This window comes from Opisthocomus hoazin, chromosome W, assembly GCF_030867145.1.
Source record: "Opisthocomus hoazin isolate bOpiHoa1 chromosome W, bOpiHoa1.hap1, whole genome shotgun sequence".
Classification (NCBI taxonomy): Eukaryota; Metazoa; Chordata; class Aves; order Opisthocomiformes; family Opisthocomidae; genus Opisthocomus; species Opisthocomus hoazin.
Genome location: NC_134453.1, coordinates 24,478,262 through 24,538,014, shown reverse-complemented (window position 1 = coordinate 24,538,014; position 59,753 = coordinate 24,478,262). Strand labels below are relative to the sequence as shown.

The following is a 59,753-nucleotide window of genomic DNA, read 5'->3' as shown; positions in this document are numbered from 1 at the left end:
TAGTGACAGCAGACACAGATGAGGCTGAGGTACTCATTGCTGCCTTTGTCTCACTGGCAAGGTCTGCCAGGCCTCTGTGCTTAGTGACAGGACTCAAGGAGGAGCAAGAGGAGCTACTAGCTGGGGATGAGGGTTGAGTGATGGTTTTGCAAGAACCCGACCTATACAAGTCCCTGAGACCCAATGGGAAAGTCACAGAGCATGTCCTCTTAGACTGCATTTCTCAGCATATGAAAGGGAAGAAGGTAATTGAGAACAGTCAGTATGAATTTACCAAGGGTAAATCGTGCCTAACCATCCTGAGTGCCTTTGATAATAAAATGATTTGATTTGTGGACAAGGGAAAAGCAGTGGATGTCCTTTACCTTTAACCAGGCTTTCAACACTGTCTCCCACTATATTCTTGTATCCAAGTTAGGGCATTATGGTCTGGATGGGTAGACAAGCAGATGGATAAAAAAACTGGTTGGATGATTGGTAATAGTTACTGGATCTTATTCTACCTGGAGGCTGGTAAGAAGTGGGGTACCACAGGGGTCTGTCCTGGGACCTGTCATGTTTAACATGTCTATCAATAATCTGGAGGACAGGATGGAGAGCACTCTTGTCAAATTTGCACATGACACCAAATTGGGGGTAACCAGTTGATACACTCAAGGAAAAAGTTGACATCCAGAGTGACCTAGACAGGCTTCAGGAACAGGTCAACAAGAACCTGAAATTCAACAAGAACAAATGCCAAGTCCTGGGAAGGTAGAGCCCTGGCAATGATACAGGTTGGTGATGGACCAGCCGAGGAGCAGCTCTGTGGACCCTGCAGTGGGTCTGTCGCAGACACAGCTGGAACCAAATGTGGCTGGCATGGGGGCAGCCCCTGGTCTCTTCTCACAGAGGCCACCCCTACAGCCCCCTGCTGCTACCAAAACCTTGCCACATACACCCAATGCACCACCCCTGGAAGTTTTTAAGCCCTGACTGGATAAAGCCCTGAGCAAGCTGCTATGATGTCAAAGATGACTCTGCTCTGAGGAGGAGGTTGGACTAAAGACCTCCCTGAGGTCCCTTCCAACCTAGATTATCCTATGATCTTAAAACAAAAAAAAACTTGCCAAAAACCCCCCAATGAACTAACAACATCACTTTATGCAATATTTGTTTTCCTTTCCCAGTTCATTTATTTGCAGTCCTGATAAGACATTGCTTTTATAAGCAGGAAAAAGCTCAACAATTTGTAAGCCTTGGATCAGTTGATGCATTTCTGTTTGGTTTTGGTGTTGCTCAGTTGCCTGAAAGTAATTCCATTTACATAGAGATGCTAGACTGGAATTCTGGTATATGTGTATGTATGAGGACAGAGTTAACTTTCCTCATAGCAGCCCTCATAGTGCTGTGCTTTGTATTTGTGGCTAGAAAGGTGTTGATAACACACCAATGTTTTTGCTACTGCTGAGCAGTGCTGGCACAGCATCAAGACTCTCCAACCCTGCCCCGCCCCCAAAGGCCGGTAGGCTGGAGGTGGGCAAGAGGTTGGGAGGGGACAGAGCCAGGACAGCTGACCCAAAACTGACCAAGGGGAAGTTCCATACCATATGACATCTGCTCAGCAATAAAAGCTAAGAGAAAGGAGGAAGGGGGTCATTCACTATTAAGGTGTTTGTCTTCTGAAGCAACCGCTACGCGTACTGAGGCCCTACTTCCCAGGAAGTGGCTAGACATCACCTGCTGATGGGAAGTAGAGAATAAATCTTTTTTGTTTCCTTTGCTTTTGAATGTGGCCCTTGCTTTTCTTTATTAAACTGCCTTTATCTTAACCCACAAGTTTTTAATCTTATTTTCTCTCCCCCCCCCTTTCCCACTGAGGAGGGGAGTGAGAGAGTGGCTTGGTGGGTAACTTGCAGCAGACTTCTGTTGTTAAGTGTTTGGTTTGCACAACAATACTACAAAACAGATACAAAAAAGGAAATATATTAACATTTATAATTGGATTACCATGCCCTTTTTGAGGAGCAAATCTTTTGAATGCCAGTGTGAGGAGAAAGTCTTCTGAAATCACGATAAGAAAAGAATTTTAAAAGTGGGATCTTGATGGATATGCTTATATTGAAAAGGGGGAGTGTAGCTACAATAGATGAAATGTTGGTGCCCATAGTAATAAGGTATTTCCTTCTATAGGAGTATGCTGTTGAAATAATTAAAAAAAAGTACTTTTCAACAATTTACTTGGTACTTGAAAGGCAAGGATTGCTATGGCAACACTAAAACAAACAAGAAGGAATTGCAAACAGATGAATCATAACATAGGCAAGACAAAGAATCAAATGTTTTCCTAATTGACCTACCTTTTATTTACAGCAAACATGTTAATGAGACTTTTCTTGTTTCATACCATCTGATAGGCAAGGGAAATAAGAAGTAGGAATTATGCTTCCTGTACAATGTTTCAGCAAAATGCATTTGAAGGATAATAGCACTGAACCACCCCATCCCAATACACCCAACCCACCCATTTTTACTAGACTAAAGAGTCTGAATTATCTTTCCGGTGACTGGAAAAAGGGAAACATCACACTCATTTTCAAAAAGGATAAAAAGGAGGACCCTGGGAACTACCGACCAGTCAGCCTCACCTCCATGCCTGGTGAGATCATGGAGCAGAAGATCCTCCTGAAAGACATGTTGAAACATATGGAAGGCAGGGTGGTAATTAGAGACAGCCAACCAGGGCAAATCATGCCTGACTAATTTAGTGGCCTTCTGCAACTGAGTGACTGCATCAGTGGACAAGGGAAGCGATATCATCGATCTGGACTTCTGTAAGGCCTTTGATACAGTCCCCCACAACATTCTTACCTCTAAATTGGAGCTGGGATAGAGTTAATTTTCACAAGAAGCTAGTTGGGATGACCCAAACAGCCAATCAAATGGGATATTCTATACCATGTGATGTCATGCTCAGTATTTAAGTAGGGAGCTGGCTAAAGGAGAGGCTTTTGCTACTCAGGAGCAAGCTGAGCATGGAGTGGTGAGAACACTGCATGCTCTATATATGCTTTTTATCAGTATTATTGATTGTTGTTTTCTTCTCTCTTTGCCATTCTGTTAAACTGTTCTCATCCCAACTAATGAGTTTTTTCCTTTTTTTGCTTCGGATTCTCCTCCCCATCCCACTGGGGAGGGGGTAAGGAGTGAGAGAGTAACTGCATGGTTCTTTTGTTGCAAATTGAGGCAAAACCACAACAGTTCTTGGCACCCAACATGGGGCATGAATACAATGGCAGTTTTGTACTAAATGTGCTATAGCTATAGTTGCTATTAAGTGGCAAGCCTCTGTGTGGGTCACGGAATTGGTTGTTTGTGCTGCTTATGTCTTTATTTTGCTGAGCTTTGGAGCATGTTAGTACAAATAATGGCTGTGTGTTTTGTCCTGGTGTTGACATCCTCGCTCCATTGCAGAAGCTATCTTGTGGAGACGATGAGGGAATACATCTCCCTCTCCGTACCTAGGATTTCTGTGGATGGCTTTATGAGGCAGGCTCCCGAGGTCCTTGTTCACCCTCACATGAGCTGTCTAATACTACCAATTAACACTGTTAGCATACTGTGGGTTTTGTGGAAAGTGGTCTTATCCTGGTGTAAGAGAAAACACATTCTGGGTGAGACAATATTGAAATGTGCCCTGAAGCGGCCAGCCCCTGGGTGGCAGGGTGTGTGGAAGGATCTGGGCAGGTTCCTAGGATGGTTATCACCTCCCATAGCCTGGGATTTTACACCTCAACAGGCAAACAACCCAGGCAAACTGATGGGCCGCCTGATAGAAGTGTGCCTTGTTTACCCCAATGAAAACCAGCAGCTTCTAGCACTGTACTGGGGCCTGGCCTGTACCTATCGAGCCACAGTTCAGTACTCTCAGAAGACGGTGGCTGAGGCAGGGATCCAGACTGCATCTGAGGACAGTAGAGTTGAGGTAGGGACCCAAACAGCAGCAACTACAGTAATTGCCCCACTAGTGAAAAACAAAAAACAGTGGACAAGGAAAGCAATGGGTCCATATCCTCAATTAGTAAGAGAGGAGGAAGAAAAGGAAAGTTCTGATCAAGAAGCTGGTCCTTTGACAAGGGAATTGGAGAAAGGAGTCAGAGAGTTCAAACAGGAAGAGGAAATTACCCGGTCCCTGACCTCAGCAGAACTTCGAGACATGCGAAAAGATTACAGCCGCCAGCCAGGTGAGCGGATTGCTGCCTGACTTCTCTGATGCTGGGTTAACGGGGCTGATAGTCAGCAACTGGAAGGGAAAGAAGCCCAACGGCTGGGATCCCTTACTAGAAACTGGGGAACTGAGAGAGGACTTGGAAAAGAGTCAGCAATTTGCAGCCTCTGGAGACAGTTCCTCTCAAGTGTGAGGACAAGATACCCATTCAAGGAAGATCTTGCAAACTCCCCAGGAAAATGGACTACTGCAGATGAAGGCATCCAGTACCTGAGAGAATTAGCGGTGCTGGAAGTCATCTACGGTAACCTAGATAATGACAAGGTCTCCAAAGATCCAGAGGGTGTCCTGTGTACACGAGCCATGTGGAGGAAGGTGATTCAAAATGCCCCAACATTGTATTCTAACAGCTTGGCAGCAATGTATTGCCCAAATACAGATACACTAATTGTGGAGAGAGTGTCATCCTGGCTGCAAAACTTTGAAGAACATCTCTGTACCTCCTCACCCCCACAGGCCAGCACCTCGGCTGTTAGTGGTGCCCCAAGGAGTCAGTCCCCTCCTTCCCCAGTCAGAGGGAAAGGGAACCCCAGATGCGTGCCATGTGGTGCACACTGGTTCTTCCTGCGTGACCAGGGGAAGGATATGAGGAAGTGGGATGGTGAACCTACCTTTAAGCTGGAAGCCTGTGTACGCGAACTGAGAGGGAAGACAGCTGTTAAGAAAGGGCCGCACAAGAAGGCTGTCAGTGTAGTTGCTGTTGAGACACAAGAAGGCCATCAGTGATCTCCCAGACATCGAAGAACTGAAATTACCCCCCTTGATCCTGGTGAGGGGACTTCTGGTCTGGCACTGCAAGGATCAGGCAGTGAACACTCCAACCAGGAACAAGAATAGAGGGTCCGTGCCTTCGGCCAGGAGGAGGAAAGGAATGTCCGGGTGTACTGGACTGTGTGGATTTGACGGCCTGTCACATCAGACCCACAGAAGTATAAGGCTTTGGTAGACACTGGTGCACAGTGTACGCTGATACCATGAGGGTATAGGGGCACAGAACCCATCTGGATCTCTGGAGTGACAGGGGGATGCCAAGAATTGTCTGTACTGGAGGCTGAATCACAGAATCACAGAATCACAGAATGGTAGGGGTTGGAAGGGACCTCTGTGGGTCATCTAGTCCAACCCTCCTGCCGAAGCAGGGTCACCTACAGTAGGCTGTAGAGGACCTTGTCCAGGCGGGTCTTGAATATCTCCAGAGAAGGAGACTCCACAACCTCCCTGGGCAGCCTGTTCCAGGGCTCCATCACCCTCAGAGGGAAGAAGGTCTTCCTCATGTTCAGACGGAACTTCCTGTGCCTCAGTTTGTGCCCATTGCCCCTTGTCCTGTCACTGGGCACCACTGAAAAGAGCTTGGCCCCATCCTCCTGACACCCACCCTTCAGATATTTATAAGCATTTATTAGGTCCCCTCGCAGCCTTCTCTTCTTCAGGCTGAACAAGCCCAGCTCCCTCAGCCTCTCCTCGTAGGGGAGATGCTCCAGTCCCCTCACCATCCTTGTAGCCCTCCGCTGGACTCTCTCCAGTAGCTCTTCATCTTTCTTGAATTGGGGAGCCCAGAAATGGACACAGTACTCCAGATGAGGCCTCACCAGGGCAGTGTAGAGGGGAAGGAGAACCTCCCTCGACCTGCTGGCCACACTCTTCTTGATGCACCCCAGGATCCCATTGGCCTTCTTGGCAGCCAGGGCACACTGCTGGCTCATGGTTAACCTGTCGTCCACCAGGACACCCAGGTCCCTCTCCGCAGAGCTGCTCTCCAGCAGGTCCACCCCAAGCCTGTACTGATGCATGGGGTTGTTCCTCCCCAGGTGCAGGACCCTGCATTTGCCTTTGTTGAACCTCATCAGGTTCCTCTCTGCCCAACTCTCCAGCCTATCCAGGTCACGCTGAATGGCAGCACAGCCTTCCGGTGTGTCTACCACTCCTCCCAGTTTGGTGTCATCAGCAAACTTGCTGAGGTGAGCTTGACAGGGGACAAGTGGGAAAAGCACCCCATTGTGACCAGTCCAGAGGCCCCTTGTATCCTTGGCATAGATTACCTCAGGAGAGGGTACTTCAAGGACCCAAAGGGGTACCGATGGGCGTTTGGTGTGGCCACTGTGAACATAGAGAAGATCAAACAGCTCTCTACCCTGCCTGGCCTCTCAGAAGGTCCCTTTGCTGTGGGATTGCTGTGAATTGAAGAATAGCAGGTGCCAATTGCTACCAGGACAGTGCACCAGCAGCAATATCGCACAAACAGAGACTCCCTGGCCCCCATCCGTGAGTTGATTCATCAACTGGAGAGCCAAGGAGTCATCAGCAAGACTCGCTCAGGCTTTAGTAGACCTATATGGCCGGTGGAAAAGTCTGATGGAGGGTGGAGATTAACAGTAGACTATTGTGGCCTGAACAAAGTGACGCCGCCACTGAGTGCTGCTGTACCAGACATGTTAGAGCTCCAATATGAACTGGAGTCCAAGGCAGCTAAGTGGTATGCTACAATTCACATTGCCAATGCATTTTTTTCAATTCCTTTGATAGCAGAGTGCAGGCCATAGTTTGCTTTCACTTGGAGGGGCATCCAGTACACCTGGAATCGACTGCCCCAGGGGTGGAAACACAGTCCCACCATTTGCCATGGACTCATCTGTAGAGGATGGGGACAAAAGCAGACTGCTGTAATAAACAGAAGAGAAAAATGCTGAAGTAAACAGGACTTGTGGATGTGCTGAAGGAGCAGAGTACATGATAAGGAGTTAAAAAACAGCGGTTGTGTGCTGTCAGCCAGCGCATGGACAAGATTTAGCCATTTTACGCTATCTGAAATATCATCCATGACACTTTATGAGTAAGTTCCTGCAATTCTGATAATTGGCCTTGCAGAGCTAATGTAAGATCTTGAACCATACCATTTACATTGGCTGAAAATGCTCCTTGAATATGAAGTTTGACTTGATCCCATTGACATAAGCTATCATTCCATTGTAATGGTGTAACATATAAATCTTTCTCCTTATATGCCCAATCACATTGTAATTTAAGTCGATTCGCTAAAGCCGCTTGCCTGACTCCTAACCATAAAATTGCAGCTTCTAGAGCATCTAAATGAGCTAAAATTTGCTGATCAATTCCTGCTTGTAAAGCTAAATCTTGAATTTCATTACTTAGCACAGAAGCTACCTCATGTGCAGTATGAACAGACTCTGCTAAAGCCATTGTAGCAATTGCTGCTGAAGCTAATATAATTATTGCTGATATGATAAAAACTATAAGCCCTCCAATAAAATGATGTCATCATTGCCTATGCTGCTTTAGAGCATTAGCTAATTGACTTAGACTGGAATCCCTTTCCCATGGTCTAGTCATGTTCACTGGGAGCCAAAGTTCAACTCTACATCTCATTGGTAAGATAACTGTAAGAATATATGTTGTTACATTTTGATTCATTATACAACTAAAATATAAAGGATCATTTAGGCTAACTACAAATGTATGATTCTTCTTACTAATATTTGCATAAGAAGCTGCAGCAAGCATATAAAGATGTGATGTGCATATCATTGTTGAATCATTGTGAAACTGCGTTAAATTAAGACTATATACACTTCCATTTGTTTTCCTGTAATCTCCATGTGCCACATGTCGTATTTGAAATGGCAGTGCTAACCACCAAAGTTTAGTAAAAAAGGGGCTGAGAATGTCATTTATTTGTGCCTGCAAGACAGGTCCCGAAAGACCACCCTCAGACCATTTTAAAGTTTCATTTGTTATAGTACTAAAGTTAATTGGTTTTGAAGAATTTGTGAGTAAGTGTCCTTGTGGACCCCAATCCCAAAATAGTAAATCACTTCTCTGTTGTGAAGCAGGGATGTCTAATCTGCATGGCGACCAATAAAAATTTTGCACATCTCTTGTTGTTCCTCGATGAATTTTGAACACTGGTTAAAATGTGTGCCCAATATGTATATTGACCTTGCACAGCAACACACATAAATGAAAGAAAACAAAATCCTCTTACAGTGCTGTTGCTGGAGATAATTGCCAAATATGCCCAAAAAAATGTATTAATCGGAGTGGGTGGTGCACCCACTGCAGCCATCATAATACTTGCATGTTACTGTAATTTTTTTCAGTTTTCCCCATGTAATAGGATCATCCAGGGTGGATCTCTTCTGTTTCCGTGTCAGAGGTTGCTCCTTGAGTGTGAGCATGGTCATCTCTGGCATCAGATTCTGTGTTGTGTTTTTCCAGCTCATGATACGGTTTCACATATTTTGCTGGTAACCATCGAGGGCCAGTTGAGAGAAGAACACACGCATACCCCCTTCCCCACGTTATCAATTCTATGGGACCCTGCCACTGTCCTCCTGCCACTGGATCTCGGTACAATAATTTAGGTCGCTGAAGTAACAAATCAGGAATACGAAAATGTTTCTCAGTGGCTGTATGAAACAAGGGTGGAGCTGATCGACTCAAAACATTGAGTGTATATATAGCGTTATCTAATTGTTCTTGTGTTGGCGTGGGTTATGGATCCGTTGTAATGATGTGACCCCAATATGAGTATGATCGTTCACCCTTTATTAGTCAGCAAAACAAGGTTTATATAGCAAAACTATTACAGCATCTGAATGGTTAAAACCCCAACCCATATATAGGCAAAACTACTGCAACTCGTTGTGATTGGTGCAGAGCTGCATCTCGAAGTGAAAACAGTGCTGTGGCAGGAAACAACAACGTGGCAGGAAGGAAGTGACAGTGTGGCAGGAAACGGTGATGTTCCCCCTGCTCCAGTGTCCCGAGCTCGTCGCTCTGCCTTCCCAGCAGGGTTCCGTGTCAGCCGCTCCCAAGGCTCACTTCCGGATTGGAACCTGGGTTGCTCAACGCACCAAACTATGTCCCCTCTTGTCCAGCCAGGACTCCACATTCTTGGGGTGCCATATTCCCCCTTTTTTGTTTCTGAAGCATGTTTTTCAGGGAGCTATGTGCACGTTCAATAGTGGCTTGACCTGTGGGGTTATGAGGGATACCAGTTATATGAGTAACTCCCTATTGTTGCAAAAATTGTTTTGTTGAATGAGACGTACCCAGGGCCATTGTCAGTCTTTACAGTTTTCAGGATTCCCATTATTGCAAAGCAACATGTCCAGTGTCTACGTATATCTTTACTTTTTTTCTCCAGTATGAGCTGAGGCGCATAGCATACCAGAAAAGGTAACAATTGAAACATGTACATATTTGAGATGCCCAAAGGGAGAGTAATGTGTTACATCAGATTGACAGTTTTCATTTGAATGCAAACTGCGGGGATTTACCCCAATGTTAGAGGGTAAAGAGACAAGTTGCTGACATTCAGGGCAGGCACGGACAATGTCCTTAGCTTGTGACATAGTAAGATTAAATTCTTTACTCAAAGCAGCTGCATTTTGGTGGAAAAATGAGTGTGATGCTTGAGCATAATCAAACTGTAGAGAGGCCACCGTAAGAGAATCTGCCACAGCATTGCCTTCAGCAAGAGGACTGGGAAGACTAATGTGTGATCGAATATGCACAATATATAGAGGATGTTTCCGGGACTCAATTACCCGTTTTAGTTTTGCAAACATCTGAAACTGAGATCTCTGCTGTATTTCCTTTAAAAAGGCATAGGGTATTCGTTTTGTTATTTCTACTACATATTCAGAATCGCTGACGATATTCAGAGGTTCGTTGCAAAAGTACTCTAATGTATGTAACACTGGTAACACTGCCCCTAGTTCCGCAACCTGTGTTGAACCTTCTATGATATGAACTTTATGTTTCCATTCACCTTGTTCCTTCTGAGCCAAAACTGCCTTCTGAGATTTTCCTGATCCATCTATAAACACTGTACAAGCTTGTGGAATCAACCCAAATAAAATAACTGACTTTAGGATTAATAGAAAATTGCTTTAAATTCTGTAACCATTTACAAGGTGGTAGTGTAAATAAAATCTGACCTAAAAAATCAGCCATGGCAATTTGCATTGAAAGGGAATTCATAAGACAAAAGTCATAATCTTGTTTTGAAATTGGCAGATATATGTGGTCAGGATCGTTTCCTGTTAAGGTTTGAACTTGTTCTCTTCATTTCCTGATCAACAGAATAACAAGTTCAAGGAAAAGTTGAATCTTTTTTTGCAATGTATTTGGCAAAAATACCCATTCCAGATAGTAGACTCTTTTTTCATTTGTTTCAGTTTGTCCAGTGACCTCCACTGGCTGAGCTTTGGTTTCTATAAGGAACAGACACGTCGGCAAATTAGGACGAATGTGATCAGCTTGTAGATCAGCTATTTTATTAGCTATCAAATTCAACTCCTGCTTTGCTTCCAATGATAATGTGCATGGGGATTTCAGGTCACTGTCTCCTTCTAATGTATTAAAGAGATGGGTCAGTTCATGATTAGCGATACCAAGCATAGGACGGTCCCAGTTGATCGTTCCTAAGAGTTTCTGTAATTCATTTAAAGTGTGCACGTTAGTGTTCAGTTGAAATCTCTGTGGCTTTATACTTCTTTCAGTAAGAAACCAACTGAGATATTTCCGAGGTGATGAAGACTGTATTTTCTCAATTGCAGTTTGCAGACCACAGGCCTCCAAAGACCGTAGTAGATGTGCTACTGTGTCATTCAAGTAGTCGGTTTTCTCTGCACAAAATGAAAATATCATCCATATAATGATAGACAATACTTTGACTAAATCCATCTCTTGTTGGTTCTATTGCAGCAGCAACTACCATTTGAAATATTAAAGGCTTAAAGAATGGCCTAGTTTCAGCATTACCAGTCGCATCAACAACTTTGATTTTCTTGTTACTAAGTTCAAAACCTGTTTCATTCAAAACCATATAAGCAGCCCCATTGTCTACTAAGAATTCTATTTCAGTTTGATCTTCCCCAGCTGTATTTTAAACAGAGGTTCTGTTGGGGAAGATTCCTCTAGTCTCCTTCATCCCTTCCCTCCAGTGTGTCGACCGCACCACACAGCTTGGTGTCGTTGGCAAACTTGCTGAGGGTGCACTCAATCCCTCTGTCCATGTCACCAACAAAGATGTTAAACAGTGCCAGCCACAATACCGGCCCCTGAGGAACGCCACTCCTCACTGGTCTCCACTTGGACATCGAGTTGTTGACTGCAATTCTTTGAGTGTGACCATCCAACCAATTCCTTATCCACTGAGTGGTTCATTCATCAAATCCGTGTCTCTCCAATTTAGAGACAAGGATGTCATGCGAGACAGTGACAAATGCTTTGCACAAGTCCAGGTAGATGACATCAGTTGCTCTTCCCTTATCCACCAACACTGTAACCCCATCGCAGAAGGCCACCAAATTTGTCAGGCACGATTTGCCCTTAGTGAAGCCATAATCACAGAATCACAGAATAGTAGGGGTTGGAAGGGACCTCTGTGGGTCATCTAGTCCAACCCCCCCGCCGAAGCAGGGTCACCTACAGCAGGCTGCACAGGACCTTGTCCAGGCGGGTCTTGAATATCTCCAGAGAAGGAGACTCCACAACCTCCCTGGGCAGCCTGTTCCAGTGCTCCGTCACCCTCAGAGAGAAGAAGTTCCTCCTCATGTTCAGACGGAACTTCCTGTGCCTCAGTTTGTGCCCATTACCCCTTGTCCTGTCACTGGGCACCACTGAAAAGAGCTTGGCCCCATCCTCCTGACACCCACCCTTCAGATATTTGTAGGCATTTATAAGGTCCCCTCGCAGCCTTCTCTTCTTCAGGCTGAACAAGCCCAGTTCCCTCAACCTCTCCTCGTAGTGGAGATGCTCCAGTCCCCTCACCATCCTTGTAGCCCTCCGCTGGACTCTCTCCAGTAGCTCTTCATCCTTCTTGAACTGGGGAGCCCAGAACTGGACACAGTACTCCAGATGAGGCCTCACCAGGGTAGTGTAGAGGGGAAGGAGAACCTCCCTTGTCCTGCTGGCCACACTCTTCTTGATGCACCCCAGGATCCCATTGGCCTTCTTGGCAGCCAGGGCACACTGCTGGCTCATAGTTAACCTGTCGTCCACCAGGACACCCAGGTCCCTCTCCGCAGAGCTGCTCTCCAGCAGGTCCACCCCAAGCCTGTACTGGTGCATGAGGTTGTTCCTCCCCAGGTGCAGGACCCTGCATTTGCCTTTGTTGAACCTCATCAGGTTCCTCTCTGCCCAGCTCTCCAGCCTATCCAGGTCACGCTGAATGGCAGCACAGCCTTCTGGTGTATCTACCACACCTCCCAGTTTGGTGTCGTCAGCAAACTTGCTGAGGGTACATTCTAACTCTTCATCCAGGTCGTTGATGAAGAAGTTAAACAAGACTGGGCCCAGTACTGACCCCTGAGGGACACCACTTGTCACCAGCCTCCAACTAGACTCAGCGCCGCTGATGACAACCCTCTGAGTTCTGCCATTCAGCCAGTTCTCTATCCACTTCACCGACCACTCATCCAGCCCACACTTCCTCAGCTTCCCCAGGAGGATATCATGGGAGACTGTGTCGAAAGCCTTGCTGAAGTCAAGGTAGATAACATCCACAGCTCTCCCTTCATCTACCCAGCCAGTCATGTCATCGTAGAAAGCTATCAGATTGGTCAGGCATGATTTCCCCTTGGTGAATCCATGCTGACTACTCCTGATAACCTTCTTTTCTTCCACTTGCTTCATGATGGCCTCCAGGATAAGCTGCTCCATCACCTTTCCCGGGATGGAGGTGAGGCTGACCGGCCTGTAGTTCCCTGGGTCCTCCTTCTTGCCCTTTTGGAAGATTGGAGTGACATTGGCCTTTCTCCAGTCCTCGGGCACCTCTCCAGTCCTCCAGGACCTCTCAAAGATGATGGAGAGTGGCTCAGCAATGACATCCGCCAGCTCTCTCAGCACTCGTGGGTGCATTCCATCGGGGCCCATGGATTTGTGGACATCCAGATCGCTTAAGCGATCCCTCACACAGTCCTCCTCGACCAAGGGAAAGTCGTCCTCTCTGTAGGCTTCTTCTCTTACCTCCGGGGCCTGGGATTCCTGAGGGCCAGTCTTAGCACTGAAGACTGAAGCAAAGAAGGCATTCATTAGCTCTGCCTTCTCTGCATCGTCTGTCACCAGGACACCCGCCTCATTCAGCAGCGGCCCCACGTTGTCCCTAGCCTTCCTTTTGCTGCTGATGTAGTTGAAGAAGCCCTTCTTGTTGTTTTTGACATCCCTTGCCAGCTTCAATTCCAGGTGAGCCTTGGCCTTCCTCGTCGCATCCCTGCATGCTCTCACTACGTTTCTGTACTCTTCCCAAGTGGCCTGTCCCTCTTTCCACATGCCATGCACCTTTCTCTTCTGCCTGATCTCCGCTAGAAGCTCCTTGTTTAACCATGCAGGTCTCCTGCCTCCTTTGCTAAATTTCTTTCTCAGGGGGATGCATTGCTCCTGTGCATGGACTCATATATGAGTCCTCAGCTGCTCCTCACAGAACATGCCTTCTAGCCCTTTCACCAGCCTTGTCGCCCTCCTCTGGATGCATTCAAGGACCTTAACATCCTTCTTAAATTATGGGGCCCAGAACTGCACGCAGTACTCAAGGTGAGGCTGCACCAACACTAAATACAGAGGGATAATCACCTCTTTTGGCTGGTTGATTATACTGTTTTTAATGCACCCCAGGATGCAGTTTGCTCTCTTGGCTACCAGGGCGCACTGCTGACTCCTACTGAGCCTGCTGTCAAACAGCATCCCCAGATCCCTTTCTGCAGGACTGCTCTCCAGCCATATCTCTCCCAGTCTGTACTTGTACTCGGCGTTACTCTGTCCCAGGTGCAGAACCCGGCAGTTGTTCTTGTTAAATTTCATGCCATTGATGATTGCCCAGTGATCTAAATATCTAGATCCCTTTTCAAGGCTTCGTGGCCCTCTAGAGAGTCACCAGCACCTCCCAGTTTGGTATCATCAGCAAACTTGCTAATGGTGCATTCAACTCCTGCATCCAGATCAATACACTGACGAGGAGATTGACGACACGGACTCCGATATCCAAATCGAAGACCCTTTATGTATCAGAAAGCTGTGTTTTATACCCTTACAAAGCTGTCCATGTGCTCCAACCCAAATGCTTATTTGTTAACATACATTGTTCACGCGCCTATTCTAAACATTCAGTTGGCTAGCTTAGCTGTGCATGATTTCTCCTTCATTTGCTCCGGGCGTTCTGCCAAAGTCCTCTGTTGCAACTGATAACGTCCTTATTTTTCTCTTGTTCAGAAACTCTCAAGGACATAAGGACCTTCACTTATATAGAATGTTCCCACACACTGAGTTAGTTATTGCAATACACTAAATTAGGTTACACTTATTTAGACTAGTTGTAGCAACATATTTTACAAGATGACAGGACTTTGAGATATGTTTTTACAAGGAATAGGCTAATAGGCTCTCATCTGGTCACTGAAACAAATATCTCTTCCCCACCTCTCCAGAAGTAAGGATCGAATGCTATGCTATGCTATGCTATGCTATGCTATGCTATGCTATGCTATGCTATGCTATGTAGAAGTGCTGTGCAGACCACTGCCTCACAGTGCTTAGCAGAACTGATAATAAAAATGAAAAAAAAATGGCTTATAAAAATACCAAGTAAAAGCACAATGATCAGAGTTTGTTTTCTTAAAGGTTGTATTATTGGAAACACTAAGTGCAACATTTGCAGGCCACATAAATGTAGTGGATTAGTTAGTGGATTCTGAAGAAACTGCCAGACAATCAACATGCAAGGATTATGGCTGTAGGAGGCAGCAAGCTGCGGGTGATAATGACCTTCAGCGCTTCCTGTCCATTGTGTCCTGTCTATGTGTTGCCCTGGCTTTGACCTAATGGTGCTGCTCCCAGCATATATCAGGCCTTTTCATGAGCTGTGTGTTAGCCAAAATCTGCGCAGGAGTTTAGTGAACAGTCACAGGTTCTCCAAGGGCTGCAGTTCTGTCAGGAAAATCTGTTCCAGCGTGGGTAGGAGTGTTCCGATGTGAATGCAGCTAACAGGGGCAGTCAACAGTCACAGTAGTTTGCGCAGAAGGATGCAAAGAAGGGGGCATCGAAGGGGGCCTCAAATGAAATTGTGCCACTGTAATAGTCTCAGACATGGTGGTAACACACCACAGGGCAGTTTCCCCAGTACATGTTGGTGCAGCTGTCCCTGCAAGGGTAGAGGCTTCAACACAAAACAAGCCTCAGGTGGAAGGTGCAGCCCTCCAAGTCCCAGGCTGCAGGGAGTGCCTGGGGCCTCTCTCTGACACCAGGAGAGGTGCATCTCTGTCCTGCAGGAGGTGTGCCATCTTGGAGGAGCTGTGCCACCAAGTGTAAGAGCTATGAGAGGAAGTGAATAGGCTGTGCAGCATCAGAGAGAATGAAAGGGAGATAGGGTCTTCTCTGAGACTCAACAACTTGAAGAGCCTCAGACCCCATCTGTAGTACAGAAGCAGGCAGTATCTGGAGAAGGCCAAGCTAGTGACTTCCGGCACCAAGAGGAAGGATCCTGCCCCATTTAAGGGCTTACAGTTGCAAAATAGGTTCACCACCCTCAAAGTTGAAGAGGACCCACATGTACCTACAAGTAAAAGATCTGGTCCACCTAACCCTAAACCATGCAAGACCACCAGGAAGAAACAACGAGTCATTGTAATGGGTCAATCCCTGCTGCGGCAGACAGAGGCACCCATGTCTCAGCCCGACCAGTCACCTAGAGAGGTTTGATGCCTGCCAGGCACCAACATCTGTGATGTTGTGGAGGGACTGCCAAAGCTTGTCTGGCCCTCTGACTACTACCCCCTGCTTTTTTTCCATGTGGGCACAAATGATACTGCCAGGGAAAACCTGGACAGGACCAAAAGTCACTACAGAGCTCTGGGGGCAGTAGTCAAGGGCATGAGGGCCCAGGTGGTGTTTTCCTCAATCCTGCTGGTGAGGGAAAAGGCTGCAGAACTGGCATTGGAAGCAGGATCTTGGGTTCTATGACCGTAGGATCCTGTTTGCAGATCAATGTCTGCTTGGGAGAGATGGAATCCACCTTGCTAAGCAGGGCGAAGCTATTTTTTCCAATAGTATGACTGACCTCATAAGGAGGGCTTTAAACTAGGAATGACAGGGAAGGAAGATGGTGACCAGCAGTCCTGTGAGGCAGCGATGGACAGGATTGCTGAGCAGAGGGCATGGGGTGGTGTGATGGGAAGGGATTACAAAGTCAGCAAAATGAGGCTTGGATGGGGTCACCTCCAGCACCTGCATGTGGCCAAGGAGGTGCCTACAAGACACCATTGTACACAAATCTCCCAAACCCTCTCCAGGAACTCAACACGCCGGGATGCCCCTCTTTAGTGCCTGTATACTAATGCATGCAATATGGGGAATAAACACAATGAGTTAGAGATCTGTGTGTAGCTGAAGAGCTATGATCTTTTGGGGATCAAGGAGATGTGGTGGGATGGCTCCCATGATTGGAATGTTGCAATGGAGGGATAAAGGTTCTTGGGGAAGGACAGGCTGGGAAGACGAGGAGAGAGAGTTGCCCTTTATGTGAGAGAGAAGCTAGAGTGCATGGAGCTCTACTTGGGGATGGAAGGGAAGCCAAATGAGAGCTTATGGGTTAGGATTAAAGAGAGCACAGATAAAGGTGACATTATAGAGGGTGTCTATTATAGGCCACCTGACCATGGAGAACAAGTGGATGTGGCCCTCTACAGACAAATAGGAACATCCTCATATTCGCAGGCCCTGGTCCTCATGGGGGACTTCAGCCACCCTGATAGCTGCTGGAGGGACAACACAACAGGACATAAGTGATCCAGGAGGTTCCTGGAGTGCATTGACATATTGGGTTTATGTGACAAGGTTTTGGTAGCAGGCAGTGGGGGTGGGGGAGGGCTGCAGGGGTGTCTTCTGTGAGAAGACACCAGAAGCTGCCCTCATGTCAGACAGAGCCAGTTCCAGACAGCTCCAAGACAGACCTACTGCTGGCAAAAGCTGAGCCAATCAGCGACGGTGGTAGCACCTCTGTGATAACATATTTAAGAATATTAAGGGGAAAAAACTGCTGTGCAACAGCAGCTGGAAGAGAGGAGTGAGAATATGTGAGAGAAACAACCCTGCGGACACCAAGGTCAGTGAAGAAGGAGGACGAGGAGGTACTCAAGGCTTCAGAGAAGAGATTCCCCTGCAGCCTGTGGTGAAGAACATGGTGATGCAGGTTGTCTCCTTGCAGCCCACGGAGGATCACAGTGGAGCAGATATCTGCTCTGCAGCCCGTGGATGACCCCATGCTGGAGCAAGTGGATATGCCCTGAAGGAAGCTGCAGCCTATGAAGAACCCAGGCAGGAGCAGACTCCTGGCAGGAACTGTGGCCCGTGGAGAGGAGCTCACGCTGGAGGAAGTTTTCTGGCAGGACCTGTGGCAATGTGGGGAGCAGTCTGTTCCTGAAGGATGGCATCCTGTGGAAAGAACCCATGCTGGAGCAGGGGAAGAGCACGAGGAGGAAGGAGCAGCAGAGACAAAGCATTATGAACTGACCACGACTCCCATTCCCTACCCCTCTGTACTGCTTGGTGGAGGGGAGGAGGTAGAGAACTGGGGAGTGAATTTGAGCCTGGGAAGAAGGGAGGGGTGGGGGGAAGGCGTTTTTTAGATTTGTTCTTATTTCTCATTATCCTACTCTGATTTGACTGGCAATAAATTAAATTGATTTCCCCAAGTCAAGTCTGTTTTCATAGAATCATAGAATCATAGAATGGTAAGGGTTGGAAGGGATCTTTAGAGGTCGTCTAGTTCAACTCCCTCTGCAGTGAGCAGGTTGCTCAGAGCCCTGTCAAACCTGACCTTGAATGTTTCCAGGGATGGGGCATCTACCAACTCTCTGGGCAACCCGCTCCAGTGTTTCACAACCCACATGATAAAAACTGTCTTCCTTATATCCAGTCTAAATCTACCCTCCCTTGGCTTAAAGCCATCACCCCTTGTCCTGTTGCAACAGACCCTGCTAAAAAGTCTGTCCACATCTTTCTTATAAGCCCCCTTTAAGTACTGAAAGGCCACAATAAGGCGTCCCCAGAGCCTTCTCTTCTCCAGGCTGAACAGCCCCAACTCTCTCAGCCTTTCCTCATAGGAGAGGTGTTCCATCCCTCAGGTCATTTTCGTGGTCCTCTTCTGGACCCGCTCCAACAGCTCCATGTCCTTCTTGTGCTCGGGGCTCCAGAGCTGGACGCAGTACTCCAGCTGGGGTCTCACCAGAGCGGAAGAGAGTGGCAGAATCACCTCCCTCGATGTGCTGGCCACACTTTTTTTTATACAGCCCAGGATACGGTTGGCCTTCTGGGCTGCGAGCGCACATTGGTGGCTCATGTCTGGCTTTTCATCCACCAGTTCCCCCAAGTCCTTCTTGGCAGGGCTACTCTCAATCCCTTCATCCCCCAGCCTGTGTTGATAGCAGGGGTTGCCCCGACCCAGGTGCAGGACCTTGCACTTGGCCTTGTTGAACCTCATGAGATTCACACAGGCCCACTTCTCCAGCTTGTCCAGGTCCCTCTGGATGGCATCCCATCCCTCAGGCATGTCGACCGCACCACGCAGCTTGGTGTCATCTGCAAGCTTGCTGAGGGTGCACTTGATCTCGCTATGTCATTGATGAACATAGTAAACAGTACTGGTCCCAATATGGACCCCTGAGGGACACCACTTGTCACCAATCTCCATCTGGACATTGAGCTGTTGACCACTACCCTCTGAATGCGACCATCCAACCACTTCCTCATACACTGAACAGTCCACCCATTAAATCCATATCTGTCCAATTTAGAGAGAAGGATGCTGTGGTGCACCATGTCAATGGCCTTACAGAAGTCCAGATAGACAACATCTATAGCTCTTCCATTTTGCTCGTGATGGTAACTGCTATGTGATCTCCCTGTCCTTATCTCGACCCACAGGCTTTTTGTCATATTTTCTCCCCTGTCCTGTTGAGGAGGGGGAGTGACAGAGCAGCTTGGTGGACACCTGACAGCAGCCAAAGTCAGCCCACCACAACTGATGATAACTTCCTCACACAAGTGATTGAGGAGCCAATGAGGAGAGGTGCTCCGCTGGACCTCATACTCACTAACAAGGAGGGTTTCATTTAGGATGTGAAGGTCAAAGGCAACCTTGGGTGCAGTGATCATGAGATGGTGGAGTTCAGGATTCTGAGGGCAGGGAGAGGGGTGAAAAGCAGGCTCACAACCCTGGGCTTCAGGAGAGCAGACTTCAGCCTCTTCAAAGATCTTCTTGGTAGAGTTGAATGGGATAAAGCCCTGGAGGGAAGAGGCCCAAGAAATCTAGGTGATATTCAAGGATCACCTTCTCCAAGCTCAAGAGAGGTCTATCCCAAAAATTAAGAGGTCAGGCAAAAATTCCAGGAGGCCTGCATGGATGAACAAGGAGCTCCTGGCCAAGCTCAAAACACAAAAAGGAAGCATAGAGAGTGTGGAAGCAGTGACAGGTAACCTAGGAAGAATACAGAGACATTGTCTGATCATCCAGGGATGAAGCCAAAAAAGTTAAAGCCCAAATGGAATTGAATCTGGCCAGGGATGTCAATGACAACGAGAAAGGCTTCTCTAATGTTGCATGTCCTGGATACACAGGACATGGAAAAGGCTGAAGTACTGAATGCCGCTTTTGCCTCAGTCTTTACTAGGAAGACTGTACTTCAGGAATCCCAGCCCCCTGAGATCAGGGGGAAAGGCTGGAGCAAGGAAGATGTACCCTTGGAGGAATAGGATCAGGTCAGGGAATAATTAAGCAAACTGGATGTACACAAGTCCATGGTCCCTGATGGGATGCACCCACCCCACCTCTCCCTTCTTCCCAGGCTCAACTTCAATGCCGTTTCTCTATCTCCTCCCTCCCGGCACAGTTGCTCCCCCTCGCGAAAAGAATGAAACTTCTAGTGAAAATGAAATTAGTACTCCTGTAGCTGGAAGAACTAGGGGCCAAAACCTAGTATACAAGCCCTTCTCAGAGAAGCTGTTGGTCCAGGTGGTGATCCTGTGTATGTGCATGTACCTTTGACTACTTCAGATTTGTTAAATTGGAAACAAACTGTGGGATTGTATCGAGAAAATCCAGAAGGAATGTACAGTACAGTTAAAACTGCAATGATAACCCATAATCCTAATTGGGGGGATCTACGAGCTCCTTTAGAATATTTGTTTACAGCAGAGGAGAGAAGAATAGTAGTGAAAAAGCTAGCGAAGGAGTAATTCAGGACTATGGAGAAGTCCCCGACATGAATAATTATCTCCCAATGGGGGGATCCGGGGTGGGATCCGAATACCGGAGGAGGATTAAAGAAAATAAAAGACTATCAAAATTTCACCCTATATGGTATCCAGCATGGAATTAAAAAAGCCCAGAATTGGGCAAAATTGTATGAAATATGACAGGGAGATAAAGAACCCCCATCTGTTTATTTTTTTTATGAATGACTAGGAAAAGAAATGCTGGAGGAAGTCATAGTAATACTCCTTTAGGAGTAAATCAGTGTGCCTATTGTAGACAGGACAGGCACTGGAAGAAATATTGTCCACATTTATTTGATCAAGGAAAAGGAACAGAGGCAGCTGCCGAGGTATTGGCAGAGATAGGATTAGACTGAAGGGGACGGGAAGAATCTATTCAAGTCTCCCCAGCCGATCCTCTGGTTCCAGCAAAGCTGGGGAACAAAACAATGAATTTTTTTAATAGACAGTGGAACAACTCATTCGGTACTTACTGATCGGAAGGGACCTTTAAGTAAAGTTAAAACTAGTGTAATTGGTGCCACCGGGAAAAGGACTCTAAGGTCATTTTTACAACCGGTGGAGTGTACTATTGGAAATACTATGGTAACTCATTCATTTCTCTATATGCCAGAGTGTCCCTTGCCACTGTTGGGGTGAGATTTGTTATGTAAACTAAACGCACAAATAACTTTTTCTGAAAATTTGGCTCAGTTACATATTCCTCCAGAAAATGCATGGGAAACTCAGATATGCTTGTTGACTAAGAAGAGTAACAGAGAAGAAGATATTCCATCCAGAAGAAGCATTGGATGCTGCGATTCCTTTAGCATGGGCTGCAGGAACACCAGGACAAGCAAAAAAATGTAGAACCGGTAAAAATCAAATTGAAACCAGGAGCTCAGCCGGTAAGAAAAAAAGAATATCGCATCAACTTGGAAGCCCAAAAAGGGTTAGAACCTGTAATAAACTCCCTCTTGGAGCACGGACAATTAAGAGAGCGTCAATCAGAATTTAACACTCCAATTTTACCTGTAAAGAAACCTCATTATCATGAATATAGGTTGGTATAAGATTTAAGAGAAGTTAACCTGAGAACTGCAGATATGCACCCTATGATTCCAAATCCATATATTCTGCTTGAATTCTGCAGAAAAGACAGGAAAGAAAGAAACCTAGCAAGCAGTCAAGACAGAGGTTGTAAGAGATAGTCACCACCATGGATCCAGCGGCATCCCATTGGTCCATAGTTCTTGTGTGTGCTGGTGGTGGGGGTCTCCCCATTGTTTGGTCTCATGACCTTTCATGAGGTGTTCAGGGAAATTGCTCCCTAGGCAATGGCACGTACCCCATGTTCCCACAGTCCCGTGCATGTAGTTTTTCTCAGTCCTGGCTCCAGAAGGTCAGGGAGGGGGGTCGGTGTCTAGACACATTTTCCACAGCAACGTACCCGTCCTCTAACTCCCTTCGAGGCTGGTTTCAGGCAGTTGTTTATTCCTTGTCTAGTTTGTATTTGGCTGACCTGCCAGGGGGTCCTGCAGCAAGTTGGGCTGCAAACAAGCTTTGGCTGGTGTGCCAGGAGATCCTTCAGCCAGCTTTGCAAACAAGCTTTGAGGCAATTTCCTTAAGATATGGTCTCCAATAGGGGACTAAAATTGAACACAGTACTCCAGGTGCAGCCTCACCAGGGCAATGATCACTTCCCTACTCCTGCTGGCCACACTATTCCTGATACAAGCCAGGATGCCGTTGGCCTTCTTGGCCACCTGGGCACACTGCTGGCTCATGTTCAGCTGGCTGTCGACCAACACCCCGAGATCCTTTTCCGCTGGGCAGCTTTCCAGCCACTCCTCCCCAAGCCTGTAGCGTTGCATGGGGTTGTTGTGACCAAAGTGCAGGACCCAGCATTTGGCCTTGTTGAACCTCATACAGTTGGCCTTGGCCCATCGATCCAGCCTGTCCAGATCCCTCTGCAGAGCCTTCCTACCCTCCAGAAGATGGACACTCCCACCCAATTGGGTGTTATCTGCAAACTTCCTGAGGGAGCACTCAATCCCCCTCATCCAGATCATTGATAAAGATGTTAAACAAGACCGGACCCAAAACTGAGCCCTGGGGAACACCACTTGTGACTGGCCGCCAGTTGAATTTAACTCCATTCACCACCACTCTCTGGGCTCGACCATTCAGCCAGTTCTTTACCCAGCGAAGAGTACACCCATACAAACCATGGCTAGCTAGATTCTCCAGGAGGATGCTGTGGGGAACAGTGCCAAAAGGCCTTACTAAAGTCCAGGTAGACAACATCCACAGCCTTTCCCTCAACCACTAGGCGGGTCACCTGGTCATAGAAGGAGATCAGGTTGGTCAAGCAGGACCTGCCTTTCATGAACCCATGCTGGCTGGGCCTGATCCCCTGGTTGTCCTTCATATGCCCGGTTGTTGGGGTCGATGTAGCTTGAGAATTAGCACGACTAGGCCGCTTAAGCAAAACAGCATAACTGAACAGGCCGCTGGAAAAGACAGCTAAGTACAGCCATTGAGAAAGTTCTGATAGTGCACATGGTGTGGGTTAGCAAAAACAAGATGTGTTCAAGGATGTGGAGGCAGTCTGTTGCTATTGGCGTTAGTGCATAGTTACCAATTATAAGGGAATGTGGGGCGTGTGAACAGTGTGTGATTTATGTCTGTAGCCTATCCGAATAAGCGTAATCGCGTATACAGATATGGAAAATGTATATAACCACACAAGCGGAATAATAAAGGAATCCGACTGTGCATCGTATCAATGCGTGTGAGAGTCGTTCCCGTCCTTTCACGGATGCTGAAACTCAGCATTGTGGTGACCCTGACGATTTATCACAGCCGAAGAACGCAGGGGACTGCCAGCTGGTGAGGTAAGCCGGGCTGCCCGAGAAAGGCAGGAGCGGATCCGCGGCACGCCGGGGGGGGCATGAACATCGGCAGTATGGGTTCCACTGTATCAGTGTTGGAAAACACGTCGCTGAAAAGCCTGTTGGAATTGGCGGATCGAGCCAACACTAAGTTAACTGAAGGAGACATATCGGGACTACTATTATGGTGCCGCCGCCGAAAGCTGATAACAATGGATCAGCTGTTCGATCCAGATGCGTGGCACAGAGTTGGGATGGACTTGTGGGACTCTGTGCAGGTCGGAAACAAAGAGGCGTGACAATTAGCCCCTGTTTTCCGAACTGTTAAAAATATCATTGCCGATATGAAGGACGATGCTACTGTGGCTGCAGCCGCCGCGAGAGCTGTTTATGCAATCAGTCAGCCCGCGGGAGAGTATCAAGTACGGCACCTTCTGCTTATCCCATTCGTCCTAGTGAAAAGGAGTTCTGGGGAGGACCGAGTATTGAATTGGGAGACTGGGCACCAGCGCCACCTACAGCCCCACCACTGCCAGAGAATGTGCCGCTCCCGGACTCTGATTTTCAAGAAATGGATACTGACTCGCCCGAAGGAGCAACATCGCTATTATACCCAAAGATTCATAAAAGTGAACTTATGGACACATTGAGAAAGCAACAGGATCAAATGACAAAGCTGTTGGACGAGATGCAACGACTAGACAAAGGATCCCGTAACGCCACGATTAAACAGGCATATCGAAAGGCTCACCAGGCCATAATGGACGGTTTGCGAGTGGTCGAGCAGCAGATATGTGGGGAGTCAGACGAGATGGGGGAGGTGATTTCAGGGGGGGGGGGTCAAATAATGGAAGCATTAACAAAAGCTCACCACCAGAGCATTCGCAACGGCGCTGGGTTAGGCTAACGCTGGAAGACGGGGGAATGAGCTTAGCTGATGCTGATCTGTATTTACGCAGTAAATACGGTAAGGGGGTGGGGGATGACGAACGTGAGGTGTGGAAGAGGGGCGTGAAGTGGAGAGAGCAAGGAGGGGGGGCATCCGGTGTTCAAAAGCTTGATTGCGCGCATGGTGGGTGTGGTCTGCAGGGACCCGGTGGTACAGAGGGGGGTGCTGTGGCCGCTGGAGGTCGGAGTGGAGACGGGACGCCCCCGATACGCGACCCTAATTTTAATATGGGACAACGATGGAGGGGGGTAATAGAAAATGCTGTAATTGAAGGACAAATGCTACCAAACAGTTTAACAGCATTCCCGGTGTTTACACAGGGGAATCAATGGATATGGGCTCCTTTTGACTGGAAAACAGTGAGTCAGTTACAAAAAACCGTAATGAACTATGGTTTGGATAACAAGCAAGTTATGACACTGGTTACCACCTTTTTCAAAAATCAGATATTAGTGCCAGCTGATGCCCGAGCCTTGTTAGAATTGGTGTTGCCCCCCACTGCCTTTATGTTGTGGAAGGATAAGTGGCGGGATAAATGTGAGGTTGCAATGGTGCAAAACCTTCACCTAGGTGCCGATGATCCTTTACGTGTAGTTACACTAGACCAGCTCATGGGTACTGGCGCTTTCCGCGACAGGGCGGCTCAAGCAGAGCTACACCCTCCAATATTGCAACAGTCACAGAGCTTAGCCCTGGCCGCTTTAACTGAGTTACCACAGATTGGGAAGCCTGTATTACCTTATACGCAGATTTGTCAGGGTCCTGATGAGCCGTACATGCACTTTATAGACCGATTAAAGGAAGCATTAGATGTGGCACCAAATCTGCCAAGTGAAGCAAAAGGTGCAGTAGGAAAGGATTTAGCTTTTCAAAATGCCAACACTCAATGTCAACAGATAATTGCATCCCTACCTAGTGGGTCTACCCTTAGTCGGTACGTGGAGGCTTGTTCCCGATTACCTCGCTTAGCGGAGGAAAGAGAGAAGGCCAGAATACAGGCGGCTGCTGTGGCCGCTTGTCCTGGGTTTGGCCAGGACAGGGTTAAATTTCACCGGACTCCAGGAAGGGGCACAGCCGGGGGGTGGGGGCTGACCCCACCTGGCCAAACAGAGCCCGGTATTCCATACCATGTGACGTCACGCTGGGTTCCGGTGGGGGGGGCGGTGCGGGGGGAAGGCACTCGCGGCTTGGGCGGGCGCAGCGTCGGTCCGGTTTCGGGAGAGCGGCTGTTGTACGGTTCGTGGTTGTGTTTTCTCCTTATTTGTATCGTTGTTGTTCCTGTTTTCCCTCTGTTTGCTGTTCTGTTAAACTGCCCTTATCCCGACCCACCAGTTTCTGCCTCTTTCTTTCCATTCTCCTCCGCACGCCGGCGGGGGGAGGGGCGGCCGCGTGGCGCTTTTGTTGCCGGCGGCAGCCGAAACCAAAACATTAAATTGGCGCCCAACGTGGGGCGGGGATAACGGCAGGGCTGAGCAGCGGGTGTTAAAACTGCTTTCTTACATTTTGTTAAATTTTGTTATAGGCATTTTTCTGTGTTAAGTAGTCGCCGGTAAAAAAGAAAAAAAATGTTTCTGACTTTGATCAAGTGGCTCTGCTATGTAAATCCGTACTTGCACTATGTGTTCATTGCCATGCTGTTCATCATGGCTGGGAAAAAGATCAGGATGATGATTTTGCTCTACCTTACGATATCGACTTATGATATGATAACATCACTGTGCATGAAATTAGTCTTGTATTTGCATGCGGCACTGCGGTCATTTCCGTACCTCGGATCCTATGTCTTAGATTTTGTTAATAATCAAACCCAGTCTGTGGGGAAAGCCGAAGGGGATACCTTCCCCCACTCTTTCGCCCCCCCTCTCTTCCTCAGGCTGGTCCTAACTGCTTTTGAGAATTTCGAGTACCCGTGGGATGCTCAGGGCAGCACTCTCCTTTTGTTCTGCCTGCTGAACGGGTTCTGGGTTTTGTTTAGGGTTAAGCAAGTCGTTAAGAACATCCTGCAGAGACCTGCCCCGGGGCTGGATAGCTCTGAGTGGCTGGGTGTGTGGGATAGCATGGGCAGATGTCTAGAGCAGTGGGCACCACCGGTGTGTTTTAAACTCACCCCTGAACAAATACAGAATCCGGATAATCTGGTAAAATATCTGAAAAAAGTGTGCTGCCACCCTGGGAACTCCAGAGAGACACAGATCACCACAATGTGCTGGGGTCTGGCCCATGCCTACCGAGCCATGTTCAACACTGTTCAGTGCCTTAAAGTGGAAAGGGGGGGAAGCGAAGCGGCAGGCGCTGCAACTGGCGCTGCCCCTCCAGCCGGCCCTGCAGCCCCTCCAGCCCAGCAGGCAGTCACAGCCCCCCAGACTGGCACCGCCGCTGCCACAGCTGCAGGGTCTGCCTTGGTTTCCCTGGCAGGCACAGCAGCTGCTCCAGCCCCAGCTCCAGCTGCAGGCATCGCAGCTGAGCCCAATGACCAACCTGTGCCAGTAGCAGTCGCCCCTGTAAAACTAAAGAAAGACGCAAAGAGAGCAGATCGCTCTGGGAGGGATGACGATGAGCCAGGGTCATCACGGGAGATAGAGACAGAGATCATCACCAGGTCCCTGTCCCTGAGCGAGCTGCGAGACATGCGCAAAGATTTCAGCCGCCACCCAGGCGAGCACATTGCCACCTGGCTGCTGCGGTGCTGGGATAACGGGGCCAGCAGCTTGGAATTAGAGGGCAAGGAAGCCAAGCAGCTGGGATCCCTGGCCAGGGATGGGGGCATTGACAAGGCCATTGGGAAAAAGGAACAAGTCCTCAGCCTCTGGAGGAGACTTCTGTCAGGTGTGAGGGAGAGGTACCCCTTCAGTGACGATTTTGTATGCTATCCTGGCAAGTGGACCAATATGGAAAGGGGTATTCAGTACTTGAGGGAATTAGCTGTGCGGGAGCTGGTTTACTGTGACACAGACGATGAGCAGGTACCCACAGACCCAGATGAACTCCAGTGCTCACAATCCATGTGGAGGAAGTTTGTGCGGAGTGCACCCTCCTCGCATGCCAACTCACTGGCAGTTGTAAACTGGAAAGGTAAAGACGCACCAACAGTGGACGAGGTGGCTGTCAGACTCCGCCAATATGAGGAAAGTCTCTCTTCCTCCCTTGTCTCAGCTGTAAATAAATTGTCCCAGAAGGTCCAGCGACTCGAACAGAGTATGTCCTACTCCCCACCTGTACGGGCCAGTGTCTCAGCTATTAGGGGCAAGCGTTTCTCTGCTCAGGAGAGGGAATACAGAGGCTATACACCCCGAGGCACCCTGTGGTTTTACCTGCGTGACCACGGAGAGGACATGAGGAAGTGGGATGGAAAACCCACCTCAAGTCTAGAGGCCCGAGTACGTGAGTTGCGAGGTAAAACAATCACCAAAGGGGATTTTGTTAGGAAAAGTGCTGCTCCAGTTTCCAGAAGCCAGCTCTCCAGACCAGGTAGAAAGTTTGACCTTGATTCTGATCCTCTGGAGGGGACCTCCAAGTCATTTTTACAGCAAGTGAGCAGCAAATTCTCTGACGAGGATTAGAGGGGCCCTGCCTCCAGCCAGGTGGAGGAAAGGGACAGCCGTGTCTATTGGACGGTGTGGATTCGGTGGCCTGGCACGTCAGATCCACAAGAGTATAAAGCTCTAGTGGACACTGGTGCACAGTGTACTTTAATGCCATCAGAGTTCAAAGGGGCAGAGTCCATTTGCATTTCGGGAGTGACAGGGGGGTCCCAAGAGCTGAGTGTACTGGAGGCTGAAGTGAGCCTCACTGGGCAGGACTGACAGAAGCACCCCATTGTAACTGGCCCCGAGGCTCCGTGCATCCTTGGGATAGACTATCTTAGGAGAGGCTATTTCAAGGACCCAAAGGGGTATCGGTGGGCTTTTGGCATAGCTGCTGTGGAGACAGAAGAAATTAAACAGCTGTCCATTTTGCCTGGTCTCTCGGAGGATCCTTCCGTTGTGGGGTTGCTGAGGGTTGAAGAAAAACAGGTGCCAATCGCGACCACAACGGTGCACCGGCGACAGTATCGTACCAACCGAGACTCCCTTCTCCCCATTCATCAGCTGATCCGCCAGCTGGAGAGTCAAGGAGTGATCAGCAAAACTCGCTCACCCTTTAATAGTCCCATATGGCCAGTGAGAAAATCTACTGGAGAGTGGAGACTGACAATAGACTACCGTGGCCTGAATGAAGTCACACCACCGCTGAGTGCTGCCGTGCCAGACATGCTAGAACTTCAATATCAGCTGGAGTCAAAGGCAGCCAAGTGGTATGCTACAATTGACATCGCTAATGCATTCTTCTCCATCCCTTTGGCAGCAGAGTGCAGGCCACAGTTTGCTTTCACCTGGAGGGGCATCCAGTACACCTGGAATCGACTGCCCCAGGGGTGGAAACACAGTCCCACCATTTGCCATGGACTAATCCAGACTGCACTGGAAAAGGGTGAAGCCCCAGAACATCTGCAGTACATCGATGACATCATTGTATGGGGCGACACAGCGGAGGAGGTTTTCGAGAAAGGGGAGAAAATAGTTCAGATCCTTCTGAAAGCCGGTTTCGCCATTAAGCGAAATAAAGTCAAGGGACCTGCGCAAGAGATCCAGTTTTTGGGAATAAAATGGCAGGATGGGCGCCGTCAAATCCCAATGGATGTCATCAACAAAATAGCAGCTATGTCTCCACCCACCAGCAAAAAGGAAGCACAGGCCTTCCTGGGTGTTGTGGCTTTTTGGAGGATGCACATCCCAAATTACAGCCAGATTGTAAGTCCTCTGTACCACGTGACCCGGAAGAAGAATGATTTTGAATGGGGCCCTGAGCAACGACAGGCATTTGAACAAATTAAACGGGAGATAGTTCATGCCGTAGCCCTTGGTCCAGTCCGGTCAGGGCAAGATGTTAAAAACGTGCTCTACACCGCAGCCGGGGAGAATGGCCCAACCTGGAGTCTCTGACAGAAAGCACCAGGGGAGACTCGAGGTCGACCCCTGGGGTTCTGGAGCCGGGGATACAAAGGATCCGAGGCCCGCTATACTCCCACTGAAAAAGAGATTCTGGCAGCATATGAAGGCGTTCGAGCTGCTTCAGAAGTGGTCGGCACTGAAGCACAGCTCCTCCTAGCACCGCAATTGCCGGTCCTGGGCTGGATGTTCAAAGAGAGGGTCCCCTCTACGCATCATGCCACCGATGCTACGTGGAGTAAGTGGGTCGCGCTGATCACCCAGCGCGCCCGAATGGGAAACCCCAGTCGCCCAGGAATTCTGGAGGTAATAATGGACTGGCCAGAAGGCAAAGATTTTGGAGCATCGCCAGAGGAGGAGGTGACACGTGCTGAAGAGGCCCCACTGTATAACCAGCTGCCAGAAGATAAGAAACAGTATGCCCTGTTCACGGATGGATCCTGTCGCATTGTGGGGAAGCAGCGGAGGTGGAAGGCTGCTGTATGGAGCCCTACATGACAAGTCGTGGAAACTGCCGGGGGAGAAGGTGAGTCCAGCCAGTTTGCAGAGGTGAAAGCCATCCAGCTGGCTTTAGACATTGCCAGTCGAGAGAAGTGGCCAGTGCTCTATCTTTACACTGACTCTTGGATGGTGGCCAATGCCTTGTGGGGGTGGCTGCAGCAATGGAAGAAGAACAATTGGCAGCGCAGAGGCAAACCTATCTGGGCTGCCCCATTGTGGCAAGATATTGCTGCCCGGCTAGAGCAGTTGGCTGTAAAAGTCCGTCACGTGGACGCCCACGTCCCTAAGAGTCGGGCCACTGAAGAACATCAAAACAACCACCAGGTAGATCAGGCTGCTAAGATTGAAGTGGCTCAGGTGGATCTGGACTGGCAACATAAGGGTGAACTCTTTATAGCTCGGTGGGCCCATGACACCTCGGGCCACCAAGGAAGAGACGCGACATACAGATGGGCTCGTGACCGAGGGGTGGACTTGACCGTGGACACTATTGCACAGGTTATCCATGAATGTGAGACATGCGCTGCAATCAAGCAAGCCAAGCGGGTAAAGCCTCAGTGGTATGGAGGACGATGGCTGAAATATAAATATGGGGAGGCTTGGCAGATTGACTACATCACACTGCCACAAACCCGCCAAGGCAAGCGCTATGTGCTCACAATGGTGGAGGCCACCACCGGATGGCTGGAAACCTACCCTGTGCCCCATGCCACTGCCCGGAATACCATCCTGGGCCTGGAAAAACAAGTCCTGTGGCGACACGGCACTCCCGAAAGAATCGAGTCAGACAACGGGACTCACTTTCGCAACAGCCTCATAGACACCTGGGCCAAAGAACACGGTATTGAGTGGGTGTATCACATCCCCTACCATGCACCAGCCTCTGGAAAGATCGAACGTTACAATGGGCTGCTAAAAACCACTTTGAGGGCAATGGGGGGTGGGACTTTCAAAAATTGGGATACCCATTTAGCAAAGGCCACCTGGTTGGTTAACACCAGAGGGTCCACCAACCGGGCTGGTCCTGCCCAGTCAAAACCTCAGCGCCCCGTAGAAGGGGATAAAGTCCCTGTAGTGCACATGCGGAACATGTTAGGGAAGACGGTTTGGGTCAGTCCTGCCTCGGGCAAAGGCAAGCCCGTCCGCGGGATTGCTTTTGCTCAAGGACCTGGGTGTACCTGGTGGGTAATGCGGAAGGATGGGGAAGTCCGATGTGTACCTCATGGGGATTTAATTTTGGGCGAGAATAGTCCATAAATAAATTGTATAAAGTTAGTTGTTAAATAACCCTGTCACTGTCTGTTATCACTGTTATAATTGTTATATTTTGTACCAGTAGTAGCATAGTAAGAATTGTCCAGATTAAAGAAGGATGGACTTTTTCGATGAAAACCTAGCAGAGCACAGCAATGATGGGACTGGACCTGGTTTTCAACAACTGGCACCCAGCAACTTCATCAAGATCAACATCTCCTGCAGACTGTGGGCACGGGCCGCACCAGATACATCAGCCGTGAGCTCCGGATGCAGCAAGTGACCGCCCATCACCACACATCACCTCTCCTGCCACGGAAGACCATTACGGCAGATGGAGCCCAAAGTCATGGATTAAATGAACTCAATGGACACTTTAGAGTGATGATCCATAGACTAAAGGAATGATATCTGGAGACAGGAGAAGTGGTGGTGATCAACCGGACAATGGGGGACCTGGGCATGACGTAGATGGTATGGAATAAGGGGTGGATAATGTCCTGGGTTTGGCCAGGACAGGGTTAATTTTCACCGGACTCCAGGAAGGGGCACAGCCGGGGGGTGGGGGCTGACCCCACCTGGCCAAACAGAGCCCGGTATTCCATACCATGTGACGTCACGCTGGGTTCCGGTGGGGGGGGGCGGTGCGGGGGGAAGGCACTCGCGGCTTGGGCGGGCGCAGCGCCGGTCCTGTTTTCGGGAGAGCGGCTCTCTGGGTTGTACTGTTCGTGGTTGTGTTTTCTCCTTATTTGTATCGTTGTTGTTCCTGTTTTCCCTCTGTTTGCTGTTCTGTTAAACTGCCCTTATCCCGACCCACCAGTTTCTGCCTCTTTCTTTCCATTCTCCTCCGCACGCCGGCGGGGGGAGGGGCGGCCGCGTGGTGCTTTTGTTGCCGGCGGCAGCCGAAACCAAAACACCGCTGCTTTACAACCTGCCATGCAAACGGGGAAAGGGGGTCGAGGTGTTAAAGCAAAAACTGGTTGTCTTATTTGCGGAGAGGAAGACCATTACAAAAGAAACTGTCCTCAGATCAAGAAGCAAAAGGTGGTGGCTGATGAATTTGTAGGGACATGCCAAAGATGTGACAAGTTCGGGCATAAAGCAGCTCAATGCAGGTCGCAGTTTAAAAAGGATGGTACCCCCCTGTCGGGAAACGGGCAGAGCAGCGCCAGGATGGGGGGCGCGAGGACAAGAAAGTTCCCCACAGCTATGGCTGTCTCGACGAGCTCCGAGCCGCCACAAGCGGCTCCGCAGGAGTCGATCTGGCCGTGGGACAAGACATCACTATAGAAGATGATAAGGTGCATGTCGTCCCCTCGGTAGCCACAGGACCTTTAGGTCATGGGCTGAGTGCATTGTTGGTGGGGCGATCCTCTGCATCTAGTCAGGGAATTTTTGTCCTACCAGGGGTAATTGATGCAGATTTCACAGGCCCAATAGGGATTATGTTAAAGGTATTCACGGCACCATTAACCATCAAACGAGGCAGCAAGGTTGCCCAACTGATTCCTTTTATTGCTCAGGTCCCCCTAACTGACCCTAACTATAGGGGAAGTGACGCCTTTGGCTCAAGTGGAACCCCCTTGGTGGCATTCGTACAATCTCTCTCCACAGAAGAGCCCATAAGAAAGATCACTATTAAAGGACCGAACGGCATTGTACTAAAAGACCAGAAAATGTTGTTAGACTCCGGAGGAGATGTTACTATAATCCCGAGGGCCCAATGGCCAGAGTCATGGCCATTGACGGTAGTGTCGGGCATGGTGACAGGAATCGGTGGTGCAACAGCGACACAAATGAGTACTGAGTTCATTACCTTTGTAGACCAAGATGGTAAGTTGCTGCCACAAGCACGCCCTTATGTCTTGAATACCACTATTTGGCTATTAGGCAGAGACGTATTATCACAATGGGGTTGTATCATTCAGACGCCTTTTTGACAGCGGCCATTGAAGTGAGCGCATCCAGGCCTACACTGAAGCTCGCGTGGTTGACAAAAAAGCCGATCTGGGTGGACCAATGGCCGCTGTCTACTGAAAAGCTCGCCCATCTCCAAGAATTGGTGGATGAACAAGTGAAGTTGGGGCACTTGGTCCTGTCCACTAGTCCTTGGAATACTCCTGTGTTTACCATTCAGAAAAAGTCCGGAAAATGGAGACTCTTACAAGACCTAAGAGCAGTTAATGCAGTAATGCAGGATATGGGGCCACTACAACCCGGACTACCGTCGCCAGCTATGATACCTGCACAATGGGATATCCTGATCCTAGATTTGAAGGACTGTTTTTTTTACCATCCCGTTACATCCGAATGATTGTGAAAAGTTTGCATTTGCAGTACCCACCATTAACAGAGCATCACCCACGAAGTGGTACCAATGGGTAGTGCTACCACAAGGTATGAAAAACTCACCAACAATGTGCCAATGGTATGTGGATTTGGCGCTGCAACCTTTCCGACAATCTCATCAGGAACTAATTTTTTATCATTACATGGATGACTTATTATTGGCCTCACGATGTCCAATCCAAGATGACATTGTTCTTGAATTAAAGGGGATGTTGGAAGATTGGGGTTTAGTGGTGGCTCCTGAAAAGATTCAACAACAACCCCCATGGAAATATTTGGGCATGACTTTAACTGAAACCGTGATTAGGCCGCAAAAGTTGACTATACGTGCTGACAACGTCAAAACCCTTAATGATGTCCAAAAGTTGGTGGGAGACCTTCAATGGATTCGGAACGTTTGTGGAATAACCAATACGGATTTACAGCCCCTGTATGAACTATTGCAGGACGGAAAGGATTCTCACGAACCACGCCAATTAACACAACCAGCAGAGGCAGCACTTCAAATTATCGCGCAGAAGATTACACACGGTTCTATCTCCCGAATACTTGAAGGCTTCCCGATCCAGTTATATATCTATGACTCTCGGGAAGAGATCATTGGGATATTGGCTCAATGGCGGGAGCAACAATCAGACCCATTATGCATCCTGGAATGGATTTTCGGTCCTAGCCATTTCAAACAAACTGTGACCACAAGGACTGAGACTATTGCGGCTATAATCCATAAAGGATGCCAACGAGCAAAAATTATTGCTGGAGCTGTACCACACCAAGTAATAATGCCACTCACATCCCAATTGGTCACACAGTTTTGTCAAACCAATGATGAATTTGCAGCGGCTGTATTGAACCAACCGTTTGTAATAGATAATCACTACCCGCGTCACCCATTGTTTAAGACATGTTTACGGCTGTTGCCACAGAATATTGTGACTGATTGCCCACTAGACGCATTGACAGTGTTTACGGATGCGAGCAGCAAATCAAAGCGTGCTGGGTTTGTGTGGCAACTACATGGCTACTGGTACTCGCACAGCCTTGTGGCGGAAGGATCTGCTCAAATTTTAGAACTTTTAGCAGTAGTGGAAGTATTGAAACGGTGGCCTCAACAACCTCTTAATATTGTGATTGACTCCCTATATGTTGTTGGTATCGTACAAAGGTTACATTTTGCATTTATTGGTAAGATACAAAACCCATTTGCTGTTCAGTGCCATAACTCAGTTATGGCACATGCTTCAACAGTGGCAAGAACCACTATTTGTAGCTCATATTAGAAGTCATACTTCCATTCCTGGGGGCCTAACAAGGTAACCAACGTGCGGACCAACTAGTGACGGCCACTCCCGTACAACTGTCCATGAGCTTTGATGCTGCACGAGCAGCGCATGATTTTTTCCATCAGTCTGCGGCGGTGCTGCAACGACAGTTTTCATTATCTAAAGCAGATGCTCGTGCTATTGTTGCAGCCTGCCCTGACTGTGCGAGACTCACTCCTATACAGGATGGTGGTGTAAATCCTCGAGGTCTACAGCCCAGACAACTTTGGCAAACCGATGTGACCGAGTTCCCCCAGTTTGGGCGTTTGAAGCACATCCATGTCTCTGTCAATACATGTTCGGCGGCCATCTGGGCCACAGCAGCTACTTCTACCAATGCCAAAGCAACCCAACGACATTGGGCGCAAGCCTTTGCTGTGTTGGGAGTACCTGAACAAATTAAAACTGATAATGGCCCAGCCTACAGGTCTCAGGTGGTGGCCCGTTTCCTTCAGCGGTGGGGTGTTAAGCATGTATGGGGCATCCCATACAACTCCACCGGTCAAGCTGTTGTTGAGCATTCCCATCGCTTACTAAAAGATCATTTAAATATTTTAAAAAAGGGGGGAGAGCAATCCCCGATAGACTGTCTACACAAAACCCTTTTTGTCCTGAATTGGTTGAATGTTAGAGGAGGTCATAGTGACCCCCCAGCTGTACGGCACAAGGGAAAAAACAAAAATGTCTATGACAATGATGTGGTGTTAGTAACGGTATTCCGCCCGGATAAAGGGGTTTGGGAAGGTCCAGTACGACTACTCACTTGGGGGAGGGGATATGCTTGTATTTCTACAGATAATGGACAGACGGAGTGGATGCCGGCAAAATGGATCAAACCCATCTTGAATGAACACGGAAGAAGAAGGGGAGGTGATAAAAAGACAGTGGGCCCGGTTAACAAAGATGCTACATCCTGACGATGTATAGCTGTTATCTGTACTATCTGATGAGTGTCAATATGAGTGCCTGCTTTCTAGGGCTCCGGGGTTAAGTTTTGGAGAGTGAATTATTTTGCTCCTTTCTGGTAGTAGAGTTTGGGTGCCCAGGTAGGACCCTGCTCTTGAACATCAATGGTCCCAGGGATCGCAAGACCTCCAGCCGGCACCGAGGGATTCTTGGGGAGAACCTCTGATCACTGGACCAAAAAGTTCTGAGCAGGGACTATTAATAAGACAAAGGCATTCTTCCAGTATTACTTTTTGTTGCCTGCCTGCTGTCTGTTCATAAGTCTTTGTAATATTTGGATTTATGTTGAAAACTTGGTGTGCCTCTGTGTGTGTGTGTGCGTGTGTGTGTGGTCACGACCATAAATGTGTGATTTTATGTTATGGTGTTTGTATTTACGTGACCTGATGGACTGATTTGGTTTTTGTGATCCAATGGATTTGTCTGGACTAAGTAACTGCCTTTGCATCTTCTGGTTTGGTAAGTTTTCCTGGTTTTTGACTTTAGACTATTGTATCTGCATTCTGATTTATTGGGGCTGCAGAAGCATTTCATGCAGCAGGAAACAGATGGGGAATTTCTGGCTGGTTAATGTCACTAATCAAAATGTTATTGCTTATTGCTGTAATGATTATGGCAGTGATTATGTTGGTCCCGTGTATAATATGCATAACACAAAAGGCACTAGAGGTAACTGTGAAGAAAATTTTTGTGATGCAACTAACACAAATTGAGCAAATGTTTTTAAGGCAATGATAAGATAGCTTAGCTTTTTTTTGAAAAGAAAAAGGGGGAGATGTTGGGGTCGATGTAGCTTGAGAATTAGCACGACTAGGCCGCTTAAGCAAAACAGCATAATTGAACAGGTCGCTGGAAAAGACAGCTAAGTACAGCCATTGAGAAAGTTCTGATAGTGCACATGTTGTGGGTTAGCAAAAACAAGATGTGTTCAAGGACGTGGAGGCAGTCTGTTGCTATTGGCATTAGTGCATAGTTACCAATTATAAGGGAATGTGGGGCGTGTGAACAGCGTGTGTTTTATGTCTGTAGCCTATCCGAATAAGCGTAATTGCGTGTACAGATATGGAAAATGTATATAACCACTCAAGCAGAATAATAAAGGAATCCGACTGTGCATCGTATCAATGCGTGTGAGAGTCGTTCCCGTCCTTTCACGGATTCTGAAATTCGGCACCCAGTGAGCGCACTCAAGATGAATCGCTCCATAATCTTGCCCAGCACCGAGGTCAGGCTGACAGGCCTGTAGTTCCCCAGATCCTCCTTCTGGCCCTTCTTGTAGATGGGTGTTACACTGGCAAGCCTCCAGTCATCTGGGACCTCCCCTGTCAGCCAGGACTGCTGATAGATGATGGAGAGAGGCTTGGCCAGCTCCTCTGCCAGCTCTCTCAGCGCTCTTGTGTGGATCCCATCCGGCCCCATAGACTTGTAAGTGTCCAGGTGGCATAGCAGGTCGTTAACTGCTTCCTCCTGGATTATGGGAGGTTTATTCTGCTCACCTTCCCTATCTTCCAGCACTGGGGTCTGAATACCCTGAGAATATCTAGTCTGACTGTTAAAGACTGAGGCAAAGAAGGCATTAAGTACCTCCGCCTTTTCCTCATCCTTGGTGGCAATGTTGCCCTCCCGCATCCATTAAGGGATGGAGATTCTCCCTTTTTGATGTTGATGTATTTGTAAGAATATTTTTTGTTGTCCCTTACAACAGTGGCCAGCCTGAGTTCAAGCTGGGCTTTTGCCTTTCTAATTTCCTCTCTGCATGACCTAACCAGACCCCTGTACTCCTCTTGAGTCGTCTGCCCTTTCTGCCATAGGTGGTAGACCCTCCTTTTTTTTCCTGAGTCCCAGAAAAAGCTCCCTGTTCAGCCAGGCTGGTCGTATTCCCTGCCGGTTCGTCTTGCAGCACATGGGGACAGCCTGCTCCTGTGCCTTTAAGACTTCCTCCTTGAAGAATGTCCAGCCTGCCTGGACCCCTTTGCCCTTCAGGAATGTCTCCCAAGGGACCCTCTTGACCAGCGTCCTGAACAGGCCAAAGTCTGCCCTCCGAAAGTCCATGGTGGTGGTTTTGCTGGCCCCCCTCTTCACCACCAACCGAGAACTCTATCATTTCATGGTCACTAAGCCCAAGACGGCCTCCAACCACCACATCTCTCACCAGTCCTTCTCTGTTTGTAAACAGCGGGTTGCTCCATGGCTGTGTGTGGGGCCAGTCAGGCTCAAGGTTTCTCTCCTACTTGTTGTTCTTTCTACAGAAAGTCATTTCTCACTGGGATCTGCCAACCACACCAAATGATTTGCACCAGGAGGTGTTGGTCTGTTCTGATCCCTGTCAGAAAGGCACTCAGTCTCTAAGGTATCACTTTAAAATGCTTTTTATTAGAACTAACACTGCAAGATGAGAATAGCATAGATAATCTTACATCCCTTAGGTAGTGGGAACCCCAGGTGGCACGGCATCGAGCAGGCCTCTGATCCAAGCACAGCAGGCTGTGCAGACCCTGTCCATAGAACAGATTCCTAGGTTTCACCCCTTTTGGTCATTGAAGCTAGTACAGGATTTTCTTACAAGAAAACAATTCTTGCTGCACTCCTTAGATAAAGGCAAAGCCATGCAGGTGGCATAATTACTGGTACCAAGTGGGAGATGCCTGCAGGCTCCTCTGTTAGAATGAGGTGGCTGAGGTTATCCTGCAGCCAAGGGCTATGCGTAACACAACACAAGCCTGAAGGCCAAGTCCTATATACAACACAGGGCTGGGTCTACTCAGGTTAACTGTTATGTGGATCACTAACTCCTCAATGTACGGTGGTCTTCTGGTCAGGATACCTACAACAAGGCACCATGAACTTTTTATATCTGCTATGCTTTGTTATATCTATTTAATATTGTCATCAACAGTTTTAGTAATAACTTGTTTTGTTGTCCGCAATCTTGTTGTCGGAATTGTGTGAAGGTTCTATGTGATCTAGTTGTTAAATGACTTGAAATAAAATTTGGCATGTTCATTCTCAGCTTGAAATGCTCCAAGCTCATCTCTTCCTATGAGCGTGCCAAGAGCATAAGACTGTAGGGAGATTTGCATCTGTGCCATTTTATCTATCTAAAGCTGCATTATTTTTATTGGGGGATGTTGCATGGTATATATATATATGTGTACTCAGGGATTACCCTACCGAAGTCAAGTATCTTAGACATTTAGTGGTGAGGTTCTGCTGTGGGAGAAGGAAGCTTCACGTTGAGGAGCCCTTATCACTTGTTGATCATGTACAGGCTTATTACATTACTACCACTATTTTAGGAATATAAATTTTATAGAGTCTGTGTATAGCTTTTTAAGACTAAGGCAAATGTGGAGGGGGAGGAAAAGAGAGAGCTAGTACTCATATTTGTGTCAAATGCGTTAAAGGCAGTATCAGTTACATTACTTTGAATCTTAGAGTCTTGAGAAAGTCACTCTAAGAACTTTGTACGTGGATCTCAATTGCTTAACAGTGTTAGGTGTGCTCAGAGCTTTCCTATTGGACATGCACCCCTCTCCCCCTGTCATCCCCACCAGTGTATAAGCAAAGAGCTCTTGGGCTTCCTAGTGATCCTTTTACAATGACACTTTTCATCCTTTAGCATCCTCTATTTTTCATGTTTCAGACCTTCAAGACTAAAAATAATGATTTTAAAGAAATCTCATATAAACAAAACTTAAAGATGGTAATTGTATTGACATTAAGATGTGCACAACTTATTGTACACTTACACCACACAGTTTCCTGAAGATATTTTATTACTTATGATATGAATAGGTATATTAGTTAATACTGTCATATGTCACACCAGTGAAGCTTTCTGACAACTGTAGTGATATGTTGATTGAAACTGAAATTTTAATATGATTTTAGTGGTTTGGTATCTCTTTCTCCTTTTCTAAACAAATCGGAAAGAACATGTTATTTTTGTTTCTTTAGCTGACATCTGAAATGTTTCAAGCAGACCTTGAAAAAGCATTGTTGGTAAGCAAAATAGAATATGAAGAACACAAAAAGGTATTTGTAGGCTTCATCCTAAAGTAAAACTTGTACAAGTTTGAGGCTTGAATCGTAAAAATCATAGAATTATACAATGATTTTGGTTGGAAGGGACCTTTAAAGGTCATCTAGGTCTGATCCTCTGCCATGGGCCAGGGACTTCTTCCACTAGGTCAGGTTACTCAAAAATCCCCGTCCAACCTGACCTTGAACGCTTCCAGTAATGGGGCATCCACATCTTCTCTGGGCAACCTGTTCCAGTGTCTCACCACCCTCATAGTAAAGGATGTCTTCCTTATGTCCAATCTAAACCTACCCTGTTTCACTTTAAAAGCATTGCCCCTTGTTCTGTCACTACAGGCCTTGGTAAAAAGTCTTTCTCTGTCTTTCTTATAAGCTCCCTTTATACACTGAAAGGCTGCAATAAGGTCTCCCCAGAGCCTTCTCTTCTCCAGGCTGAACAACCCAAACTCTCTCAGCCTTTCTTCATAGAAGAAGGTGTTCCATCCGTCTGATCATTTTTGTGGCCCTCCTCTAGACCTGCTCCAACAGGTCCATGTCTTTCTTGTACTGAAGACCCCAGAGCTGGACACAGTACTCCAAGCGGGGTCTCACCAGAGTGGAGTAGAGGGGGAGAATCACCTCCATCAACCTGCTGGCTACGCTTCTCTTGATGCAGCCCAGGACACGGTTGGCCTTCTGGGCTGCAAGCGCACATTGGTGGCTCATGTCCAGCTTTTCATCCACCAGTTCCCCCAAGTCCTTGGCAGGGCTGCTCTCAATCTCTTCATCCCCCAGCCTGTATTGACAGCAGGGGTTGCCCCGACCCAGGTGCAGGCCCTTGCACTTGGCCTTGTTGAATTTCATGAGGTTCACACAGGCCTACTTGTTACTGATCTTATCCATCTAATAGTCCATCCATCAAACCCATATCTCCCCAATTTAGTGACAAGGATGTTGTAGGGGACCGTATCAAAGACCTTACAGAAGTCCAGGTAGACGACACCCATAGCTCTTCCCTTGTCCACTGATGCAGTCCCTCCATCATAGAAGGCCACTAGATTGGCCAGGCACGATTTGCCCTTGGTGAAGCCATGTTGGCTGTCTCTAGTCACCTCCCTGCCTTCCATATGTCTTGACATGTCTTCCAGGAAGATCTGCTCCATGATCTTACCAGGCACAAAGGTGAGGCTGACTGGTTGGTAGTTCCCAGGATCCTTCTTTTTACTATTTTTAAAAATGGGTGGGATATTTCCCTTTTCTGAAGTCACTGGGGGCTTCACCTGACTGCCATGACTTTTCAAATATGATGGAGAGTAGTTTGGCAACTGCATCAGACAATTCCCTCAGGTCCTTGGGATGCATCTTGTCAGTTCCCAAGGACTTGTGTATGTTCAGGTTCCTCAGGTGGTCTCGAACCTGATCTTCCCCTGTGATGGGAGGGACTTAATTCCCCCAGTCCCTGTCCCAAGATTCAGGGACTCAAAAAATGTGGGAAGAGCAATTGACAGGGAAAGCTGAGGCAAAAAAGTTGTGGAGTACCTCAGCCTTCTCCATGTCAGTTGTCATCAGATCTCCTGTCTCATTTCTTGGGGGGGGGGGGTACAATTTCTTTTGTCTTCCTTTTCTGACCAATGTACCAGTAGAAGCCCTTCTTATTATTTGCATCCCTAGCCAAATTCAGCTCCAGCTGTGCCTTAGCTTTCCTGATCCCATCTCTACACATCCGGGCAGTGTTCCTATATTCTACCCAGGATACATGTCCCTGGTTCCACTGCCTGTGCATTTCCTTCTTACACTTGAGTTTGACCAGGAGGTCCTTACTGACCCATGCTGGTCCTCCTGCGTTCCATGCCTAAAAATTAGTTTTATCTTTTCAGTTTTCTGGCCTGTAAAGACACTGCAATTCTAAAAATTCAACAAGAGATCCTCCCCTTGCTTCCTCAGAAAAAAATCCATCATGCTTGGAGAGTCTGAGAATGAAAGCACTGACTTTTCTTTATGCCTTAAAGTGTTAGTTATGTTAGAGTCTTTTGCATTTTTGCTAACACTTGCTGCACCTGGGGAGGAACAACCCCATGCACCAGTACAGGCACGGGGCTGAACTGCTAGAAAGCACCTCTGTGGAGAGGGACCTGGGAGTCCTGGTGGACGACAAGTTGACCATGAGCCAGTAGTGTGCCCTGGTTGCCAAGAAGGCCAATGGCCTCCTGGGGTGCATTAAGAGGAGTATGGCCAGCAGGTTGAGGGAGGTTCCCTCTCACCTCTACTCTGCCCTATTAAGCCTAAAAGCTAAAAGTTCATTGTATGTTTTGGTTTAGTCTGGATAAATGCCAAGTGCCCACCAAAGCCGCTCTATCACTCCCCCTCCTCAGCTGGACAGGGGAGAAGAAATATGATGAAAGGCTCGTGTGTTGATATAAGGACAGGGAGAGATCACTCACCAATTACCGTCACGGACAAAACAGATTGAACTTGGGGAGAAAAAAAAAAGTTTAATTCATCAACAATCAAATCAAAGTAGTATAATGAAAAATAAAACTAAATCTTAAAACACCTTCCCCCCACCCCTCCCTTCTTCCCAGGTTTAATTCCCGTTTTTCTACCTCCTCCCCCTGAGCGGCACAGGGGGACAAGAATGGGAGTTGTGGTCAGTTCATCCCCTGTTGTCTCTGCTGCTCCTTCCTCTTCAGGGCAAAGACTCCTCACACTCTGTTCCCTGCTCCAGTGTGGAGTCCCTCTCACGGGAGACAGTTCTCCACAAACTTCTCCAATGTGAGACCTTTCCACGGGCTGCAGCTCTTCACGAACTGCCCCAGCATGGATCCCTCCCACGGGGTGCAGTCCTTCAGGAACAGGCTGCTCCATTTTGGGTCCCCCACGGGGTCACAGGCCCTGCCAGCAAACCTGCTCCAGCGTGGGCTTCTCTCTCTCCACAGGTCTGCAGGTCCTGGCAGGAGCCTGCTCCAGCGCGGGCTCCCCATGGGGTCACAGCCTCCTTCAGGCATACATCTGCTCCGGTGTGGGGTCATGTAGAAGACCACTACAAACTGGTTTTGTCTCAACATTGCCATTGTCATCTCTTGCTGGCCTCTGGAAAGAAACCGCCACAACAACCTTCAGGAAAGCGCTTGCGCACAGAGCAGCGCGTGGGCGGGCAAGAACGGACTTGTCTAAGTGGGCAGCACGCATGGCAGGAACTGCATGTGTGCGGACATGCTCTGCGCATGCGCAAATGCCCCTATAAAAGGGTAGCACATGCTCCTCACCGCCCTCTTGCTCTCCTCCTCGCCGCCTCGCTGCTGGGCTCCGCCCTCGCCGAGGCCTCCACGCCTGCACAGAGACTGAGCCAACCGGACATCGCTGGACATCGTCGAATCCGTGGTGGTGTCACCGAAAATCCGGGAATAAAACCTCGTAACACCAATGTAGTGTTAAAAGGCAGGCATTCTTTATTGCGACGTCGGATGCACGGGGGATAATTCCGACGAACGTGCATACCCCATACCCTTTCCGTGCAGTTTATATAGATCAAAATATACATATTCATCTGATTACATAAGCCCTTTCTTTCATAGTCAAATCAGTCCATTTTCATACACTCCTCCCACCCGCGCTTGCGCAGTGCCTCCTAGTGGTGGTCGTCGGGGGTCCCAAGATGAAGGCTTATCCTCTTCATCACAGTTTCTGCGCAAACTCAGTCCTCTTCTGGCTCTTGTCCCTGCGGCACGGGTCGTCTTGACCAGTTCTAGGCACCTGCTGGTTTTAATTAAAACTAACTTCTTTGGGGGGGAGATGTATGACTTTTTGCTTCAGTTAATTCACACAATAGATAGGTACCACAAATACACCTGCAACCATTTGGTAACGCTACTTCTATTAAAAATCCCCCTTCACCATTATTGTTTAACATTAATGATTACCTAGGGACTAAACCCTCTGTTCCCAGACCTAACGTCCAGATGGGCAGGGCTGTACAAGGGACATATAGCAGCATTGTTCGTGTTTTATGATTAACTAATTCCATCACCTTGGTTACATTTCCCCCTTTTGGAAGTTTTGAAATAATTATCTTTTCAATACTTCCATAATTAAATTTTTCATAATCATATAATGATTAAATATTATAATATATTTTTCAGAATCACAACACTACACTTATAGTCCACTTGTTTCAGCATAGGGTGGTGGAAGTGTAACAACCAACTCACTAAGGTTTTGTCTTCTTGCAATAGCTTGAATAATCATTCGATTAAAAGCTGTTCTGCTAGTGAGTTTTTTTTTCAGACAATAATATATAAGCAATATTATTAAAACTACTACCAGTAAAAGCAGTCCGGTACCGATTAAAGATTTGACCCAAGAGCTAATATTCCACTCTAATCCGTTAAAAATTTTATCAAGCCAATTTTCTTGCATGTCTTGTTGAATTTCCCCATGGGACTGATTCTCCTACCACCCTTGGGATTGGAAGACATGCAGTTATTTGGGTCACATTTTGTAAATTTGCAAATTCTTCTATAAGCCCGATTATCAAATTTTCTTCTGGAGTCCTCCTTGGGAGGCATATTAATTGTTCTGCTTTTATTGGCAGTGAATCAACGTTTTCTGTTCTTACTTCTAATACACTGAACAGTGCTCCTATTATCATCAGTTTCCAGATCGAGATACAGTCTCCTCGCATTTTACAGCAGTAACTACTCTTTTTAGATATATTTCAAAGTCAGTTTTGCAGTCTCTGCATCTCTATTGATGACTCTCCACGAAGGGGCCTTCTTCACTCAAGTGTAGTGTATCCACGGTTCCACCCCTTCTACTTTGATCACAGTGTAAGTTGTTAACAGTACCTGAAAAGGTCCTTTCCACTTCTCCTGCAGTGGTTCAGAGTTCCAAGTCTTTATGTACATGAAATCACCTGGTTGATACTGATGCACAGGTGTATCCAAAGCAAGCGATCTGGTCAGCACAATGTATTTTCGGAGTGCTTCAAGTGTTTTTCCTAAAGAAATCAAATACATTTTTAAATCTGTTTCCCCTGCTATTTTTATATCCCCTGGGATTAAAGGAGTCTGATAAGGTTTGCCATACAAAATTTCGTATGGACTTACACCATCTTTAGATCTTGGTTGGATTCTGATTCTCAGAAGTGCTAATGGTAAAGCTTGTGGCAATTTTAAAGACACTTCTTGACAAATTTTACTTGTCTTTTTAATGTTTGGTTCATTCTTTCAATTCTCCCACTTGATTGTGGCCTCCAGGGGGTATGTAAATCCCAATTTATTCTTAAAATTTTACTTACTTGTTGAACTATTTCTGCTACAAAATGTGGTCTCCTATCGGAAGACATGCCAATCAATACCCCAAACCTTAGTATTATTTCTTTCAACAATATTTTAACTACTTCTCTCGCTTTGTTGGTGCGACAAGGAAAGGCTTCCGGCCATCCAGAAAAAGTATCAATTAATACTAATAGATACCTGAATCCATTCTGCCTGGGCAGTTCAGAAAAATCAACTTGCCAGTAATCTCCTGGAATGTTACCCTGTTTTGTTACCCCTAGGGGTGCCCTTTTCCGATTTAAAGGATTATTTTTGAGACAAATTGGACACTTAGCTATTATGGATTTAACTACTCTTGTCATTCCTACACACACCACAGATGATTTTAGGCTTGAGGCCATAGCATCTACACCCCAATGTGTCTGCGTATGTTTTTCTTTCGCAAGTTCTAACATAACCTGCGGGGTTACAATTACCTGCTTTTCTGGCGTTACCCACCACCCTTCTGTATTTTGTGATGCCTTTAATTGTTCTGCCAATTGCTCATCCAATTTACTATATTATGGTTTCAGATTCGAGATTTTTATTTGTTTTACTGGTACTAGTGCAAAGATACCTTGTTCAGCAGCCTCCTTTGCTGATTTGTCTGCCAATCGATTACCTATGTTTACAGCTGTCCGACCAAATTGATGAGCCTTGCAGTGCATCACTGCCACTTCCTTTGGTTTTTGCGCCTCTTCGAGGAGCTGAAGGATTTCTTCTTTATGTTTTATCGATGAACCTTGGGCTGAGAGCAGTCCTCTTTCTTTCCAGATGGCTCCATGAGCATGAATTACACCAAATGCATATTTAGAGTCAGTCCATATATTTACCCTTTTTCCTTCTGCCATTCGCAAGGCTTGCCTTAATGCCACCAGTTCTGCTTTCTGTGCCGAGGTATTTGCAGGTAGCGTTCCTGACTCCAGTACCTCGGTCGTGGTGACAACAGCATATCCGGCCATTCGTCTTCCTTCTTTCACAAAGCTGTTTCCATCCGTGAACAACTCCAGATCAGGGTTCTCCAGAGGCTCATCCCTCAGGTCCGGTCTGCTAGAATAGACTTGTTCAACAGTTAGCAGGCAGTCATGTTCTAGATTTTCTGTTGGATTTTTTTGTTGACAGAAACATTGCTGGATTTACGATGGTTGTGGTTTTCAGTTCCACATCATCCTGCTGTTGTCAAGTTGTTTAAAGAAGTATCCTACTGGCTGCTTCCAGGATCCCAGACGTTGTGCCAGCACTCCAAGGGCCAGGTGTTGCCTCTCATGGACAAACAGTTTTCCAAATATTGTGGGGCTATTTTTAAATCCTTGTGGAAGTACAGTCCATGTCAGTTGCATCTTTCATCCTGTTGCAGGGCTCTCCCATTCAAAAGCAAATATGCTTTGACTTTGTGCATCCAGAGGTATGCAAAAGAAGGCATCCTTTAAATCTAGTACAGTAAATCATTTATGCTCCTCTTTCAGGGATGTCAATAAAGTATAGGGATTGGCCACTACTGGGTGTATATCTTGAACTATTTGATTTATAGCTCTTAGATCCTGGACTAGTCGATATTCCCGTCCCCCAGGTTTCTTTACCGGTAACATAGGTGTGTTATATTCTGACTCGCATTCTACCAAAAGTCCACATTCCAAAAATTTCGTGATTAACCCGTCCAATCCTTTTCGAGCCTCCCCCTTAATAGGATATTGTTTTTGTCTTACCGGTTTGGATCCAGGTTTTAAGGTCACTTTTACCGGTTCTGCTAATTTGGACTGTCCCGGCACTTCATTTGCCCAAACCAAGGGGATTACTGCGTTTTCCACCTCTTCTGGAATTTGTTCCTCCTTAAAAGAATCCTGTAACATAAACACCCTTGCCTCTACGGCTTTTGATTCTGGTATCAATAATTCAATTTCTTCATTTTTTTTTTTTTAAGTTATTTGTGTCTCTAATTTGCTTAATAAATCTCGTCCTAACAAAGGCAATGGACATTCAGGCATATATAGAAACTGGTGAGTTACCCACTGTTTTCTCAATCTAAATTTCAACAGCTCTAAGAAAGGTTAATTTTCTTTTTACCCTGTCGCACCAACAACATCTACAGATTTATGACTACATTTCGCTTTACATGTGTTTAATACCAAATAAGTGGTCCTTGTATTTATTAAAAATTTTACTTCCTCATTCCCTAGCTTCTCAGAGAGGGGCTTGGAGGGGAGAAGCCGATTCTGCTACCCCCCCCCCCCCCCCCGTCCTTCCCCGTGTCCTTCCCGAAACCAGGCTAAATCTTCCTGCCCCCCGACATAGGAGAAACAGAAGGACTGTCTGTCTCAGATTTTCGGTCCTCCTCATCACCTCCCCATCTCCGACAAGGTGCAACCATTAATTCAACATCATTCTCCTCAGGCTCATATTTCAAACACTCTTTGCCAACACTACAAGCGACACAACATTTCTTTGAACCCTTTTCACAGTTTCCTTTCTTTAAAGCCATTACCATAGAACCGCGCGGATGTATCCCACACTGCCTTTGCCATTCTGGATGATTTCTCAACGAGAAAAACAAATCTACATATGTCATTTCTTCCTATTTACCTTCCCATTACAAAACAACATTAATTGCAAAATGGTATTATAACGCAGTGTCCCATCCTCCGGCCACTTCTCCCCGTCATCCAGAGTATATAACGGCCACCGATGATTACAATACTCAATTAACTGTTTCCGAGTTAAAGGGTCCCCCCCCAGCTCTTTCCAGTGCTTTAAAATACATCCCAAAGGCGTGCCCCTTGGGATGGGTCTTTTACTCGGAAAGGTGCCCATCCTTCAAATGACCAGTGGTAGTGATTGTGCACTATATCACAAACACTAATCAGAGGGACCCCAACCCTTGTTGGAGCTCCCTTTGGGATCCCAGCCCCCTGCTGAGATCTTGGAGACTTCAACCCCCTGTTGAAGACCTCCCCCTTGGGCCCCGCTCCACCGGCTTTCACCGAGCAGAGACTTTCCACAAAGGTACCTTTTAGCCCATCTCTACGAGGTTTTCACTGCGATTTACAAACAGGCGTATATTATACCTAAAGAATGCCTTAATTAAATTCCAGGGGACTTACTTGGAATCCTTCGGTCCGGGGATCAGAGGTTCTCCTCGAGAATCCCTCGATGCCGGCTGGAGGTCCCGTGATCCCGCGGATCCGTCGGTATTCACAAGCAGGGTCCCATCTGGGTCGCCAGAAACTGTCACCGAAAATCCGGGAATAAAACCTCGTAACACCAATGTAGTGTTAAAAGGCAGGCATTCTTTATTGCGACGTCGGATGCACGGGGGATAATTCCGACGAACGTGCATACCCCATACCCTTTCCGTGCAGTTTATATAGATCAAAATATACATATTCATCTGATTACATAAGCCCTTTCTTTCATAGTCAAATCAGTCCATTTTCATACACTCCTCCCACCCGCGCTTGCGCAGTGCCTCCTAGTGGTGGTCGTCTGGGGTCCCAAGATGAAGGCTTATCCTCTTCATCACAGTTTCTGCGCAAACTCAGTCCTCTTCTGGCTCTTGTCCCTGCGGTACGGGTCGTCTTGACCAGTTCTAGGCACCTGCTGGTTTTAATTAAAACTAACTTCTTTGGGGGGAGATGTATGACTTTTTGCTTCAGTTAATTCACACAATAGATAGGTACCACAAATACACCTGCAACCATTTGGTAACGCTACTTCTATTAAAAATCCCCCTTCACCATTATTGTTTAACATTAATGATTACCTAGGGACTAAACCCTCTGTTCCCAGACCTAACGTCCAGATGGGCAGGGCTGTACAAGGGACATATAGCAGCATTGTTCGTGTTTTATGATTAACTAATTCCATCACCTTGGTTACAGTGGTAGTAACTGATCCTCTCCCCCCCGCACTTGTTTTCCTCGCCCCCTGGGGTTTTTCCGAATTTACCCTTTTTTTTTCTGTCTCGTCTTCTTCCCCCCCCCGCTGCCGTCCCTGCCAGACCTCTGAGTCCTGGTTCACCGAAAATAAAGTTTACAAGGTTGCACGGCATATGACTGCATTTGCGTCTTAATCTCGTCTCCTGGGATCGCATCGAAACCTCCCCAGTATCGGATCGGGACATTTTTATTGGCGTCAGGGACAGGATCCCTGGAGACTAGAGTGCTGTGCCTCCTTGTTGCGGTGCACTCTGTGATTGCCTGTGAATGAGGGCGAAGGAAGTGTGAGGAAGGCGTGAATGGCAGTTTCTCCTTTCCTTTTGTACTGCTCTTATCACGGACTTGTGTCTTAGTATATGGTTTGGCCTCCTGGGAGTGAGTGGGGGAAACTTGGACTTTAAGGTGTGACCCTCTCAGGAAGATATCCCCTTTGTAGGAAGGAACTTTGTGGGAACTTTGTATATTAGTTTACGGTTTGGCCTCCTGGGAGTGCATAGGGGAAACTTGGACTTTAAGGTGTGACCCTCTCAGGACGATATCCCCTTTGTAGGAACTTTTGTAGGAACTTTGTGGGAATTTTGTGCTTTAGATTACGTTTTGGCCTCCCGGGAGCGTATAGGGGAAGCTCGGATTTCAAAACGTGGCCCTCCTGGGACGACATCCCCTTTGTAGGAAAATGGCCGCCCAGCAGGCAGCCGACACATGTGATTGTGTGTCTGTGCGGGCTGAGGAAACAGAGAGACTGTACGACTTTCTAGAGGTTCACCGAGCTCGTCCCTCGCTGCAGGGGCAAGGCTGGGCGAGGGACCATTGGTTTCGGTTACAGAGTGTGGTAGACAGAATGAAAGTGTTGCAAAAAGAAGCCAGAGTTAAGAGGGGGAAGGGAAAAGCGATCATCTGTGCGGTGTTAGGAGCGAGTTTGGCTGCTGCGGTGGAGGAAAGGAACCAGAGGTCTAGTCAGGCTGAGGCGGTGGTAGATTCTCTGCAAGCGGCGATAGAAACGCTGCAGGAACAGTTGCGGGAAAGTAAACGGCTGCTGGAGGAGGAGAGGTGCTGATAGAGGGGATTGTAAGAAATGTGAAACTATAACAAAGAAGCCTTAATATTTTCTAGTTTTTAGTAGTCTTTAGTACTGTAACTTGCATTCCTGCATGCATAGTGATCTAACGATGTAACTGTTACACTAATCCCTGTTTTCTCATTAAGGAATGTAGTGGATGGACATGGGCACAAGCTATCACTTAGGCGTTAGACAAAATAATTAAGTGAAACAAAAGTGGTCTTGGTTCTCAGCAAATAATTGGGATAATTGTGGGATAAAAGAGACTCCTAAATAATTCTACTCCAGACAGCTGGGCCTTGGGAGGGCAAATGCACTAAGCTACAGAGATAAGGAGGCACCAAGAGAGCAACAAGACCGGAGCAAAACACCCTGAAGGACATGATATACGTGATCCTAGAACTGAGTTTGCGCATAAACAAATGTCAGTCGGTGAACAGCGTGATGAAGAGGGTGGGCCTTCATCTTGGGACCCCCGAAGACCACCCAAAGATGCTAACAGACATGCGTGAAAGATATTTACATATGCTAATTAGTTCCTAGAAATATAATGAATATTTGCATGTGTGATTGCATTTAACCTGAAGCAACAGGGTGTCTGGTGCACACGTTTGGAGGAGAAATCCCCCGTGTGCCCAGCACCGCAATAAAGAATACCTGCTTAACAGTATACATTGTACTGTTAGGTTTTTCCTACCGGATCTTCGAATCAGTGCCAAAACGTAATATTGAAGGAGGAGTTAAGGAATCAGCTCCTGAGGGATGCAGACTCCTTGGCGGAAACAGAAGTAGCGCGGGCAGAGAAAGGGATACGACCGATCTGTTCCCAGGGGGACTTGAAGGGAGCAAAAGAGACCGCAGGCAGCAGCCCCCCCCACATGTACCCGTTGGTTAAAACGGAATACGTATATGAAGACGACGGTGATAATTGTCCCCAGGTTATTACTAAAGAAATCCCTTTTGCGGCAACCAAATTGGCAAAGCTGCGAAAAGATTTTGCGAGAACCGCGAGAGAATCGGAGACCGAATATGTCTGGAGGGTGTCCCTGTCGGGGGGGGGGACGGGATCTTGTTGTCGGAAAGGGAAGCGGAAGGGTACTGGGGCCCGGGCGTGTTCTTAACCACCGGCGATCGCCGAGCCCCGTGGTCGCTGACTCAGAGGGCTGCGTATTGGGCGGGGGGGTTGAACCTGCTGGAGAGGGGGGATCCCCTGGCCGTAACGGGCACGACAGATCAGTTATTGGAAAGCGTGCAGAAAGCGGCTTGTCTTCAGATGATGTATGATCGGGAGCTCAAGCCTAATCTGAGCTCCCCGATGCTGCTGCCGGCAGACCCCGAAAGAATGACTCCCCTAATACGGGGGCTTCCCGATTCCCTGAAACCCATAGGGATCCAGCTGCAGGGGAGGATTCAAAACACCCCCAGCGAGGAGAGAATCGCGGCTGCCCTGGAGGGGGGGGGCGACCCCCGACCGTCGGTGGCCAGGGAGGAAAGTGTGGACGTGGGGGGAGATAGCCCAAGAGCTGATTAACTATGGGAGGAAATACGGACCTGTTAACCGGCCGTATTCAAGGGCTGAAACCAGAGCCGTGCGAGCCGCAGAGCGAGTGACTAAACAGTCGTCTTTCTCGGGGAGAAGCCCGGATCTGGCCGGGAAAGAAAAGCCCCTGAATCGGCAGAGGATCTGGCAGTTAGGGCTTCAGAAGGGCATTCCCCGGGACCTCATGGATGGACTCCCGACCAAGAAGCTAGGACAGCTTGTGCAAAGATGGTCAGGGCGAGAAATCGCTTTTGGGCCAGGTCCTAGTGCCCCACCCTTGGTGGATCTGGGGGGGGGAACGAAATAGGGAAGAAGATGGTGGGAAACTAAACCCTCCGCCCCCCCAGGGTGAGGGGGGAGGCGGAGGGTGGATGTTTGTAAGACAACTCACCTGCAATAACAAAGGGGATTTATTGATTACGGTGGCAGTAGGGCCAAAGAGGAGATCGGTAACCTTTTTGGTTGATACCGGAGCACAAATTACTGTGCTAAGCCGGGTCGAGGCGGAACGGTGTGGAATTTCGGTCCCGTCCAAAAGCCTGACAGTTTTAAATGCCTTGGGGAAAACCCAGACAGTGCCCATGACTCCAGTGACATTATGGCTGCCGGGGGAGGAAGACCCCGTGGACACCATGGTAGCTGTGGGACCTTTCCAAATGAACCTTTTAGGCATGGATGTTTTAAAGGGTAAACAGTGGCGTGATACCCAGGGAAATTCGTGGTCCTTCGGTGCCCCCCAAATTACACAATTGGCTCAAACCCCCAGCGCGGAGGTGCGTCTGCTGCAAGCGCCGCCTGCCCTCCCCCCTTCTAAATTAACGAATGTGAAACCCTACCCGCTGCCGTTGGGAGCCAGGGCGGGCACAGCCCTGGTGCTGGCAGAGCTGCGGGAACAAGGAGTGGGAGTTCCCACCCACTCGCCTTACAACTCCCCGGTCTGGCCGGTGCGAAAACCTAATGGAAAGTGGCAGTTAACGGTCGATTACCGCCGTTTGAATGCTAATACGGGACCGTTAACTGCTGCTGTGCCCAACATTGCCGAGCTCATTAGCACCATTCAGGAGCACACGCACTCGATTCTGGCAACTATTGATGTTAAGGATATGTTCTTTATGGTTCCCCTTCAACCTGAAGATCAGAGCCATTTTGCTTTCACCTGGGAAGGACAGCAGGACACTTTCACGCGGCTTCCCCAGGGCTATAAGCACTCCCCCACATTAGCTCACCATGCTCTAGCGCAGGAATTAGAAGCGATCCCCATACAAGCGGGGGTGAAGGTTTATCAGTATATAGATGATATGCTTGTGGGAGGGAGTCAGATAGAGGAAGTTAAGGAGGCGCAGCGGGACTTTATTACCCATTTAGAACGTACAGGATTGACGGTTCTGCCCGAAAAGATACAAGCCCCTTCTAGTGAAGTGAAATTTTTGGGAATCTGGTGGAGGGGGGGAATGACTTGTATCCCCCCTGATACTCTGTCCTCCCTCGACCTAATTAAAATGCCAAAATCAAAGAAAGAGCTACAACATGCATTAGGACTACTCGTCTTCTGGAGAAAACATATCCCTAACCTTTCGATTATTGCTAGACCTTTGTATGGTTTACTGTGGAAAAAGGCCCAATGGGAGTGGACCCAGGTCCACGATGAGGCGTTATGACTGTTGGTATTTGAGGCAAATGCCTACCAAGCCCTTAGACCTATCCATCCAGTGGACCCAGTCCAAATCAAATGGGGGTTTGCCCGAACTGGGCTCTTGATTCATTTGTGGCAGAAGGGGCCAGAGGGGCCCATTTGGCCCATCGGATTCTATTCACGTAGTTTCAAAGATGCTGGAAAAAGATGCACAACTTAGGAAAAGGGCCTATTTGTAGATAGTCTGGCTCTGAGAGAGGCTGAACGAACTATCCAACAGCAACTCATATTCCTTTGGGACCCATTTAAAGTGACCAAAGCAGTTTTACAGAAACCCCACCCCCTGACGGGGTGGCCCAAAGGGCCTCTGTTCTGGTTTGGCTGCCGCCGGCAACAAAAGCGCCACGCGGCCGCCCCTCCCCAGAAAACAGACAGAAACTGGTGGGTCGGGATAAGGGCAGTTTAACAGAACAGCAAACAAAGGGAACAGCAACAACAACAGTACAGATAAGGGGAATACACAGAACAGACCGCACGACCCCACAGACCCGCTGTCCCAGACCGCACCACCGCTGAGCCCTCCCGAGCCGCGAGAGAGTTCCTGCCGCGCCACTCCCCCCCACCGGAACCCAGCATGATGGCACATGGTATGGAATACCCTGCTCTGTTTGGCCAGGTGGGGTCAGCCCGCCTGGCTGTGCCCCTTCCTGGAGTCCGGTGAAAATTAACCCTGCCCTGGCCAAACCCAGGACATTATCCACCCCTTATTCCATACCATCTACATCATGCCCAGGTCCCCCATTGTCCAGTTGATCACCACCACTTCTCCTGTCTCCAGATATCATTCCCTTAGTCTATGGATCATCACTCTAAAGTGTCCGTTGAGTTCATTTAATCCATGACTTAGGGCTCCATCTGCCTTAACAGTCTTCCGTGGCAGGAGAGGTGATGTGTGGTGATGGGCGGTCACTTGCTGCATCCAGAGCTCATGGCTGATGTATCTGGTGTGGCCCGTGGCCACAGTCTGCAGGTTGGAGACGTTGATCTCGATGAAGATGTTGGGTGCCAGTTGTTGAAAACCAGGTCCAGTCCTATCACTGCTGTGCTCTGCTAGGTTTTCATCAAAAAGTCCATCCTTCTTTAATCTGGACGATTCTTACTATGATACTACTGGTACAACACATAACAATAATAACAGTGATAACAGACAGTGACAGGGTTATTTAACAATTAACTTTATACAATTTATTTATTTATGGACTATTCTCCCCCAAAATCAAATCCCCATGAGGTACACATCGGACTTCCCCATCCTTCCGCATTACCCACCAGGTACACCCAGGTCCTTGAGCAAAAGCAATCCCGCGGACGGGCTTGGCTTTGCCCGAGGCAGGACTAACCCAAACTGTCTTCCCTAACATGTTCCGCATGTGCACTACAGGGACTTTATCCCCTTCTACGGGGCGCTGAGGTTTTGACTGGGCAGGACCAGCCCGATTGGTGGACCCTCTGGTGTTAACCAACCAGGTGGCCTTTGCTAAATGAGTATCCCAGTTTTTGAAAGTCCCACCCCCCATTGCCCTCAAAGTGGTTTTTAGCAGCCCATTGTACCGTTCGATCTTTCCAGAGGCTGGTGCATGGTAGGGGATGTGATACACCCACTCGATACCGTGTTCTTTGGCCCAGGTGTCTATGAGGCTGTTGCGAAAGTGAGTCCCGTTGTCCGACTCAGTTCTTTCGGGAGTGCCATGTCGCCACAGGACTTGTTTTTCCAGGCCCAGGATGGTATTCCGGGTGGTGGCATGGGGCACAGGGTAGGTTTCCAGCCATCCGGTGGTGGCCTCCACCACTGTGAGCACATAGCGCTTGCCTTGGCGGGTTTGTGGGAATGTGATGCAGTCAATCTGCCAAGCCTCCCCATATTTATATTTTAGCCATTGTCCTCCATACCACTGAGGCTTTACCCGCTTGGCTTGCTTGATTGCAGCGCATGTTTCACATTCATGGATAACCTGTGCGATGGTGTCCATGGTCAAGTCCACCCCTCGGTCACGAGCCCATCGGTATGTCGCGTTTCTTTCTTGGTGGCCCGAGGTGTCATGGGCCCACCGAGCTATAAAGAGTTCACCCTTATGTTGCCAGTCCAGATCCACCTGAGCCACTTCAATCTTGGCAGTCTGATCCCCCTGCTGGTTGTTTTGATGTTCTTCAGTGGCCCGACTCTTAGGGACATGGGGGTCCACGTGACAGACTTTTACAACCAACTGCTCCAGATGGGCAGCAATATCTTGCCACAATGGGGCAGCTCAGATAGGTTTGCCTCTGTGCTGCCAGTTGTTCTTCTTCCATTGCTGCAGCCACCCCCACAAGGCATTGGCCACCATCCAAGAGTCGGTGTAAAGGTAGAGCACTGGCCACTTTTCTCGACTGGCAATGTCTAAAGCCAGCTGGATGGCTTTCACCTCTGCAAACTGGCTGGACTCACCTTCTCCCGCTGCAGTTTCCACGACTTGTCGTGTAGGGCTCCATACAGCAGCCTTCCACCTCCGCTGCTTCCCCACAATGCGACAGGATCCATCCGTGAACAGGGCATACTGTTTCTTATCTTCTGGCAGCTGGTTATACAGTGGGGCCTCTTCAGCACGTGTCACCTCCTCCTCTGGTGATACTCCAAAATCTTTGCCTTCTGGCCAGTCCATGATTACCTCCAGAATTCCTGGGCGACTGGGGTTTCCCATTCGGGCGCGCTGGGTGATCAGCGCGACCCACGTACTCCACGTAGCATCGGTGGCATGATGCGTAAAGGGGACCCTCTCTTTGAACATCCAGCCCAGGACCGGCAATTGCGGTGCTAGGAGGAGCTGTGCTTCAGTGCCGACCACTTCTGAAGCAGCTCCAACGCCTCCATACGCTGCAAGAATCTCTTTTTCAGTGGGAGTATAGCGGGCCTTGGATCCTTTGTATGCCCGGCTCCAAAACCCCAGGGGTCGACCTCGAGTCTCCCCTGGTGCTTTCTGCCAGAGACTCCAGGTTGGGCCATTCTCCCCGGCTGCGGTGTAGAGCATGTTTTTAACATCTTGCCCTGACCGGACTAGACCAAGGGCTACGGCATGAACTATCTCCCGTTTAATCTGTTCAAATGCCTGTCGTTGCTCAGGGCCCCATTCAAAATCATTCTTCTTCGTGGTCACTTGACAGAGGGGGCTCTCAATCTGGCTGTAATTTGGGATGTGCATCCTCCAAAAAGCCACAACACCCAGGAAGGCCTGTGCTTCCTTTTTGCTGGTTGGTGGAGACATAGCTGCTATTTTGTTGATGACATCCATTGGGATTTGACGGCACCCATCCTGCCATTTTATTCCCAAAAACTGGATCTCTTGCGCAGGTCCCTTGACTTTCCTTCGCTTAATGGCGAAACCGGCTTTCAGAAGGATCTGAACTATTTTCTCACCTTTCTCAAAAACTTCTTCCACTGTGTCACCCCATACAATGATGTCATTGATGTACTGCAGATGTTCTGGAGCTTCACCCTTTTCCAGGGCAGTCTGGATTAGGCCATGGCAAATGGTGGGACTGTGTGTTTCCACCCCTGGGGCAGTCAATTCCAGGTGTACTGGACGCCCCTCCAGGTGAAAGCAAACTGTGGCCTGCACTCTGCTGCCAAAGGGATGGAGAAGAATGCATTAGCGATGTCAGTTGTAGCATACCACTTGGCTGCCTTTGACTCCAGCTGATCTTGAAGTTCTAGCATGTCTGGCACGGCAGCACTCAGCGGTGGTGTGACTTCATTCAGGCCACGGTAGTCTATTGTCAGTCTCCACTCTCCAGTAGATTTTCTCACTGGCCATATGGGACTATTAAAGGGTGAGCGAGTTTTGCTGATCACTCCTTGACTCTCCAGCTGGTGGATCAGCTGATGAATGGGGATAAGGGAGTATCGGTTAGTGCGATATTGTTGCCGGTGCACCGTTGTGGTTGCAATTGGCACCTGTTGTTCTTCCACCCTCAGCAACCCCACAATGGAAGGATCCTCCGAGAGACCAGGCAAAATGGACAGCTGTTTAATTTCTTCCGTCTCCAAAGCAGCTATGCCAAAAGCCCACCGATACCCCCTTTGGGTCCTTGAAATACCCTCTCCTGAGATAGTCTATACCAAGGATGCATGGAGCCTCGGGGCCAGTTACAATGGGGTGCTTCTGCCACTCCTGCCCAGTGAGGCTCACTTCAGCCTCCAATACACTCAGCTCTTGGGACCCCCCTGTCACTCCCGAAATGCAAATGGACTCTGACCCTTTGAACTCTGATGGCATTAAAGTACACTGTGCACCAGTGTCCACTAGAGCTTTATACTCTTGTGGATCTGACGTGCCAGGCCACCGAATCCACACCGTCCAATAGACACGGTTGTCCCTTTCCTCCACCTGGCTGGAGGCAGGGCCCCTCTAATCCTGGTCAGAGAATTTGCTGCTCACCTGCTGTAAGAATGACTTGGAGGTCCCCTCCAGAGGATCGGAATCAAGATCATACAGTCTACCTGGTCTGGAGAGCTGGCTGCTGGAAACTGGAGCGGCATTTTTCCTAATAGAATCCCCTTTGGTGATTGTTTTACCTCGCAACTCATGCACTCGTGCCTCTAGACTTGAGGTGGGTTTTCCATCCCACTTCCTCATGTCCTCTCCGTGGTCATGCAGGTAAAACCACAGGGTGCCCCGTGGTGTATAGCCTCTCTATTCCCTCTCCTGAGCAGAGAAACGCTTGCCTGTAATAGCTGAGACACTAGCCCGTACAGGTGGGGAGTAGGGTATATTCTCTTTGATTTGCCGCACCTCCCGGGCCAGTTTCTCCACAGTTGAGACAAGGGAGGAAGAGAGACTTTCCTCATATTGCCGCAGTCTGACAGCCACCTCATCCGCTGTTGGTACCTCTTTACCTTTCCAGTCTACTACTGCCAGTGATTTGGCATATGAGGATGGTGCGCTCCGCACAAACTTCCTCCACATAGATGGTGTGCACTGGACTTCATCTGGGTCTGTGGGTACCTGCTCATCGTCTGTGTCATAGTAAACCAGCTCCCGCACAGCTAATTCCCTCAAGTACTGAATACCCCTTTCCGTATTGGTCCACTTGCCAGGATAGCATACAAAATCGTCACTGAAGGGGTACCTCTCCCTCACACCTGACAGAAGTCTCCTCCAGAGGCTGAGGACTTGTTCCTTTTTCCCAAAGGCCTTGTCAATGCCCCCTTCCCTGGCCAGGGATCCCAGCTGCTTGGCTTCCTTGCCCTCTAATTCCAAGCTGCTGGCCCCGTTATCCCAGCACCGCAGCAGCCAGGTGACAATGTGCTCACCTCGGTGGCAGCTGAAATCTTTCCGCATGTCTCGCAGCTCGCCCAGGGACAGGGACCGGGTGATGATCTCTGTCTCTATCTCCCGTGATGACCCTGGCTCATTGTTATCCCTCTCGGAGCGATCTGCTCTCTTTGCGTCTTTCTTTAGTTTTACAGGGGCGACTGCTACCGGCACAGGTTGGTCATTGGGCTCAGCCGCGATGCCTGCAGCTGGAGCTGGGGCTGGAGCAGCTGCCGTGCCCGCTGGGGAAACCGAGGCAGACCCTGCGGCTGTGGCAGCGGCAGCCGTGGTGCCGGTCGAGGGGGCTGTGACTGCCTGCTGGGCTGGAGGGGCTGCAGGGCCGGCTGGGGGGGCAGCGCCAGTCGCAGTGCCTGCCGCTTCGCTTCCCCCCCTTTCCCTTTTAGGGCACTGAACAGTGTTGAACAGGGAGCTTGGTAGGCATGGGCCAGACCCCAGCACATTGCGGTGATTTGTGTCTCTCTGGAGTTCCCAGGGTGGCAGCACACTTTTTGCAGATATTTTACTAGTTTGTCCAGATTCTGTACTTGTTCAGGGGTGAGTTTCAAAAACACCGGGGGTGCCCACTGCTCTAGACATCTGCCCATGCTGTCCCACACACCCAGCCACTCAGAGCTATCCAGCCCCGGGGCAGGTCTCTGCACGATGTTCTTAACTACTTGTTTAACCCTAAACAAAACCTGCAACCCATTCAGGAGGCAGAACAAAAGGAGAGTGCTGGCCTGAGCGTCCCAGGGGTACTCGAAATTCTCAAAAGCCGTTAGGACTAGCCTGAAGGAGAGAGGGGGGGGCGAAAGAGTGGGGGGAGGTATCCCCTCCGGTTTTCCCCACAGTCTGGGTTTGATTATTAACAAATTCTAAGACATAGGATCCGAGGTATGGAAATGACCGCAGTGCTGCATGCAAATACAAGCCTAATTTCATGCACAGTGATGTTATCATATCATAAGTCGACATCATACAGTACAGCAAAATCATCATCCTGATCCTTTTCCCCGCGATGATGAACAGCACTACAGGGAAAACATAGTGCAAGTAAGGATTCAAAAATCACAGCCATCTGATCAAAGACAGAAACATTTTTACCGGCAACTAACTAACACAATAAATGCGTATAACAAAATTTAA

The 59,753-nt window shown here is 48.3% G+C and overlaps 1 protein-coding gene across 1 annotated transcript; it reads left to right on the top strand.

Annotated features, from left to right (window-relative positions):
- Positions 1 to 49,702: 49,702 nt before the first annotated feature.
- On the top strand, positions 49,703 to 51,933 carry LOC142365467 (uncharacterized). Its single transcript, XM_075446295.1, is given in 4 exon segments — positions 49,703 to 49,978; positions 50,917 to 51,138; positions 51,141 to 51,539; positions 51,541 to 51,933. Coding segments are annotated over 4 exon segments (1,290 nt in total).
- The last annotated feature ends 7,820 nt before the right edge of the window (positions 51,934 to 59,753 follow it).